This window comes from Ylistrum balloti, unplaced genomic scaffold (assembly GCF_031769215.1).
Source record: "Ylistrum balloti isolate Yb309-2 unplaced genomic scaffold, AGI_CSIRO_Ybal_v1 Utg370656, whole genome shotgun sequence".
Classification (NCBI taxonomy): Eukaryota; Metazoa; Mollusca; class Bivalvia; order Pectinida; family Pectinidae; genus Ylistrum; species Ylistrum balloti.
The window spans coordinates 3,914-76,002 of record NW_026782398.1 but is presented as its reverse complement, the minus strand read 5'-3'; the positions used below and the strand labels follow the sequence as shown (position 1 = coordinate 76,002).

The 72,089-nt window shown below is 36.9% G+C and overlaps 3 protein-coding genes across 3 annotated transcripts; 1 reads left to right on the top strand and 2 right to left on the bottom strand.

The window, feature by feature from the left end:
• Nucleotides 1-29,859: 29,859 nt before the first annotated feature.
• Nucleotides 29,860-50,363, bottom strand: LOC132557292 (uncharacterized). Its single transcript, XM_060221779.1, has 18 exons — nt 50,226-50,363; nt 47,369-47,518; nt 46,943-47,119; nt 46,576-46,703; nt 45,674-45,751; nt 44,108-44,225; nt 43,325-43,447; nt 42,114-42,305; nt 40,322-40,403; nt 40,000-40,112; nt 38,611-38,705; nt 37,225-37,264; nt 34,813-34,911; nt 33,830-33,925; nt 32,443-32,580; nt 32,098-32,151; nt 31,153-31,238; nt 29,860-30,757 (listed from the first exon to the last, which is right to left on the bottom strand). The coding sequence occupies exons 1-18, from the start codon at nt 50,358-50,360 to the stop codon at nt 30,577-30,579; spliced, it is 2,085 nt and encodes a 694-aa protein (XP_060077762.1). The 5' UTR covers nt 50,361-50,363; the 3' UTR covers nt 29,860-30,576.
• Nucleotides 50,364-54,600: 4,237 nt separating this feature from the next.
• LOC132557290 (synaptogyrin-2-like) lies at nt 54,601-67,551 on the bottom strand. The gene is made up of 4 exons (XM_060221777.1): nt 67,444-67,551; nt 63,782-64,001; nt 60,848-61,002; nt 54,601-60,728 (listed from the first exon to the last, which is right to left on the bottom strand). The coding sequence occupies exons 1-4, from the start codon at nt 67,549-67,551 to the stop codon at nt 60,534-60,536; spliced, it is 678 nt and encodes a 225-aa protein (XP_060077760.1). The 3' UTR covers nt 54,601-60,533.
• A 238-nt stretch (nt 67,552-67,789) lies between these two features.
• LOC132557291 (E3 ubiquitin-protein ligase ZNF598-like) lies at nt 67,790-72,018 on the top strand (the record flags this gene model as incomplete). The annotated part of the gene is made up of 5 exons (XM_060221778.1): nt 67,790-68,092; nt 69,677-69,913; nt 70,297-70,508; nt 71,085-71,305; nt 71,922-72,018. Coding segments are annotated over exons 1-5 (944 nt in total), but the record flags the coding sequence as incomplete, so codon positions are not given.
• Nucleotides 72,019-72,089: the final 71 nt, after the last annotated feature.

Sequence of the window (72,089 nt, the reverse complement as noted above, 5' to 3'; positions counted from 1 at the left end):
ATTAACATTTGTATTGATGCTATTGTCAAAGAGAATATATTAAACAATATGTCGTTTGGAGGTTAATATCCCTGAAGAGGTTATCAATCGTATTTATGTACCGCACTAATCATTCTTCATTAGAACTCATCAGAGTTTCGAGAGTTCCAAGTTCAAGCAAATGTTGGAGAAAATTATCGTGATTAATATCGACAATGTGATCTCATTAGGGAAACATTACCTCCTGCGATATGAAGTTGGACGGTTTTGATGTTCAATAATATATCTTCTACCATATCTTCGTTTGAGAATGTGATACTACTTATCAGAACACGAACATTTACATGGCGCGTGCCGTCGATAAAGCAGAAGGTGCTTCCTATTTCGGATCATCTGGAATTATTTTCCTGTTAAAGAGTCTAACTGCTATTCTTTCTTTTGTTATATTTGGTCCTGTGTGATGGTATTTAAGCTTTGATTATAGTTTTATTTCTTGTTTTAAACAATTGTTTTATCAGACGTAATTGTTCTATATTTTCTCGACAGCCATTCCTGTCATATTTCAATAGCCTCGATATCGACAACGATGTCACAAAATAGGGATGTCGGGATATCACTTCGGTAGCACTTCAGCAATTTCATAAGATTATATTAGAAACATTTTTCTTCGGTTTTTTATTTATCCTATGTTAGTGAGTCTTACTCTGTTTAGTTTTACTCGTGTTCTTGTTTACATCCTTTATACTTTCAAGGTTTCAGACATTTGTGGCTAGCTTTTCTTCACTACATTATAGAATGTTTACGGAAAATAAACAGTCGTGTTCCAGTTTAAGTCAAATTGATATTAAAGTCTATCAGAGAAAGGGTATGATGATTTGTGATCACTTTTGATAAGAAGAACGATGCTGAGAAATGACAACTTTGTGGAATGACCCACTGTGTGGCGTACAATATGAGGAACAGAATACAGGTTTTGTGAGATTTCCGCTGTGAATTTTTCCCAATTATTTTACTATTGGTGGCGATACCACATCAACGTAATGATATCGTTAATCGTTTCCTAGGTGACAGTAACAATATAGGACAGTGTCTCCGACAAATAAAATATCAGCTTCATGTCATGTTCACATGGTATTGATGTGTGGGGAGTTCTTGTGCATTAATTACAATGTGTGAGCATTTCACTGCCTGTCGTTCCCAGCAGAGCTTACTGGTAATTATGCATACAAAAGCCAGTCATCCGTGGAAAGAATTTGCATATTACATCATTGACAGAGATCAACTGAGTATGCCTTGTCTCGTCCTTCATGTAATTTTGGGCTTTATTTGTAGGTTATAGTACCTGAGCGTAACAAGAGGAAAAACTTCTGGGACATAACTAAGCCACATTGTTGGGAAAGCTTAACCAACAAATAACATCATGTTCTGTTGCAACATATTCGTGTAAATCTTTTAATTGCACAATGAAAAAAAACCCGAGTAGGGATTTTGTAGTGAAGACGAGATTAATATTTCCGCTAAAGAGATTGAAGCATTCTTAATTAAAGCCCAATGCAAATTAATCAATTCGTTAGTTAAACCAATATCAACGTACAACTCCGGTTACCCGGATGTAGATCAGAAGAAATGGAGAAACTTTTGACTAGCTTTTATTGTTAAATCCCCCTCTAAACAAGTACATCTAAAGTTATGTAAATATTCTTTGGTTATTGGTAGAAAAGCAGTTAACTTTGGACCTCGAGGAGAACTCGATTCCCGGTAGATAAATAAATTATGATAGAACTGAGAAAAACAGGTCTACAACCAGTTTTATTTAACATTATTTGGCATAAACTCTTTTCTACATTTTAGTAATTATGTACTGTTTGATCATTTGATAGTCATCAAATTACATGTGTAATTATGATGGTGCTAACAAGGTTATATTGAATCAATTTAAGTATCATAATGACGATGTTCATCCCTTAAAACAATTATAGACCGCCGCCATCTTCAGAAATAATCACCACTTACAGCCACTCGTAACGTAAAGATGGTTAGTGATGGTGGTGTATGATGTAAATTAGAAACACGTCACTCATATTGGCACGGATTTGAAGGGGGTTGTAATTATCGATATCTCAAAGCTTTCGGTGATAAATGATTTGACTCTCTTTCTTATCAGTGGCGAGTTCTTTTGTTGTATTTCCATACATGGTGAATGTTAAATCTGTCATTTAAATACCCGAATCAATGTTTGAGTTAACATACAGCATATGTTTCGTTACGATTTCTGCATGTCACCATTCATTTGTAAAGCGTAATGACGATAATAAGTAATACTTGTCATAATTATTTTAAGGTTATATGGCCAGTTGTAAAACACCTTTCTTATCTATTAAACATACAAGTGCTATCTTTGTATAAGGATGTGTATATGGTTTACTACAATAGTCTCCGATCGATGACGGACTCGTAACGCCTTTCACCAATATTGCAGTATATTATCATTAACCATATGTCAATCAGAATTAAATAAAAAAAATACTTACCGATCAATCATTTTATAAATCCTGACGTATATAGACAACAACACTACACAGCATGGGGAAGAATGCCAGATCTTTCTACGTCTGTAACATCGTCCTATAGCCGTAGCTGTCCTCTCAATTCGACCTGTGTGTTGCCTCAGATTGAACTATTGCCTTTAATGACTACGGATTGATCCACCGACGGAATCTTCATGTAATGTTTGATCAGTCTAGATCCGATAGAACCCTGTATCAAACATCCACAACACTGTCAAGCTCGTATGTATTTGTGTGGTATAAAAAACAGCCCTTCACTTTAAACCGCATGATTGGATTTTTAAAGTTTGATGATTACAAACCATTATAAGAAATGAGTTAAGAACGATTCAGCCAATGAGGAGAGTACTAGCACACCATTCTGGTCGCTAATCTTCGATTTATTAATAAGTAATGTATTTCTCATTTATTTTACGGGAAAATCTGCTATTTTTCATAGCATCAGTATTGTAACCTTCGATATTTGACACACTCTGAAGTTGTATATTGTTATTTCATGGTTTTTGTTTATGTTGTTGTAGGTGGTAGTGGTGGGAGCGGTAGCAGTGTGTGTAAGAAAGTCAAGGTCCCTATCTGTATTATTGTAACGATAATCTCATTCACTTCTATTTATGGATGTATACTTAGTGACGTCACTTGTAATCAATTTTGTAAACTCGAGATGACAGGCGAGAAACAAATTAGGTCTAAAATAGTATATAACACAGCCGATTAAAACTTCACTGAACATAGTTACAGCAAGGGTTTTTCACCCGGATCTGTTCGCCTCTCTTAATTATCAAAATGATAATAAAGAAAATTGTAGATGACTTTGTTTTAACACTGCTACTAATACGCTGCTAATACTATCATCCATCACAAGAGTTACTTGTTTCGCTACAATGATGACTCAAGTTTATACATTGTATTTTCAGATGTGTCTTGATCATTTAGGCACATTCTAGTTCATATAATTACACAGAAGCAGATTGAGGAAAAAGGCTTGTCATGTAATCCGAGATGGACACAAATGGAAACCGTCCCTGATGTTATGATGTTTTTTTAACTCTGTAAATGTTTGTTGAGCTTGTTTACGTTCTGCCTGCTGTCACAATTTAACCCATTATATTACTGTTGAAACTGAGTGTAATTGTGTTTCAGTGTTATGGATTAGGACGTGTGGATGGTCGTTACACCGTGATCAGTTGACACCATGTCAGACGCCACCATTACAGTAAAGGCCACCATTACCCTCCTGGTACACATCAAAACTCTACTACTAATGCGTTGTAACGGGATTAATTCCTCGGTATTAATGTCATGCTTCTTCTTTTAAATTCGAGTGTGAATACAATTATCAACTGTTAATCTCACTTCTTCGAGATGATCTTGAATCATGTGGTATTAACTGTCGGACGCTGTGCACTACATGACCCGATGTCGGTTTTAACTTCTCTCTTATTATGGCAGTTGTCTTTTCAGAAAAGAGAACAGAGAAACAATTTTTCTTTCATGATAGTATCGATATTGCATTTTTTGCCTTCGGTGTTACTTATCGTAGTTTATTTAATATTCCGAAGATCTCTCGAAACATCCCAATCGCATGATTGATGTCGTGTATTGGCGGACACTGGTACAGTACAACGTTCCAGCGAAAACAGGTTGGTCACGAGGGACGAGTTTGACTGATGCTATCGTAACCCCGCCGGAATTACTTATAGCGACAAAGTTCTTTGATATTTCGTTTATTTTCATAGCCCCGGCAAATAAAACCTGAAGCAAAAACAAAGTGAGCAAATGCTCACAGAGATGTACCCACATCCATCATGGTACACAAGCTCTCGTCATTTCCGAAATAGGTCTTATTAAAAGTGTTTAAAGCTAGAGCTGGTCAGATATTAACGGGAAACACTGATTTATGTGTTTGAAGTAAGGAAAGAGGATATATCAACGGGTAAAACTCTTACTATATGTGTTTAGAGTTAGGAAAAGACAGATTTCAACAGAAAAACGCTGAATTCGTGTATTTAAAGTTAAGACGGGTCATGTGTTTACAGAAAGTACTTTTCTCCCACCATTCACAGCCGTGTCTCCCGTTTTAGTCGGGAAAGATCAGCTTTTCACCCCCCTAGAAGGAGATAGCTTCGAGCCGATTAGCACGTGCTAAACCGAAAGTTCCATCGCAACAACTGCTGCAATGTAAACAAACATCGTCTGCTAGTTATCGGTATCCTGAAGGAAATCCAAACTTAACATTACAGAATTGGTATCAATCACGAACTTCAAAGTAGGAAATGTGGTGAGAGTAGGTGCAATTGGTAGGATGGGGAAAATAGTTGACAATTTTTCTCTCCGTAGGAACATATTTCATGTGATGTCGGCAAGTGTAAACTTTGAAGTGACAGCAAGAAAAACGACTGTTTATATATAAATGTGGTATATATCGCATATGTTGATCCTTTTCATTGATATATGATATTTGAAATACTATATCGTAAATGATTAATTAATAAATATGATTGTTTTTTTCACGATCTATATTATTTTGCGTAATGATTTACATGCAAACGGTGACGTCATGAAACGTGAATGGTGATATTCATGCGCCATTCAGACACATGTATGTGGGATTGTTTTTGTTTTTTTTTTACGTCGAGGCGGAAATAATGGGATTGGAGAAAAATAATCATCCCCTATCCTCAGAGGGTGTGACATAAATCTCCAATACTCGGGGTGATTGTTTTTATAGCCTAACCCTCGGCAGAGCTTCGGGTTAGACAATAAAAGAACGCCCCTTGGGTTGGAAATTTCTCTGTCACACCCTCAGGGTAGGGGAAGATTATATTTATCATTAGTATTAAACCCTTTGACATGTCACATATCAACGGAAATCACTGAGTTCATGTGTTTGAAGTAAGGACAGATCACATTTCAGCGGGAAAACTTATTTAATGTGTTTAGAGCTAAGACGGGTCTTGTGTTTGTAGATAGGACTGACCAAACTTTTTAAGGCTATGACAAAATAAATGTTAATGTTTAGGACAGGTCACATGTTTCAAAGCATGTTCCCTAGGTGGCAGATACGTATGGTCATCTCTCTGTTTCCCCCAAACGTGAAGATCATAAAAAGCGTTAGGTATAATAAACACGTAAAACAGAACAATTTCAATACACATACCTATTTCAAACAAAGTAATTAATTTTAAAGAGGATTAATCATGATTCAATGTTTTATATTGTTTGAGCATTGGGAACTTCAATCTGCAACTCTGAAAATGTTCTCTATCATTAGATATGGGATGTTTTAATGGCCCTTTTAATAGGATATTAATTGATTCAAAGTCTGATCAATTAGGCAGGTTCGCGATAAAATTCATATCCAGATAACGTATCAAATGCACCAGAATTGATCACGAATTTTTCCACAATAAAACCTTGAACATTTGACACGCCTTCCAACCAAGTATTTGTCGTTTTACCGTATATCCTATTTTAGAGCTAGTTTTTACTGTATTCTCCCAGGGTAAGACCTTAATTTTGTGCTGAGGGAACTTGTAGGAATTCCTTCATTAAAAACGACAGATACGAACGACTGGTACATCATTCCTAAGAACAATAACTTCCTTACTAATCATTCGTCACTAACACCACATAATGATGACAACGAGAGAGACCTGGAGATTTATCGATCCTTCACGACATCTGTCAACCCTAGAATTAAGTTATACAAGGTCAAAGGTTTCGTCCAATCCTGAAGGAAAAGAATATATTATATAGCCATGGCTATGTACAGTAGCATATCCAGAAAAAATGTGTAGAAGGACTGATAGATGCAATCGTAGGCTATTACAGGAAAACATGTTTTGAGTAGCCGACCTTCAATTGGCGGCAACTACCAAATTTTACATCATAAAACTGCGGGTTGCTTTAATTCTGAAAATAACGGCGGGTGTGATGGATGAACCAGAAGACACTTTTCCTCCCTGAACATCTGGTCTTATAATCCTTGTATTCCACCAAGGTTGTTTATTTGCATCCATCTTGTCCTTGTTCATAGATTTCATTACAATCACAAAACGTTTGAGGCCCCTTAATCTATAACATCATCACGCTTCCTCCGGAAATGCTTCCAACGATGAAGAATTGATTATAGAATGAATTACAATGAAGCAGACATTTTCTCTCAAGACAAACAATAGCAACCTTAGTATCTTAAGGTATACCAAGGATTCATTTATCGCAGACAGACGCTTTGTTACAGTGTGTTTACCGTGGTCTAACTTCTGTGAATCCGTATAGGTTTTATCTCGGAGTTAATTTTACAGCCCTCTGGTGCATTGTTAATTACCAACCGTCAATCTAACAACAGTGATATAATTTACATAGAAATTAAGTTATTATATCTAGAAATCATATGATTTCATTGAGATATATAATGAAATGCCAATTACTAACTCATTAATTACGACCTGATAAATCATATTTGTCAACGAATATTATGATAAAATGTCCAAAAATAAAGAAAAATTGCGAACACAAATGTATGTAATATGTAAAACTATCGATATGTAAAAATATGTACCACGAGAGAATCATCTACTCTGCAGTATCTATTGGTATTTACTGTACCGCTAAACAACAGATAATCACAGAGGTACAATACACCGTTAAACAACAGATTATCACAGAGTTACAATAGACCGTAAACAACATATTATCACAGAGTTACAATAGACCGTTAAACAACAGATTATCACAGAGTAACAATAGACCGTAAACAACAGATTATCACAGAGGTACAATACACCGTTAAACAACAGATTATCACAGAATTACAATAGACCGTTAAACAACAGATTATCACAGAGTTACAATAGACCGTTAAACAACAGATTATCACAGAGTTACAATAGATCGTAAACAACAGATTATCACAGAGTAACAATAGACCGTAAACAACAGATTAACAGAGAGTAACAATAGACCGTTAAACAACAGATCAACACAGAGTTACAATAGACAGTTAAACAACAGATTATCACAGAGTTACAATCGACCGTTAAACAACAGATCAACACAGAGTTACAATAGACCGTAAACAACAGATTATCACAGAGTTACAATAGACCGTTAAACAACAGATTATCACAGTTACAATAGATCGTAAACAACAGATTATCACAGAGTAACAATAGACCGTAAACAACAGATTAACAGAGAGTAACAATAGACCGTTAAACAACAGATTATCACAGAGTTACAATAGACAGTTAAACAACAGATTATCACAGAGTTACAATCGACCGTTAAACAACAGATTATCACAGAGTTACAATAGACCGTAAACAACAAATTATCACAGAGTTACAATAGACCGTAAACAACAAATTATCACAGAGTAACAATAGACCGTAAACAACAGATTATCACAGAGTTACAATAGACAGTTAAACAACAGATTATCACAGAGTTACAATCGACCGTTAAACAACAGATTATCACAGAGTTACAATAGACCGTAAACAACAAATTATCACAGAGTAACAATAGACCGTAAACAACAGATTATCACAGAATTACAATAGACCGCTAAACAACAGATTATCACAGAGTAACAATAGACCGCTAAACAACAGATTATCAAAGAATTACAATAGACCGTTAAACAACAGATCAACACAGAGTTACAATAGACCGTTAAACAACAGATCAACACAGAGTTACAATAGACCGTAAACAACAGATTATCACAGAGTAACAATAGACCGTAAACAACAAATTATCACAGAGTAACAATAGACCGTAAACAACAAATTATCACAGAGTAACAATAGACCGTAAACAACAAATTATCACAGAGTAACAATAGACCGTAAACAACAGATTATCACAGAGTAACAATAGACCGTAAACAACAAATTATCACAGAGTTACAATAGACCGTAAACAACAGATTATCACAGAATTACAATAGACCGCTAAACAACGGATTATCAAAGAATTACAATAGACAGCTAAACAACATAGCATCACTATTGTCACTATTGTTTATTTTAGACATCTTTGGGTTATTGTTGTCACATTTTTATACGATTTGGATAACTTATTCGTCATATATAACTTGTACGGAGTGTATTATCAAATTCACAGAAACAAATCCTTTTGTGTATATGTATATATATAATGACTTTTTGATCTGATACTGAACGAGTATCTAATTTCGTTTATTGTAAGTGCAATAGAGAAAAACAAAATCTAACAAATCGAAAGCAAGATGGAATCAGAGGCGCAATCCTATGTAAAATACATATAGGTCCTGCAGAAAGCTGCGGACATGATGAAGATCGTCAGAAGGGTAGAAACTGACTTGTCTTATTGTCCTTGATGTTGGTCGTCAGAAAGGTAGAGCCTGCCTTGTCTTATTGTCCTTGGTGAGGGTCGTCAGAAGGGTAGAAACTGCCTTGTCTTATTGTACTTGATGCGGGTTGTCAGAAGGGTAGAAACTGGTTTGTATTGTTGTCCTTGATGTTGATCTTCAGAAAGGTAGAAATTGTCTTGTCTTATTGTCCTTGATGTTGGTCGTCAGAAAGGTAGAACATGCCTTGTATTGTTGTCCTTGATGTTGACCGTCAGAAAGGTAGAACATGCCTTGTATTGTTGTCCTTGATGTTGACCGTCAGAAAGGTAGAACATGCCTTGTATTGTTGTCCTTGATGTTGACCGTCAGAAAGGTAGAACCTGCCTTGTATTGTTGTCCTTAATGTTGACCGTCAGAAAGGTAGAACCTGCCTTGTCTTATTGTCCTTGATGTGGGTCGTCAGAAGGGTAGAACCTGCATTGTATTGTTGTCCTTGATGCGGGTCGTCAGAAAGGTAGAAACTGCCTTGTATTGGTGTCCTTGATGTGGGTTGTCAGAAGGGTAGAAACTGGTTTGTATTGTTGTCCTTGATGTTGACCGTCAGAAAGGTAGAACCTGCCTTGTATTGTTGTCCTTAATGTTGACCGTCAGAAAGGTAGAACCTGCCTTGTCTTATTGTCCTTGATGTGGGTCGTCAGAAGGGTAGAACCTGCATTGTATTGTTGTCCTTGATGCGGGTCGTCAGAAAGGTAGAAACTGCCTTGTATTGTTGTCCTTGATGTGGGTTGTCAGAAGGGTAGAAACTGGTTTGTATTGTTGTCCTTGATGCGGATCGTCAGAAAGGTAGAAACTGCCTTGTATTGTTGTCCTTGATGCGGGACTGAAGCTGGTACAAACTGAAGGTAGTGGGAATGCTCTGATCACGTAGATTCTTCTGCATCACATGTACAATATATGACACCCCGAGAGACCTTTGTTTCCGTAGAGTGATACATTCTAAGTGTCAGAAAAGGCACTCCCATAGGCAGGCTTGTCAACTGATCCTAAAGAATGGAGAATGCATGGATGCAGATCATGGATCTGGTTTTTATCAACATGGCTGTGACGCAGGTGTTATATCTGTTACATGTAAAGGACAGAGTCTTGAGTGATGGATACAACCTTCACTAACCTGACACATGCCCGGCACCTGCTGACACGTGATCTATGATGATGAGAAATTCCCTACTGTCCAGACAACGCTACAGAAAAAATCCATCCTTGATCTATGCTACCGTCAGGTGTTGAGGAGTGGAGCAAGGCTACACCGCCTTTTATCCCGTGAATAACGCCTATTTACTTTCTTTTGTTTTCTTTTTTATTTCCTTCTCCGTTTATCAGGTTAACACTGTTTAGCATATCACTCTATCAAGTCAACACTATTTATCAGGTAAACACTGTTTAGCATATCACTCTATCAGGTCAACACTATTTATCAGGTAAACACTGTTTAGCATATCACTCTATCAAGTCAACACTATTTATCAGGTAAACACTGTTTAGCATATCACTCTATCAGGTCAACACTATTTATCAGGTAAACACTGTTTAGCATATCACTCTATCAGGTCAACACTATTTATCAGGTAAACACTATCAAGTCAACACTATTTATCAGGTAAACACTGTTTAGCATATCACTCTATCAAGTCAACACTATTTATCAGGTAAACACTGTTTAGCATATCACTCTATCAGGTCAACACTATTTATCAGGTAAACACTGTTTAGCATATCACTCTATCAGGTCAACACTATTTATCAGGTAAACACTGTTTAGCATATCACTCTATCAGGTCAACACTATTTATCAGGTAAACACTGTTTAGCATATCACTCTATCAAGTCAACACTATTTATCAGGTAAACACTGTTTAGCATATCACTCTATCAGGTCAACACTATTTATCAGGTAAAAACTGTTTAGCATATCACTCTATCAGGTCAACACTATTTATCAGGTAAACACTATCAAGTCAACACTATTTATCAGGTAAACACTGTTTAGCATATCACTCTATCAAGTCAACACTATTTATCAGGTAAACACTGTTTAGCATATCACTCTATCAGGTCAACACTATTTATCAGGTAAACACTGTTTAGCATATCACTCTATCAGGTCAACACTATTTATCAGGTAAACACTATCAAGTCAACACTATTTATCAGGTAAACACTGTTTAGCATATCACTCTATCAAGTCAACACTATTTATCAGGTAAACACTGTTTAGCATATCACTCTATCAGGTCAACACTATTTATCAGGTAAACACTGTTTAGCATATCACTCTATCAGGTCAACACTATTTATCAGGTAAACACTGTTTAGCATATCACTCTATCAGGTCAACACTATTTATCAGGTAAACACTGTTTAGCATATCACTCTATCAAGTCAACACTATTTATCAGGTAAACACTGTTTAGCATATCACTCTATCAGGTCAACACTATTTATCAGGTAAACACTGTTTAGCATATCACTCTATCAGGTCAACACTATTTATCAGGTAAACACTATCAAGTCAACACTATTTATCAGGTAAACACTGTTTAGCATATCACTCTATCAAGTCAACACTATTTATCAGGTAAACACTGTTTAGCATATCACTCTATCAGGTCAACACTATTTATCAGGTAAACACTGTTTAGCATATCACTCTATCAGGTCAACACTATTTATCAGGTAAACACTGTTTAGCATATCACTCTATCAGGTCAACACTATTTATCAGGTAAACACTGTTTAGCATATCACTCTATCAGGTCAACACTATTTATCAGGTAAACACTGTTTAGCATATCACTCTATCAAGTCAACACTATTTATCAGGTAAACACTATCAAGTCAACACTATTTATCAGGTAAACACTGTTTAGCATATCACTCTATCAGGTCAACACTATTTATCAGGTAAACACTGTTTAGCATATCACTCTATCAGGTCAACACTATTTATCAGGTAAACACTGTTTAGCATATCACTCTATCAGGTCAATACTATTTATCAGGTAAACACTGTTTAGCATATCACTCTATCAGGTCAACACTATTTATCAGGTAAACACTATCAAGTCAACACTATTTATCATGTAAACACTGTTTAGCATATCACTCTATCAGGTCAACACTATTTATCAGGTAAACACTGTTTAGCATATCACTCTATCAGGTCAACACTATTTATCAGGTAAACACTGTTTAGCATATCACTCTATCAGGTCAATACTATTTATCAGGTAAACACTGTTTAGCATATCACTCTATCAGGTCAACACTATTTATCAGGTAAACACTATCAAGTCAACACTATTTATCAGGTAAACACTGTTTAGCATATCACTCTATCAGGTCAACACTATTTATCAGGTAAACACTGTTTAGCATATCACTCTATCAGGGCAACACTATTTATCAGGTTAACACTGTTTTTCAGGTTAACACTGTTTATCAGGTTAACACTCTGTTTATCAGGCTAACACTCTTTTTATCTTGTTAACACTCTGTTTATCAGGTCAACACTGTTTATCAGATCACCGCTGTTTATTAAGTTAACAATATTGATCCGGTAAACACTCTGTTATAACAACATTTCTAAAATGATGATGATATAATGTTTTCTTGCAATCTATTGAGTCAATATCATACCTGCATACTTAGATTTATTACTTATCTAGGCCCTTACGTCTTAACTGCATACGTCAGATATTATGGAATTAATTCGTTGAATGGACAGGAAAAATCAACTTCTCCCAATAGTCATACATACATAAACACTACTCGCACTATTTTATAATCAACATATCACAAGCCTTAATTCATGTAATCTTATAAAACCATTAATGCTTGACAATGCCAATTCAAAGAGTTCGTGTTAAGCTTGGTGTGTTAAGTTCATGACATGTTTGAGGTTGTAAATTCATGTTATGTCTGAGGTGTATGTTCATGTTATGTTTGAGGTGATAATTTCGTGTTATGTTTGAGGTGTATGTTCATGTTATGTTTGAGGTGATAATTACGTGTTATGTTTGAGGTGTATGTTCATGTTATGTTTGAGGTGATAATTTCGTGTTATGTTTGAGGTGTATGTTAATGTTATGTTTGAGGTGATCAGTTCGTGTTATGTTTGAGGTGTATGTTCATGTTATGTTTGAGGTGATAATTTCGTGTTATGTTTGAGGTGATAATTTCGTGTTATGTTTGAGGTGTATGTTCATGTTATGTTTGAGGTGTATGTTCATGTTATGTTTGAGGTGATAATTTCGTGTTATGTTTGAGGTGTATGTTCATGTTATGTTTGAGGTGATAATTTCGTGTTATGTTTGAGGTGTATGTTCATGTTATGTTTGAGGTGTATGTTCATGTTATGTTTGAGGTGATCAGTTCGTGTTATGTTTGAGGTGTATGTTCATGTTATGTTTGAGGTGATAATTTCGTGTTATGTTTGAGGTGATCAGTTCGTGTTATGTTTGAGGTGTATGTTCATGTTATGTTTGAGGTGATAATTTCGTGTTATGTTTGAGGTGATAATTTCGTGTTATGTTTGAGGTGTATGTTAATGTTATGTTTGAGGTGATCAGTTCATGTTATGTTTGAGGTGTATGTTCATGTTATGTTTGAGGTGATAATTTCGTGTTATGTTTGAGGTGTATGTTCATGTTATGTTTGAGGTGATCAGTTCGTGTTATGTTTGAGGTGTAAGTTCATGTTATGTTTGAGGTGATAATTTCGTGTTATGTTTGAGGTGATAATTTCGTGTTATGTTTGAGGTGTATGTTCATGTTATGTTTGAGGTGATCAGTTCGTGTTACGTTTGAGGTGATCAGTTCGTGTTATGCTTAAGGTGATAGATGTGAACGTCTCCAGGTGTTCACTATCGTTAGTACTCGAATCAACACGAATATGTTATCTAAAGACAGTCCTGGTGTTAAAACAAGTGTTATGTACTTCGGACGTGTGATGATACACGATCTGTCGTTGGTAACTTATCTCCCCTCTAGATATACATCACGATAAACAGAAAAGCCACGACAGATAGAACTGCTTCAATCCAAGTGTGACACGTATTCGCGGAACGATTAGTGTCCGACAACGTTTCCTACATCAATTTCAAGCCAGGACAGACAGACGCTACTTGGAACCAATTACACAGTGGTTACTTTTTACCACAAACAGACACACAAACTGGAATAAAAGACGGATCACTGGCTGTCACACACAGTGTCACCACTTCACATCGATACTCCATTCAATTATAATACTGTTGATTTTCCAGTGAAGAATTATCGATCGGAGCCAATCTCCAATTAAAGTATAGAGCAGCGATGTTTCTTTGTGAATATTAATACACAAATAACGTATTAGATATCCGAAACTGATATCACTCTCAGCAGTAATCCAAACGTCTTAACCGTCCACAATGGCAAATCCACACATATTGTTTCGTTCTAAACGACCCTATGGTAAACCATGTTCGGGCTTGTCTTTAAAAAACATATGATTATTTACTTGGTTATTCATGCAATACTCTTTATTATAAACATATTGACATTTGTATTTTTAACAAAAGAGTAAATAACTGCATTAAGAATGAACTACAGTGCAGTTGTTTTATTTTGTTCGATTTTTTGGCAGTGTGTGTATCCTTGGTCAATCCCCAGTCAACCACCTGATGAGGAACATTGGGTAAATCTTTATTCTGAGCTTAAATTTGAAGTTATCCTGTAACGTAAAGCTAGGATTTGAATAGATTCTCGTATATTACAACCAGTTAAAAAAACTGACACCTTCCTCGGACCATCAGCAAGTGACTTGTATCAGTGAAAGGCCGATACGGTAATGTATGTGTTGGCACGCTAAGTCGGTTCAGCTGCGCCTTTGTTTAAAAATCTGGTCTTAGATGTACGAGAATCTATGAACATCCCTCATGATACCCCAGTCTTAGATGTGCGAGTCTATTAGCATCCCTCGTGATAACCAGGTCTTAGATGTACGAGAGTCTATGAGCATCCCTCATGATACCCCAGTCTTAGATGTACGAGAATCTATGAACATCCCTCATGATACCCCAGACTTAGATGTACGAGAGTCTATGAACATCCCTCATGATACCCCAGTCTTAGATGTACGAGAGTCTATGAACATCCCTCGCGATACCCAGGTCTTAGATGTACGAGAGTCTATGAACATCCCTCGTGATACTCCTGCCTTAGATGTGTGAGAGTCTATGAGCACCCCTCGCGATACCCAGGTCTTAGATGTACGAGAGTCTATGAACATCCCTCGTGATACTCCTGCCTTAGATGTGTGAGAGTCTATGAGCACCCCTCGCGATACCCAGGTCTTAGATGTACGAGAGTCTATGAGCATCCCTCGTGATACTCCTGCCTTAGATGTGTGAGAGTCTATGTGCACCCCTCGCGATACCCAGGTCTTAGATGTACGACTCTATGAGCATACCTTGTGATTCCCGGGTCTTAGATATACGAGAGTCTATGAGCATCCCTCGTGATAACCCGGTCTTAGATGTTCGAGTCTATGAGCACCCCTCGTGATACCCGGGTCTTAGATATACGAGAGTCTATGAGCATCCCTCCTGATTCCCGGGTCTTATATATACGAGAGTCTATAAGCATCCCTCGTGATACCCGGGTTTTTGATGTACGAGTCTATGAGCATTCCTCATGATAACCCGGTCTTAGATGTACGAGAGTCTATGAACATCCCCCGTGATACCCCGGTCTTAGATGTACGAGAGTCTATGAGCATCCCTCGTGATTCCCGGGTCTTATATATACGAGAGTCTATAAGCATCCCTCGTGATAACCCGGTCTTAGATGTACGAGAGTCTATGAACATCCCCCGTGATACCCCGGTCTTAGATGTACGAGAGTCTATGAACATCCCCTAATATACCCCGGTCTTAGATGTACGAGAGTCTATGAGCATCCCTCGTGATTCCCGGGTCTTATATATACGAGAGTCTATAAGCATCCCTCGTGATAACCCGGTCTTAGATGTACGAGAGTCGATGAGCATCCCCTGTTATACCCCGGTCTTAGATGTACGAGAGTCTATGAGCATCCCCTAATATACCCCGGTCTTAGATGTACGAGAGTCTATGAACATCCCCCGTGATACCCCGGTCTTAGATGTACGAGAGTCTATGAGCATCCCCTAATATACCCCGGTCTTAGATGTACGAGAGTCGATGAGCATCCCCCGTGATAACCCGGTCTTAGATGTACGAGAGTCTATGAACATCCCCCGTGATACCCCGGTCTTAGATGTACGAGAGTCTATGAGCATCCCCTGTTATACCCCGGTCTTAGATGTACGAGAGTCTATGAACATCCCCCGTGATACCCCGGTCTTAGATGTACGAGAGTCTATGAGCATCCCCTGTTATACCCCGGTCTTAGATGTACGAGAGTCTATGAGCATTCCTCATGATAACCCGGTCTTAGATGTACGAGAGTCTATGAACATCCCCCGTGATACCCCGGTCTTAGATGTACGAGAGTCTATGAGCATCCCCTAATATACCCCGGTCTTAGATGTACGAGAGTCTATGAGCATCCCTCGTGATACTCCTGCCTTAGATGTACGAGAGTCTATGAGCATCCCCTAATATACCCCGGTCTTAGATGTACGAGAGTCTATGAGCATTCCTCATGATAACCCGGTCTTAGATGTACGAGAGTCTATGAACATCCCTCGTGATACTCCTGCCTTAGATGTACGAGAGTCTATGAACATCCCTCGTGATACTCCTGCCTTAGATGTACGAGAGTCTATGAGCATCCCTCGTGATACTCCGGTCTTAGATGTACGAGAGTCGATGAGTCTATGAACATCCCTCGTGATACTCCTGCCTTAGATGTACGAGAGTCGATGAGCATCCCTCGTGATACTCCTGCCTTAGATGTGTGAGAGTCGATGAGTCTATGAGTCGATGAGTCTATGAGTCTATGAGTCGATGAGTCTATGAGTCTATGAGTCTATGAGTCTATGAGTCGATGAGTCTATGAGAGTCTTTCTAGTTTTCTTGAAGTTAAGTTTGAATTATGATTATGCTGACATGTCTTTTTAATGGGCTTCCCAAATCTTTGTCAATCGAAGCGTTGATAAATCCGAGAGTGAAATATGTTGTACCAGACATTTTGCCTTCATTATCAATCAATCAGTCAAAAACACTTTGTAATCAGCTGTTATAGGAAGGAAAATTTACTCCTTATTGATTCTGTTAATTTTGATGGATGTGTTATGAATTATTCTAAAGCATTAAAAAATTCTTCAGCGCATTAAAAGTCAGTGGTCACGTGGTCACGATGATTTGATCAATTCTTTGTTGGATAGTAGTATTGAAATAAATCATCATTCAACAATTTAATAATCATCTGTCTATATCTCTTCTTACGCCTCATAACGCCCACATCTAACATACTATCTTAATCTCATTTAGTGATCACTAGTTGACAACATCAAAAGAAAGATTATTGTCCAAAGTTATGTAATTGAAGGCCTTAAGATGACTAATGATTTGTTTCAGTGTGAATTCGCCGACCTGGATGAGATGATTATTTAAGAATAGTGACAACTCATGGATAGCTATTGAAGAAGCTGAGTACTTCCCTACAGCAAATGTATCAGTTATAGATACCGATTACATTCCTTTAAGGGAACATATTTGTTAATACTTATATATGTAATATATTTCAAGACTTTTTCAGGCATGGGCTAAATTTCAGAAGTTACACAAGTAAAACGTTCCCTTGAATTCTAAAGTTTTCCTTCTTGATATAACCCACATTTTTGTGTTGTCAGTAACTGCTTTTGTACAAAATGTAGTATCTTGTTTGACAAAGACCTGTACGTGGTTTATTTTCATAAAGAAAACTTCGGTTTTTAATCATTGAAAATAAAACTCTGTATATAATGTGGAAACTTTTTGTTGAATCACAGTATATGTCTATGCACCATACAACGTTATAAAGGAGACAATTTCAACTGTAATACAGAATATGTGAAATGGCGAAGTGTGGATGGTTTGAAGGAGTTTGTGATATTGAAATGTGGCAGAAAAAAACTGCATGTAATGAAAAGTTTGATTAAATATGGAAGGAATGGGAAAATGATTTGTATGCTTACATTTGCTGTTAAAATGACATTGCACTTGAAGGTAATTGGTCTTACATTTTAAGAGAAATCACTAAAGGTGGGGTTTCCAGCAATGCTAATTTCCCATAGAGATCTGCCAAAAGATTTTTTCACTCTTCGAGACCACTCATCGGTACATTCCTTTGTACCATTAAAGTTGGTTCCATTGGGTTTATATTAAATCCAAATAATCAATGACGCGCTTGTCTAATTTAATTATGTTACGCTGATTGTCACAAAAAGATAAAAAAAATTATTTTAACGAAATAAGTTCGAGTCATCAACTATATACCAAAATAGTAAAACACTAAGTATACCTACGATATTATAGAACTTTAAGCATTTTGTGACACAAATACCCTTACCCTGCCCAAAGATCGAAACATTTGTGCAAAGTGTTGATGTTTGGATTTGATGTGTATCACCCCAATGACTTATTGAACAATAGTGGACATAGGAGACCATTCTGTGACACTCCAAACCTTCCTGTACACGTGCCTTCCCTAATATATAACAACCCCTAGCACGCATACAAGTAATGCCGTCATGTCCTTGAATGACTATATCAATCAAAATTAGGATGTTAAATACAATACATTATATGACCGATAGTTACTATACAAATCTTCCCACAATATATTATACTCCCCATTATGACCAAGGCGAACTTTAAACACCTTATACAGTACCGTTCTGACAATGAGAGGTTGATGTGTAAGTGCGGATTGTAAAGTTGGTTTTAGTAGAGACATTAAAACCAATTGATTGTTTGTTGTTATAAAAGCAGATGGCAATAATTTACTGATGATCAAGAGATTGGTATGTGTGCTAAGTGTTTTAAGAAATATCAGAAAAGAAAGTCACAAGGTCAAAACGTTGATGATGATGATGATGATGATGATGATGATGATGATGATGTGACTAAACATTCCACTTTTATCCACAGAGGATCAGATGACCAGTCTCCCCCACGCAAATGCACATTATGTTTGAAGAGTTTCAATTAAAAAACCTCGACCATATTGCCCGAGCGTGAAATTAATAATTGTTATATTTCATGTCACCGATGATAAATTATGTTTTTCACTCCTAAAATCATCATTGTATCGTTATTATTGATGAAATAAGTTATTTGTTTAAATATTTCACTTTTAACAGAATTTTTTTTAATATTTCAGTGCATTGTTGTTGTAAAGTAACAAATCCGAGATATCTTGAATTGTGTCATAATACTTTCGTTGTATCAAACATATACATCTAGTGAAAATATGATACATGTGACTTCAACACATTTCTCCGAGTCATACAGATTAACGTCCATGTATTCAACGGACAGAGCTTGGATTACTTTGTACCCGAGAACCTGTCTCTTGTGTAGAGGTCAAACAAAGCAACTGATTTATATATATATAACGTATATCTGATTTGTAGTTGTCGTGTGATTGAAATATCAATGAAGAACGATTTCCCTCTCATATTTCATCAGGATAATGTAATGAAACTTATCACAAGGTTCTAGACGATAAAGCTAAAGATTATGTGTATATACCTGACAACGTGTCTCCCCTAAAACCAATACTCAGGGGGAAGAAAGAGGAGAGAGGGAAGGAGGGAGGAGGAGTATGTTCAGAAGATTGTCCATCGATTAAATTAGTTTAAACTATATTTTATTCAATGATCAGCAATTTGACAGATACAGATAATTTTATGGAATGGTAAAACAAGCTTAGAGCTTATATTAATTCCTTTACCATGTTCATACAAAGGCAAATATAAATCTTCGGGACTGGAACACCTGACATCGACATTGAATGAAAAAGTAATACTTACACATAACAGCAACATATATAAACAAACGCACGTGTGGTGAATAGAATAACAAAATGCAATTTCTAACATAAGTAGTGACGCCTTAACTTATTGGTCTGTAAAAAAGGTTACCTTTTAGAGCTACTTTCTAATCCATGTAACAATACATGATGTACAGTTTGATAAATTGAACAATAGGTACAAGAATATTAGCGAAAATGTTTACTAAGCTAGATATAATTTTGTACTGTCAAGAATATCTGTTCAATTTTTCTGTTTTGAGTAAGTGTCGTTTCCAAATAGTATAGTTTTTTTGGTTAAAGTAATATCTAACTGAAATAAAGTATTTTGTCGAATTATCCTGACAGACGGATTTTCGCGAATATCGATTTCCATAAATGTATGAAAGAATTTTTAAAATGTTGTTTTATAAAACTGAGTCATGCAATTAATGAAAAGGAAGTTATTTGAATTTCTAGTATTATGCCTATGGGTATCTGATACCTTATTTGGAATTAGATTTGAGATTAGAGTTTTCTTATGATACATTTTATGAAACTGTCAAATTTCATGATTTTCCCGTCTTTTAGAAATTTTTCCCAACCAACATCTCTGTACAATAAATTAACACTTGGCAAGTTAGTAGCACCTGTCACTATTATATCAGCTTCTAATTGGATATTTTCTAAATTTTGACATAAATAATTTGGTACATAACCCCAAACTACGTCAGAATATTCCAAAATAGGTCTGATGAAAGCAAAATATATTGTTTGGAGAGAATTCCTATCTAATGTTTTTTTAAATTTCTTAAAACCGCTAGTCTTGGAGACACTTTCTTCAATATGTAATCAATATGGTTTTTCAATGTGCCATCATCAGACAATAATACCCCTAAATGCTTATGAGATGTTATTTAGATACATTTACATCGTCCGTAGATATAGGATAATAAATCCCTGGTAAAGTTTTCCGACTAATTAATAACGATTCTGTCATGTTTGGATTAAATTTTACTAACTACTTATTTGCCTATATGTGTATTTTTGAAAGACCATTATTGATAGTGTTGACAGCGACAGTGGGATTTCAACTATTATATACCAGGCTGTGTCATCAGCAAATCATTTTATTTTACAATTGATATCGTTCACTATATCATTAATATACACTAAAAAAAGAAGAGAGGACCTAATATTGAACCTTGAGGTACACCTGCTTTGATATTTTGAGTCTAAAAAAAGTCCATTTATAACAACCCTTTGACTTCTGTCAGCTGCACCAAGGAAGGAATTTATCAGAAATGCCTGATTTTTCCAATTTATGTATAAGACCCCTGTGCCAAACCCTATCAAAATCTTTACTTACGTCACAAAATACAGCAATGATTTCTTTGACCGCGTCTAAAGCCCTCCCAATATCATTTGTAACATCTAATAATTGATTTGTTGCAGAATCCCCAGGTGTGAAGTCTGATTGACAATTTGTAAAAAGCTTTGTATCTCTAGAAAAAAAGTTGTAGACATGTTTAAAATACATCTTTTCATTAGTTTGACAACGATACTTATCAAAGAAATATACTGAGAGGAAAAAGAAACGCATGGTTTTTTTTGTAATGTATTGAGGAAAGGGCAACTATAAGTTGAAATAACATGTGCCCGATCCTTTTGTAAATGACTAACAATAAAATATGTTTAATTCAATTCAATTCAATAAAAAAAACCGCAATAAGCAGAAAGTTAATATTGTAAATTACATCCTTGACGTACACCCTTGAAACTTGAGAAATGTGTACATTTGAGTTAGGTCCCTATGGTACCGTATTAAAATCACTGATGCATAACTAAACTGCGCACGCCGCTTGTACAAAAGAATAAGAGACAAAAGCAGGATATCTCGAACCCAGTATAAAGGATTGGTTCAAAATCAGTATGTGCAAATCTTCAGACATATCCGTCTTGATTTCCCACAGTTTAAGAATAAACAGTTCACCGTAAAAAATGCCACGACTGTTCAAAGTCGACAGGGGTCGTGTCATTGCACTTCTTATGCAAGGTACCCCGCAAAATCAGGTCGCTGATCAATTTTGAGTCCATCCGTCTCATCCAAAGACTACATGCCACCGGAAGGGTTGCAGACCGTTCCTGAAGCGGTCGCCCTCGTGTGACGACGCGTCGGCAGGATAGGGCAATGTGACTTTCGCACCTACGCAATCGCTTTCTGACGGCCACGGAAACAGCAAGGAACACAATTGGGCGTCATCATGTTCCAATTGATCCAAAAACAGTGCGTACACGACTGCGTGCCTTCGGTCTAAGACCGTGGCGGCCATATCTTGGACCAGAGCTTAATGCGCGGCGACGTGCCAGACGAATGCAATGGCTGAACGCACATTCCGTAAGACGCTTCCCAATGCAACGTTGGAGAAGGGTCCTGTTCTCAGATGAGTCCAGGTTTTCGCTTTACCGGGCAGACGGCCGACGACGTGTCTATAGACGTACCCACGAGCGCTATACAGATGTTTGCGTGATAGAGAATGACTGCTTTGGAGGAGAATCGGTCATAGTATGGGGAGGGATTGCGCATGGTATCAAGACTCCTCTGGTCGTTATTCAGGGAAATTTCACGGCCGTCCGCTATCGAGATCAAGTCCTAGCGCCGTATGTTGTTCCTCTAGTACAGTAGCGTCAACTGACGTTTCAGCAGGACAACGCCCGGCAGCATGTAGCGAGGGTTTGCCGTGGTTATCTGCAGCAAACAATGTCCCCATCCTAGACTGGCCCCCATACAGCCCTGACCTCTCCCCAATAGAACATTTACGGGACGAGATGGACAGAAGGATAAGACGTAGGCCGAATCATCCAATCAACGTCGCTCAGTTGGCGTTGGCGCTGGATGAGGAATGGAATCGTATACCAATGAGGAGGGTTAATACCCTGCTCAATTCAATGCACAGAAGAGTTCATGCAGTTACTGCAGCTCGCGGGGGGCATACACGATATTGATGGGTCCAGAACGCACTTCATTTTGAGTGGGGTACTCTTGAATCAACGTCAAATTTGAAAGGTTTACTTAACGTACACAAATGCAATTCTCGCAGATGAGAGAGTGGTCAACTATCTTCCAGTTACACCGTAATTACATTCTAAAACCCTTTTCTATTTCCCGTAGTTGACCTGGAAATTCCTAATTGCGTTTCTTTTTCCTCTCAGTATAGGTCTATAGTTTGAAACAATGGATTGATCACCTTTCTTAAAAACTGGTGTAATATTAGCGACTTTCCATACAGAAGGATATTTACCACAGACGATAGATTTATTAAACAATTTAGGAAGGATTAAAATAACAGACCCTGTCTTTGCTTCCTTAATAATTATTGGACTCGTTTTATCTGGTCCTGAAGCTTTAAAAATACCTAACATATCTGTTGCATCTTCAACATCTTGTTCAGTGATATAAATATTTTCGAGTTTATTGTTCGGAGTAGTTACATTAGGTGGTAGTGTTACATCAGAATCGTCCATAGTAGACTGAGTAATGAAATAATTATTAAACAGATCTGCGTTTTGTTTATTATCAACACAGTATATATTATTATATATCAACATTGGTATATGAGATTTTTTGTTTGAAAAATTTGTAAAAGTGTTATAAACTTCCAGCAGTCTCGTGCCGATGAAGACATACATTTTATTTTACCAGTTAACTGTAAGATATATTCTCTTTTTTTCATTCTAATGACATCAATACATGTGTTTCTTGTCTGTCTAAATTTCTGCCAATGATATGGATTTTGGGAACCTTTAGCTATTAGATGTAATCGTTTTCGATGCCTTATTACTGTTCTCACCTCATCATGCATCCGTCGTGGTGCAGTATGCCTTGTTATTACGGTTTTATTAGGAATGCATATTTTAGCAGAGTTTAAAATTGTGGATTTAATAAAATGGCAAATTCATCAATTGATAAATTTTCAAATGGACTAATCCAGTCAATATTATTCAATCTATCCCGAAACATTTTATAGTCACAGTTTGTATGTAACCATATATGCCTTTGAATACTCGTACTCAAAGTGTTACGACCAACATCTAAACATGTATAGGACAGTGATATCTAGTCTCATATGTATAAATAGGACAGTGATATCTAGTCTCATATGTATAAATAGGACAGTGATATCTAGTCTCATATGTATAAATAGGACAGTGATATCTAGTCTCATATGTATAAATAGGACAGTGATATCTAGTCTCATATGTATAAATAGGACAGTGATATCTAGTCTCATATGTATAAATAGGACAGTGATATCTAGTCTCATATGTATAAATAGGACAGTGGTATCTAGTCTCATATGTATAAATAGGACAGTGATATCTAGTCTCATATGTATAAATAGGACAGCGATATCTAGTCTCAGCAGGTAAAACACATTCTCCAACAACAACTTCCTTAATAACGCCTATTTGTGATAAATATGTCTAAAAGAGAGGATGAATTTTCTGTACAATGAGTAGGTTCATCAGCAAGTTGAATAAAATTATATCGGAACATTAAATCAACAATACGATAAGGGTTAGTAGCTAATTGATTTTCATTAAAATCACCTGTTATCAATATACTATCACATTTATAGTTAGCAACCCTGTCAATAAAATGGTCAATTGAATTCAAATTTCCAGAGGTTGGAGGTCTATAAAAAGTTCCTAGCATAATAATTTTATTGTTAAGTCGCAGTTCTACTCAAATTCATTCTAGATTATTTATTTCTAATTCCGAATGGCGGATCGCAGTAATACTTGTATTAACATACACGGCAATACCCCCGCCAATCCTTTCTGACAGAGACTTTTCAAATGGGTCAGGGAATTTAGAAAGAAAAAGTTCGTGCGACTTTTCTGTGTTAGGCGATAACCAAGTTTCAGTAAAGGATAAAACATCATATTGATGTAGTTCACTAAAAATTAAGTCCGTTTTAGGTAATAAGCTCAGAACGCTGTAATGCACTATTAATAAATAGCCTTGGTTTTAGAATGGATAAATCAGAAAGGAATGAACTACCAGGACCTGGGTTACTTTCAGTATCTCCACAGTGTAGCAGTAAATGTTGAAAACCTAGATATACGATACATATACCAGTCTACCAACTGTCAGTAACACAAAAGTTCATGTTGGGGTACGGTCTACAACGACAGAGGGAGCAGCTATGACAAAGGAATACTACATAGCACGCAGTATTCTTCAAAATAACATTTGCATGTACAATATCAGAATAGTCATCCGACATATTTACATTAAACAAGTTCAAAGTAGATTTGTCTTTTATAAGCATATCAAGAAATGCCATAATAGGCATCGTATTGGTTTTATAAACCAAAAATAAATTGGTTGCTAAAACAAGAAGTAAATCTAACTGTTTGCTCAAAGGTAAACGACTTGACGGACACGGTGAGAAATCAAAAGGCATTATGTAATATTATGTACATAGTAAGGATATTTCTGCGTCCAAACATAATCAGTTTGCAAAAGACGAGGTTCACGTGTTAAAAGTAGCGCCACTTAGTTAGGAAGTACACAGGGTTTAGTAGTACAGTTACTTGATATAGAAGGTAAGTATCATGAGTCATCACATTACAAAAACGTGAAGTGGAACAGAATTTTAAAACTGAAATGGAAAATTTTATATACCCAAGGGAAATTATTTAATTTTGATGGGAAATGCTAGTAAATTTGGCCTGTTATTTACACAACATACAACCATGTTTATATACTACAAACTATATAGTTAAATTAAGTGACAAGTCCGAGGTCTTTTCGTGCACAAAAACACATTCACTTTCATCCGTGCACACATTATATACTTATATATATACTAGCTACATTCAAGATAAACATAATATCATCAGCTGTCAAAAAAACATCAACAGATTCATACACAAACACACATTCGCTCCCAAGCATGCGCACAAACAGGTACTCTATACATCCACCAGCTTGCATACATACACATCCGAAACATGGCTGACCATGTATCAAAGATTACGGAAACTAATGAAAGCAAAAATCGATTGGGAAAAAGCCATATCATTGAAATTACTAAAAACTAAATCTATGACAAATACTGTCTCCCTAACACAAGGTTCTTAAAGGTAAACCCAGTGGTCAGTACAAACTTCAAATATCTGCTACTGAAACGATCAATATTAATCTGTCTCAATAAACCTACAGCTGTGAAATGTTTAATTCATGTTTCAAAATTTTTACTTACCACTGGTCATATCTGACCAGTTTGAAGGGCCAGTGGTTTACCAGGGTTTTATCAGGTACTACCGGGAGACTTACGACCAATGATAACGTTACTGCTTGCGCAATGATCGTCTTTACTTCGGGAGGGGAACACATTGAAGAATGGAGGACATGTATTGTCATCAGCTTCAGCATTATATTGAAGTTAACAATTATTTTATATCACCTTGGCGATGGGGTTTTATAAATGAACTAGAAAGCATGCCTTCCAACCCTCCACCATTATTGTGTCACCAATGTTGGCATAGAGACAGCAACAGTGCAACTTAAAAGGGCTAAGCACGTGTCGGTAACGTGTGATTTATTGAATCGAATTTTCAATTGTATAAGACAGCATTGAATCTCCCTGTTCTTACATCATCGTGGCTATCGTTAATCAAATCATTTATCTCCACAAATAAATTATCCGTTTTCAGAGTTGTATTTTCTGAGTGTTCTGCTCCGATATTTATTTCCGGACTCTCATTAAAAAGATGAATCTCCGCTATAAATCTTTAATAACGTTTGCAATGATTTATATTGAACGCGTTCAACAGACCTACCACTCACTTAAAACAGAGAGATGGAAGAAAGCGTGAAGCGTTTTAAACACCATATATTCTGACATCACAACTCCTTCACGGTATAACTGGTGCTTATGTTAGGCTGGCCCAAGACAATTCCCGTACAATAAAGCCTTTTCTTAGTCTATATATCCCATTATCACAAGAACAACAGCAATTGATATCATCTTACTGGGGTTGTGTTTCCTAAACCGTCGAGGCGGCTTGGATTTGTCAAGAGGAATGGGTAATCTTGCCTACATGTGGCAGTATAGATCTCTATTTATCACCGCTGTCATCCCCATTACGATGTTAACCTGTGGTATTAATAGGTGTTAGTGTTTTGTGGGTCTCATATACTTGGAGAGATTTCCTGTTTACAAAATATCTTAATCCATCCGTCAAATTGACTTACAACTTACAACATGATATATACAGTGTCAGATCAGTGCTAACCGCCTGTCAATATTTCTGGCTTTTAATTGTTAATATTTATTGTCTGTATCGTAGATCTGGGATAAAACATTAACGATTGATTATGTCTCGATGTAAAGCTCTTTTAATACTAAAAGTTTGAGGATTAAACGGAGAACGATGGCAACAACAATCTTGTTTATCATATACACGTGATTAGACATATAAAGCACGTTACAGCTGGGGAGACTAAGTCAAGTATTGAACATCTTTATCCACATGGAAATTGACAACCAATCAGATAAATTTGATTACATATCTGCTGGTATAATGATGTTAATGTCTCCCATACATTATATTGTAATTGAAGTGTCAGGTTGTTTGGGCTGCTGTCAGCCTTAATGAACGTGATACGATACCCGCCATCTCTGTGATGTACCTTGATTGGTCCCATATATACACTCTCCTCAACAGCTGTCACGCCCCCAACATCCTCCAACAATTCCGCACGCACTGTGCTTTAGTGTTTTGTATAATTAGGACGTGGACTTCAGATGATATAGGACTGTTACGATACAAGACTGTAACGATATAGGACTGTGATATGATACAGGACTGTGTTACGATATAGGACTGTGATAGGATATAAGACTGTGTTATGATGTAAGACTGTGTTATGATATCGGACTGTTACGATAAAGGACAGTGTTACGAAATAGGACTGTGTTATGATATTGGACTGTTATGATATAGGACTGTGTTATGATATAGGACATTGTTATGATATAGGACTGTGTTATGATATAGGACTATGTTATGATATAGGACTGTGTTATGATATATGACTGTTATGATACAGGACAGTGTTACGATATAGGACTGTGTTATGATATAGGACAGTGTAACGATATAGGACTTTGTTATGATATAGGACAGTGTTATGATATAGGACTGTTACGATATAGGACTGTGTTATGATATAGGACTGTATTATGATATAGGACTGTGTTATGATATAGGACTGTGTTACGATATAGAACTGTGTTATGATATAGGACAGTGTTACGATATAGGACTTTGTTATGATATAGGACTGTGTTATGATATAGGAATGTTACGATATAGGACTGTGTTATGATATAGGACTGTGTTATGATATAGGAATGTTACGATATAGGACTGTGTTATGATATAGGACTGTATCATGATATAGGACGTTATTATGATATAGGACTGTGTTATGAGATAGGACTGTGTTATGATATAGGACTGTGTTATGAGATAGGACTGTGTTATGATATAGGACTGTTATGATATAGGATTGTGTTAGGACTGTGTTATGATATAGGACCTGTGTTGTAATTTAAGACAGTGTTATGATATTCAAAGGAAAGTATGCTTTACTTAAGGATTTTGTTAAAAACTCGACAATGCCGACACTTTTCGTTTTAACCAGCAACCTGACTAAGGCAGACTGCACATTTGTGATCTTGTGATAGCTTTGTATCTACGAGAGAATATATATTCAGGTCATAAGATTGGGTCATTAGTGCGAGAAAAGTGCACAACACACATGTTACGTACAGATCACACAACAATTCATAACACTACCATTAGCGGAGCAACAGAGCATTACAACATTATTAGTGAAATATGATCAATAGCTGAACTACTATATATACCAGATAGTTATTTACAATAACACAGTAATCTGAGGTACTGATTCAACATTATTTTGAGCGATGTGTTCAGTGCATGGTGTGACCGCTAACCTGGTCTCAGGAAGATGTTTACTCCCTCTACTTCCTTCACGTATGAAGAACGGCGACTGTTTTTTTGCCATTTCGTTTTATCTTCATCGCGTAAAGAAGAAAATCCAATAGAGATTTTTCGTCCTATAGCCCCTGAAAGACGAAAAATGACAAACCTGAATCCTCAGACGACATATCATCCGCGAGGCGAAATGACGAAAAGGCGAGAATTTAGTTTTTTGTTTCTCGTCTTTTTGAGGGTTTTGGCTACAAATCAGCCAGCGTAATGTTATCTAACACGAGCATGGACATAATCACATTTCAAACAACGTTAAAAAAATGCACAATCACACAGAGGACGACTCCATCAGATACAAAGTATAGTCATTAGATACGGGATCTCACAACATAATAACATATACATGTAATAACTGTATAATTACAGGAAATCATTGGAAACGGGTTCTTAATCGTTCTTCATTAAAATCATTTCAAGTAATCTGTACAGTTTAGTCAGATATATATGTTATATTAAATGTATCAGACAATGAATTGTACCGAGGCGTGTAAAACACTTAGAAACTAACAAATACCCACAGTTGTTCGAGATCTGTTAAAACGTTCCATTAAAAAGAGACGGACAGGTAGACGGATATTCTAAGCTCTTTATTACAGGTGATACTACCCCAGGTCCAAAAGGCCTGTATCACCTATCTATAATATATATATAAAATCTTAAAAACATACTCTCGCTCCTCAGTAACTGGCCAAACCTTGACTTTATATGTTTGTGTATTGTATATTTTCATCCAAATAAAGTCTTTGAGCTGTTTAACTTGAAGGTTACAGACTGAGGAAAATTGATATCAGACAGATGGACAGACAAATGGTCATTGCATCATCTTCCAGTCACTCAGTAGCAGGGACAAAATGACAACACGTGATCAGTTTTTATTTTTATTTCTGAATATACATAAAAAATTATCAAAATCATGTAACAAGGTGTTGGAATGCATCCCATATTAAGAAATCAAGATTCTATAAAATTGGATCGACATCATTCTTTGGCACATAAATTAATGGATCACAATCGATTTCTATCAGCTGTACAAACTGTTTCTGACAGAACATCATTGTAGCACAGATCATACCGGTCAGTAGACTTCTTAATAATATCAGCTGTTAGGATGGTGAATGTTAAAGTCAATCAGAACGAAAGTTTCACACAAACTCAATCAGTACACTAGGATTATCAACTAAACATCAGTTTGGACAATTATCAGCTTCAAAACATAATAAAGCACAGCATCTATAAGATAATAGTCTTGGTGATGACCACCCTGAAGTCAGGTGATGTAAAAAAAACTATCATTCAATATCAGTTGGCACCATAGCACAATGAGGTGTAACTATAGCCTTTAACAGAGATCTGAGATCTTTAAAAGAATTAATAATGTAAAAACAAGTGTCTCTCTAGTTTCCCATAACAAACACTGCAATATCAATCCATCAAATCAATAGCTTATTCTCCCATGTTACAGTAAAAAAAATACCAATTAATTGAGGTAATTAACAACATATAATTTCCCAATAACAACATGATCAGCTTCGAAACAATTGCCTGTAGTATGTCATGACATCATGTAATACATCGTGTGATATTAAATTGTGACTTGGAAGGCTGGGGTTTGTCCAGAGAAAGGCGTGATTGTGCCAGAAAGACTTTTGGAATCTCCGAAGTATTGCAGTCTATAGGTGCCTGGTGCTTGATCAGCTGGTATGTCCCAAATAATGGTAACCTCACTCTCACCGAAGATTGTACTTGTCCTTACCCAGTGGAACCTGAAACGATTATGTAAAATGTGTTACATCATCTCATTGTAACTTCTTCATTATAAAATCATATATTTTGTATTATAATAAATGCTTTTATACAAAACAAATGTCTTCAGACAGAGACAATAAAATATTTTGTACAAAATCTCATGACAAACGTTCAATAGGTGGTCACTACTTACTGGGTACACCATTGACTGTCCCTGTAAACCACTGTCACTACTTACTGGGTACACCATTGACTGTCCCTGTAAACCACTGTCACTACTTACTGGGTACACCATTGACTGTAAACCACTGTCACTACTTACTGGGTACACCATTGACTGTCCCTGTAAACCACTGTCACTACTTACTGGGTACACCATTGACTGTCCCTGTAAACCACTGTCACTACTTACTGGGTACACCATTGACTGTCCTTGTAGACCACCTGCCAATTATCTGCTGAAACTTGATGCTCTACTGTCAGGAATGTCCCTTCAGCCTTAAAGAAAAAAAAAAGAAAAATTCAATTAGAACATTTTATACTTATCAACAGTTACAATGTAAATACTTATATGTATTCTATCTTAATACCTTAAGTTTATCTTCATCAGTTAACTTTCCACGTGTCTTTAAGTATCCAATGTCAGATTTGCATCTAGTTATTACATTTAGTTAGTATCATTTTAATGGGTATTGTGTTATTGAGGCTGCATACTGTCAGCTAGGAACAAGCACAAATATAAGGGAGGTAACCCTTATGAGAAAAATATGACTGCCATCCTAAAATATTTTAATTATCTGATTATATGAAATTCGCATTCAGTTTGTTCAAAGCTTAAGTGTGAATACCAATGGTGAAACTATATCTATATTCACATCTCAAGTAACTTTACATACTTTACACACAGCTAGTGAAAGTTTACATACAGCTGGTGAAAGTTTTCCTTAAAGCTGGTGAAAGTTTACATATAGCTGGTGAAAGTTTACACACAGCTGGTGAAAGTTTACATATAGCCGGTGAAAGTTTACATACAGCCGGTGAAAGTTTACATATAGCTGGTGAAACTTTATACACAGCTGGTGAAAGTTTACACACAGCTAGTGAAAGTTTACATACAGCGGGAGAAACTTTACATTCAGCTGATGAAAGTTTACATACAGCAGGTGAAAGTTTACATACAGCTGGTGAAAGTTTACATACAGCTAGTGAAACTTTCTTACAGCTGGTGTAACTTTCTCACAGCTTGTGAAAACTTCTTACAGCTTGTGAAACTTCACATACAGGCAGTGTAACTTAACATACAGTAAGTGTAACTTAACATATACATCAGCTGTAATTAAATGATGGTGTAACTTACCCGTCTGTTATTCCGTGGATGTGCTGCTGCAAATTTAGCTTGAACTCTTGTTCCCTGATAATATATGTCAAAGCCAGATATTAAAATACACTATACTAACCTCATACCAAAACAGAGAAACAGAAGAACCAGTTTGATAACACAGCGTATAATAAGTAAATTATGAACCAAATCAATGTGTGAATTACACACTTGTCTTTTGTTATAGTAACTGCTACATACTAATACCAACTGAACAATATTACCATTAATACTTTGTAGGGTAAGACACAAATTTCTGCCTCAGTATTTCAGTACAAACAAGCACCTATTGTAGAAGTTCCATAAATGTTAGTGAATACTTACCTGTTTATAGGAAGGTTGCATTTGAGACAACAGGGTTCCAAATCCTCGTGGTGCTGCATCAAATATCACCGGGGGTACAAACCCCCACTCTTTACTAATCAGATCAGGAGGATTTGGTCCTGGGGAGGCAGGCTCACCCTGAAATTAATATGTAAGGTTAAAATTGTACATAATTCAGAGGATTTGGTCCTGGGGAGGCAGGCTCACCCTGAAACTAGACCAATGTCGAGGAAGGGCCCCGCATAATACCTACCCCTTATGATTGAGTTTCTTAATATTAAGAAATATATGGACAGGTGTCAAGTATTGAAAGCAACTTTCATCAAAATCCAATGAAAATGGACAGATGGACAGATATATGGATCGACGGACAGGGAAACGCCTAGACAGACAGACGGACAGGGTGAACATTGAACTCGAATGAGGGGCTTATGTACCAAGTATCACAAAGCAAGTTTTAAAGAAATCCCAAATCATTCCTTCAGAAGATATTCTCTGTAAAACATTCAGCCAATCAGATTGCAGCAGCCTCATTAAATATGCACGGAATTTGGCGAACATCGAACTTGAGCAAGGGACTTATGTACCAAGTATCATAAGCAAGTTTCATCGAAATCCCATCATTCCTTCTCAAGATATCGCGTGGAAAGCGAAACCGACAGACATGTAAAACATTCAGCCAATCAGATTGCAGCAGCCTCATTAAATATGCACGGAATTTGGCGAACATCGAACTTGAGCAAGGGACTTATGTACCAAGTATCATAAGCAAGTTTCATCGAAATCCCATCATTCCTTCTCAAGATATCGCGTGGAAAGCGAAACCGACAGACATGTAAAACATTCAGCCAATCAGATTGCAGCAGCCTCATTAAATATGCGCGGAATTTGGCGAACATCGAACTTGAGCAAGGGACTTATGTACCAAGTATCATAAGCATGTTTCATCGAAATCCCATCATTCCTTCTCAAGATATCGCGCGGAAAGCGAAACCGACAGACATGTAAAACATTCAGCCAATCAGATTGCAGCAGCCTCATTAAATATGCACGGAATTTGGCGAACATCGAACTTGAGCGAGGGACTTATGTACCAAGTATCATAAGCAAGTTTCATCGAAATCTCATCATTCCTTCTCAAGATATCGTGCGGAAAGCGAAACGGACAGACAGACGGACAGACAGACGGACGGACAGACGGCGAGACAGACGGACAGACGGACAAGGTGATTACTATAGGGCACCCGCATCGCGATGCGGGGCCCTAATTAATATATTTGGTTAAAATTGCCAATATCACAGAGGATTTGGTCTGAAGAGGGAATGAGGCCTTCTCTCTAATAATAATAAAATGTTGTATTGACTTAAACTTTTGCTGAAGACCTACCTTTGTCATGTTGTTGGCCAGTTTGACAAGTTCCTGTATGAAGGCTTGCAGTGTGTTTGGTCCATATATTGTTGATCCTCCCTCATATCTTTGTTGCTGTAGCAAATATGGTGGAAAATCATTGACAATAGAACATGTTTACATAAAAACTTATGTAATCATCATTGTTTTCACATCGTTACACAGTTTTTTTTTCTATATACATCACAGGTATGTAAATTGATTCCTCATCACTTTGTTTCTGTAACCATCAAATATATATTATTTAATTCCTTGACAATTCAGTGTGATGGCTACAGTTTACTTTTTTAGTCATTACTGTTTTGAAGTTTGAAGCTTATCTCAACATAAAATAGAGCCCCCACTTTACATCAATTTAGAAACCTTGCAATATATATACTGGATTTAAAGTGCAGAAAGGTCAATAAGATGGCATTGCAACTATTTAACTTTAATTTGTTTTATATACATGTATGCCTCTCCAACGGCAAACACAAACATCAAATTATAACCAAATATCCTATTCAACTAAAACGTACTTATTGATATAAAAACTATTTCTTTAGTTAAACCTACCAGAATCAGCCATGATAAAGCTAGATATATTTAAATCTTGAGTACAGACTACTACAGATACGTAAATATCACATCTAACTTTATATCCAACCAGCCTGCAGAAACAAAGACACATGACAAGGGTGATTTTGTAGAGTTTGGAATAGTGTCACAGCCAGGAACAGCTCTTCAGGAAAATCATGAGATGCCTTTACACTATAGAGTAGAAATGGACGCAGGGTCATCAGGAATTGACAGACATAGGCTGGAAGTAAATATCGCTCAGGTCTGATGAAGAGGAACAGTAGTTCCTATAAAATAACTATAAGTGAATTTATTTCCTGGTTTTACAATAAATGATAATCCAACTTTTACTGTAATTGGTTGAATACATTATCATTACCGTAGTATTTATACATCATTCTTACCTGGTATTCCTCGTAGGTGGTAACATAATCAGCATAATCATTAGATAGACCAGCGATCACAGAGACTGTGTCAGACGATAGTCCTCCCTGTATCAGTGCCTGGAAAAAAAACAGTCCATACTTCTAACTTACAACAGGAAGACTTGTTACAAGTAATTAACCATCATCAGTATACTGCCTTCATGTCACACACACCTTAGTCAGTATTTTACCATCATCAGTCATCTCACACACACCTTAGTCAGTATTTTATCATCATCAGTCATCTCACACACACCTTAGTCAGTATTTCACCATCATCAGTCATCTCACACACACCTTAGTCAGTATTTTACCATCATCAGTCATCTCACACACACCTTAGTCAGTATTTTACCATCATCAGTATACTGCCCTCATCTCACACACACCTTAGTCAGTATTTTACCATCATCAGTATACTGCCCTCATCTCACACACACCTTTGTCAATATTTTATCATCATCAGTCATCTCACACACACCTTAGTCAGTATTTCACCATCATCAGTCATCTCACACACACCTTAGTCAGTATTTCACCATCATCAGTCATCTCACACACACCTTAGTCAGTATTTCACCATCATCACACACACCTTAGTCAGTATTTCACCATCATCACACACACTCACACACACCACACACACCTTAGTCAGTATTTCACCATCATCAGTCATCTCACACACACCTTAGTCAGTATTTCACCATCATCAGTCATCTCACACACACCTTAGTCAGTATTTCACCATCATCAGTCATCTCACACACACCTTAGTCAGTATTTTATCATCATCAGTCATCTCACACACACCTTAGTCAGTATTTCACCATCATCAGTCATCTCACACACACCTTAGTCAGTATTTCACTATCATCAGTCATCTCACACATACCTTAGTCAGTATTTCACCATCATCAGTCATCTCACACACACCTTAGTCAGTATTTCACCATCATCAGTCATCTCACACACACCTTAGTCAGTATTTCACCATCATCAGTCATCTCACACACACCTTAGTCAGTATTTTACCATCATCAGTCATCTCACACACACCTTAGTCAGTATTTTATCATCATCAGTCATCTCACACACACCTTAGTCAGTATTTTATCATCATCAGTCATCATCTCACACACACCTTACCTATTTTAGTCATCAGTCATCTCACACACACCTTAGTCAGTATTTTACCATCATCAGTATACTGCCCTCATCTCACACACACCTTAGTCAGTATTTCACCATCATCAGTCATCTCACACACACCTTAGTCAGTATTTCACCATCATCAGTCATCTCACACACACCTTAGTCAGTATTTTATCATCATCATTATACTGCCAGTATTTTATCATCATCAGTATACTGCCCTCATCTCACACACACCTTAGTCAGTATTTTATCATCATCAGTATACTGCCCTCATCTCACACACACCTTAGTCAGTATTTCACCATCATCAGTCATCTCACACACACCTTAGTCAGTATTTTATCATCATCAGTATACTGCCCTCATCTCACACACACCTTAGTCAGTATTTTATCATCATCAGTATACTGCCCTCATCTCACACACACCTTAGTCAGTATTTTACCATCATCAGTCATCTCACACACACCTTAGTCAGTATTTTACCATCATCAGTCATCTCACACACACCTTAGTCAGTATTTTATCATCATCAGTCATCTCACACACACCTTAGTCAGTATTTTATCATCATCAGTATACTGCCCTCATCTCACACACACCTTAGTCAGTATTTTACCATCATCAGTATACTGCCCTCATCTCACACACACCTTAGTCAGTATTTTATCATCATCAGTATACTGCCCTCATCTCACACACACCTTAGTCAGTATTTTATCATCATCAGTATACTGCCCTCATCTCACACACACCTTCTCACACACACCTTAGTCAGTATTTTACATCATCAGTCTGCCCTCATCTCACACACACCTTAGTCAGTATTTTACCATCATCAGTCACACACACCACACACACCTTAGTCATCTCACACACACCTTAGTTATTTTATCCATCATCAGTCATCTCACACACACCTTAGTCAGTATTTTATCATCATCAGTATACTGCCCTCATCTCACACACACCTTAGTCAGTATTTTATCATCATCAGTATACTGCCCTCATCTCACACACACCTTAGTCAGTATTTTACTCATCATCATCATCACTGCCCTCATCTCACACACACCTTAGTCAGTATTTTATCATCATCAGTATACTGCCCGCATCTCACACACACCTTAGTCAGTATTTTATCATCATCAGTATACTGCCCTCATCACACAATGATCATGTTAAAATTCCCAATGTCCTTCACTATAACAGTGCTGTTATAACAATAACACTTACCTTTGTAACAGCATCTCTTGTTCTTCTCCCAGACATAGTTCTGAATAAAAATCAAACTTCTATAAAAATATTTGTCAACAAATTGGATTCTCAGTGAAGACATAACCTGTGGACATTGAAAGTGGTAGTGTCAGCAGGAACACCCGAATGGTTAACTTGTTTAAAAGGCTAATATGAATTCAGCAGGGACACCCAGTATGGTTATATATCTTATTTTTGATTTGTTTCAATGACTTATGTGAATTCTGCTGGGACACACAAAAATGGCTTAATAGTTTTAATGGCTTACGTGAATTCTGCAGGGACACCCAGAATGGCTAACTTGTTTCAATGGCTTACGTGAATTCAGCTGGGACAACAGAATGGCTAACTTGTTTTAATGGCTTACGTGAATTCAGCTGGGACACCCAGAATGGCTAACTTGTTTTAATGGCTTACGTGAATTCTGCTGGGACACCCAGAATGGCTAATTGTTTTAATGGCTTATGTGAATTCTGCTGGGACACCCAGAATGGCTAACTTGTTTTAATGGCTTACGTGAATTCTGCTGGGACACCCAGAATGGCTAACTTGTTTTAATGGCTTATGTGAATTCAGCTGAGACACCCAGAATGGCTAACTTGTTTTAATGGCTTACGTGAATTCTGCAGGGACACCCAGAATGGCTAATTGTTTTAATGGCTTATGTGAATTCTGCTGGGACACCCAGAATGGCTAATTTGTTTCAATGGCTTACGTGAATTCTGCTGGGACACCCAGAATGGCTAACTTGTTTTAAAGGCTTACGTGAATTCTGCAGGGACACCCAGAATGGCTAACTTGTTTAAATGGCTTACGTGAATTCTGCTGGGACACCCAGAATGGCTAACTTGTTTAAATGGCTTACGTGAATTCTGCTGGAACACCCAGAATGGCTAACTTGTTTTAATGGCTTACGTGAATTCTGCTGGGACACCCAGAATGGCTAACTTGTTTTAATGGCTTACGTGAATTCTGCTGGGACACCCAGAATGGCTAACTTGTTTTAATGGCTTACGTGAATTCTGCTGGGACACCCAGAATGGCTAACTTGTTTTAATGGCTTACGTGAATTCTGCTGGGACACCCAGAATGGCTAACTTGTTTAAATGTCTTACGTGAATTCTGCTGGGACACCCAGAATGGCTAACTTGTTTTAATGGCTTACGTGAATTCTGCTGGGACACCCAGAATGGCTAACTTGTTTTAATGGCTTACGTGAATTCTGCTGGGACACCCAGAATGGCTAACTTGTTTTAATGGCTTACGTGAATTCTGCTGGGACACCCAGAATGGCTAACTTGTTTTAATGGCTTACGTGAATTCTGCTGGGACACCCAGAATGGCTAACTTGTTTTAATGGCTTACGTGAATTCTGCTGGGACACCCAGAATGGCTAATTGTCCAATTCTCAGTATCTGTACATCAACAATAGAGGGCTGCCAAGCATAAGGGAAGGTGATCTGTAAAGTAACATATACTCAGTAAGGCAACGGTTAATTTCATATCATCACATCTTGTATAATACTTAAACATAGTACTCTCTGATCTATAACCTATCACTGTATATCACTGCCGACCCATCACAATACTGTTATAGACAACCATTGACTATACCTGATACTAGTCCCACTGTTGGCCATTCCAAGTTTTGCTGTCCCCATTACTGAATTTCCTCCCTCGTATAAACTTTCTTGTACAATATACCCAGATACTTAATTAATGTTGTCCTTATACTTGACATACTTGCCAGATGTCCTACTTGTAAATGTTTGAGAAAACCCTGACTGGTTTCAGGAGGTCACACAAAACTGGGACTGTCATCTTAATAACACATCTTCCCTTGTAGATACCAAGAGTTTACACAAAAAGTGACATCAATGTTTTATGTACTACCTAGAACTTCTCTCAATATGAACCATTCTCTTACCATGCTCCATCCCCTAACTATATATTATAATAGCTATTGACCATTACACAAATACATATGTAAAGTGTTACCAAGGCAACCAAATTGTTTGCAAAAAGAAAAAAAAACCTGCATTCACAACAACACATGATTTATATTATTTCTGTATAGTTTCAATGAAAATTTAGGACAAGATCCCTCTAATGATAGGTCTTATTTGGTTGTCATGTCAACTAAATCACATCCATGGTTTTTAAAATAGCACTGTAATGTTTGTAATTACTATTCTTCAAAGCCCTTCTATATCAATTTTTAACACAATCAAACAATAACTCATTTCGACCAATCAGAAGCCTCTATTTTGTTTCCAGAGTAATGGCCGTGGAAACAACTGATGTGTCAAATTAAATGCTTTGACTTGTTATAAGAGTTAACCATGTTTCATAAAAAAATATCAAAAGACTTGTGAACTATGGGCCATTATAATAAAACCTGTGTATAGTGACCTGGTTACCATGGCAACTGAACTTTCTGCTGAAAAATTTCCAGGAACATGTTAACCCTACACATGCTCTCTAATTGCCCTGGCAAGTGCAAAAGGAGTTGTCATCCGAACTGTTCACAGACAGACAGACTGACAAAGTGAGGGACAAGATGTACACCCCTACATTTTTGCCAGACGGGGGAAATCTTATTTCTTAGAAAATACTTAACTTGTTAAGTGACCTTGTTGATCTTGGTTATTTCTAGTAAAAGTACAATCCTGTTTCCTGTATTGGGAGTTTTAAATACACACCAGATTCTGCTACAGAGCCTTTGTAATAAGCTTGTCATACATATATATATACCTCCCCAGTGTCCAGTAAAATTGGCTTTGGATGGTGACATTTCACTTGTTCAGGAGAAGGTGCCTTGATGAAATTTCGTATAGCATCCCAAAAAGCATTTCCAGTTGTATCACCTGTAAATTCACAGAAGAGGTTCAAAGGGCCTGTATTATTTACCTGTTCATTTACAATTTCAGATGAATTTATAATACTGAGGCATTGGGTTAGTCAATGGGTAGAATACTTTGGAATCATTTTTACCAGAAAGAACTTTCCATCTCTTTGATTCACTATCATGTATAGCATGACCATCACTGTAAGAACATTTTTACTAAAAACTTACTTTGGTTGAAATTAAATGCTCCAGGTCCATCTGTTGTTCCTGCTGCAAAACTAAATCCCATGGCAGTGTTACATGTCTTTACCTGTAATAAAACAGAATCTATGGCTTAACCCCATGGCAGTGTTACATGTCTTTACCTGTAATAAAACAGAATCTATGGCTTAACCCCATGGCAGTGTTACAAGTCTTTACCTGTAATGAAATAGAATCTATGGCTTAACCCCATGGCAGTGTTACCAGTCTTTACCTGTAATGAAATAGAATCTATGGCTTAACCCCATGGCAGTGTTACCAGTCTTTACCTGTAATGAAATAGAATCTATGGCTTAACCCCATGGCAGTGTTACATGTCTTTACCTGTAATGAAATAGAATCTATGGCTTAACCCCATGGCAGTGTTATGAGTCTTTACCTATAATGAAATAGAATCTATGGCTTAACCCCATGGCAGTGTTATGAGTCTTTACCTGTAATAAAACAGAATCTATGGCTAAACCCCATGGCAGTGTTACGAGTCTTTACCTGTAATGAAATAGAATCTATGGCTTAACCCCATGGCAGTGTTACAAGTCTTTACCTGTAATGAAACAGAATCTATGAACATTACAATACCTTCCTCATTTGCATCATGGTACGTGTAATACTGTGGGTAATGTACATAAGTTATAATGTTTGAAGATAAATTTGGAATCTGTAATGTTTTACCCAGACATGGTCTTAATTAACAACGATACTGTTTGAAGATAAATTTGGAATCTGTAATGTTTTACCCATACATGGTCTTAATTAACAACGATAATGTTTGAAGATAAATTTGGAATCTGTAATGTTTTACCCAGACATGGTCTTAATTAACAACGATATGTATCCACAAAATAAAGTAGAGTGAACAACTAGATAAGATATACAGCCACTAAATAATTCTAAGTAGTGTTGGGTGTGTCATCCTCACCTTAGTAGTTATGTTAACAGTATTCTGACCTTGGTAGTTATGTTAACAGTATTCTGACCTTGTTAGTTATATTAACAGTATTCTGACCTTGGTAGTTATGTTAACAGTATTCTGACCTTGGTAGTTATGCTAACAGTATTCTGACCTTAGTAGTTATGTTAACAGTATTTTGACCTTGGTAGTTATGTTAACAGTATTCTGACCTTGGTAGTTATGTTAACAGTATTCTGACCTTGGTAGTTATGTTAACAGTATTCTGACCTTGGTAGTTATGTTAACAGTATTTTGACCTTGGTAGTTATGTTAACAGTAGTTTGACCTTGGTAGTTATGTTAACAGTATTCTGACCTTGATAGTTATGTTAACTGTATTCTGACCTTGGTAGTTATGTTAACAGTATTCTGACCTTGGTAGTTATGTATTCTGACCTTGGTAGTTATGTTAACAGTATTCTGACCTTGGTAGTTATGTTAACAGTATTCTGACCTTGGTAGTTATATATTCTGACCTTGGTAGTTATGTTAACAGTATTCTGACTTTGGTAGTTATGTATTCTGACCTTGATATTTATGTTAACAGTATTCTGACCTTGGCAGTTATGTAGTTATGTTAACAGTATTCTGACCTTGGTAGTATTCTGATTGTTTATGTTACAGTATTCTGACCTTGGTAGTTATGTTAACAGTATTCTGACCTTGGTAGTTATATATTCTGACCTTGGTAGTTATGTTAAATGTATTCTTACCTTGGTAGTTATGTATTCTGACCTTGATATTTATGTTAACAGTATTCTGACCTTGGCAGTTATGTATTCTGACCTTGGTAGTTATGTATTCTGACCTTGGTAGTGGCGTTGACTTGTACTTGGACATTGGTCATATCTACATAGGAATGCCTGAAGTCCACTGGTCCTGATAACTGTACTGTAGCTTTATTATACAGCTCCATGGCTTTTTTATACTGGTTCTCCCCGATTATCTTTGTACTCTCAAACATGTCTTTCCCAGGTCCAAAGGCGACACATTGTTCATTCTGTAAATAAGTCATGTTTTAAATATCTTAAATAATGTTACTCTGTATATTTTTTAAACAATAAAACAGATGTCAATAATAAGTCTCAATCTTCTTGAAAGTCCTTACATTACTCCTCAGTTTAAAACAGGTTGATAAAAATGCCAAGATATGCAGTGTGAGGATATATAATGCAAACAAATTTTGCATAAAGATACTCATCCTGCCATTACAGGTACTGTAGATACTCATCCTGCTATTACAGGTACTGTAGATACTTACCCTGCCATTACAGGTACTGTAGATACTTACCCTGCCATTACAGGTACTGTAGATACTCACCCTGCCATTACAGGTACTGTAGATACTCATCCTGCTATTACAGGTACTGTAGATACTTACCCTGCCATTACAGGTACTGTAGATACTCACCCTGCCATTACAGGTACTGTAGATACTCATCCTGCTATTACAGGTACTGTAGATACTCACTCACCCTGTCATTACAGGTACTGTAGATACTCATCCTGCTATTACAGGTACTGTAGATACTCACCCTGCCATTACAGGTACTGTAGATACTCATCCTGCTATTACAGGTACTGTAGATACTTACCCTGCCATTACAGGTACTGTAGATACTCACTCACCCTGTCATTACAGGTACTGTAGATACTCATCCTGCCATTACAAGTACTGTAGATACTCACCCTGCCATTACAGGTACTGTAGATACTCATCCTGCCATTACAAGTACTGTAGATACTTACCCTGCTATTACAGGTACTGTAGATACTCACCCTGCTATTACAGGTACTGTAGATACTCACCCTGCCATTACAGGTACTGTAGATACTCACCCTGCCATTACAGGTACTGTAGATACTCACCCTGCCATTACAGGTACTGTAGATACTCACCCTGTCATTACAGGTACTGTAGATACTCACCCTGCCATTACAGGTACTGTAGATACTCACCCTGTCATTACAGGTACTGTAGATACTCACCCAGCTATGACAAGTACTGTAGATACTCACCCTGCCATTACAGGTGCTTGTAGGAAGATCACAAGGTTTTCCTGTGTCAAGACATTTTGGTCCAGCAGTGTTGGGAGATACATCTCCTTCATTAGATTGTGCAAAGGCTGCCACAAATTTACCCTTTAATAGATAAATGGAATAGTTATTAATATATACTGTGACGTAAAGTTATACCATGTACTGCTGATAGTACAGGAAACAAGTATTTTGAGGTGTACCAGTTAGAGCAGTGATACATGTGTTACACCTTGCTGTTTCAAATCATCTGGGTAATCTTACTATCTCACCAACAGAGAATAATGTTTGGTCAGGTGTATAACCATCCTACATTGACACTAATTTATACAGGCATCATATACTGTACTAGTTACCAAGAGGTGTGATCTTACTACAGAGATTCCTTCAAACACACAGATCAGTATTAATACAGCTGATTATCTATGGATGAAGATTCCTACTAGATATTCCTGTTGACAAGTAACAGACTACTGAGAGACATACAGCTAGAATATATTACATATATATTTATATATATATATCTACACACATTGCCTGGAAAGTCCTGGGTGAAGATACCTACTAGATATTCCTGTTGACAAGTAACAGACTACTGAGAGACATACAGCTAGAATATATTACATATATATTTATATATATCTACACACATTGCCTGGAAAGTCCTGGGTGAAGATACCTACTAGATATTCCTGTTGACAAGTAACAGACTACTGAGATACATACAGCTAGAATATATTACATATATATTTTATATCGACACACATTGCCTGGAAAGTCCTGGGTGAAGTTTTCCTCCATCAGTTGAGAGGCGTATCCTTTGTTGTCACTGCTCACCAACCCGTTGGTGTTGTTCATACTGGTACAGTGTACTGCAAACCAGCTGTAAATACACGTCAAACACTGTTAGAATACATGTCAAATACTATAGAATACATGTCAAACACTGTTAGAATACATGTCAAACACTGTTAGAATACATGTCAAATACTGTTAGAATACATGTCAAACACTGTTAGAATACATGTCAAATACTGTTAGAATACATGTCAAATACTGTTAGAATACATGTCAAATACTGTTAGAATACATGTCAAATACTGTTAGAATACATGTCAAATACTGTTAGAATACATGTCAAATACTGTTAGAATACATGTCAAATACTGTTAGAAAACATGTCAAATACTGTTAGAATACATGTCAAACACTGTTAAGATAGATGTCAAACACTGTTAGAAAACATGTCAAATACTATAGAATACATATCAAATACTGTTAGATTACATGTCAAATACTGTTAGAATACATGTCAAATACTGTTAGAAAACATGTCAAATACTGTTAGAATACATGTCAAACACTGTTAGAATACATGTCAAACACTGTTAGAATACATGTCAAATACTGTTAGAATACATGTCAAATACTGTTAGATTACATGTCAATCATTGTTAAAATACATGTCAATCATTGTTAGAATACATGTCAAACACTGTTAGATTACATGTCAATCATTGTTAGAATACATGTCAATCATTGTTAGATTACATGTCAATCATTGTTAGAATACATGTCGAATACTATTCAGAGGTTTATGGGATATATTATACACAAGCATTTTAAACGGTATTATATACCCCTCCTTACTTATGTTGGGGGTATAATATTACTCAGTATTATATACCCCTCCTTACTTATGTTGGGGGTATAATATCACTCAGTATTATATACCCCTCCTTACTTATGTTGGGGGTATAATATCACTCAGTATTATATACCCCTCCTTACTTATGTTGGGGGTATAATATCACTCAGTATTATATACCCCTCCTTACTTATGTTGGGGGTATAATATCAATCAGTATTATATACCCTTTCTTACTTATGTTGGGGGTATAATATCACTCAGTATTATATACCCCTCCTTACTTATGTTGGGGTTATAATATCACTCAGTATTATATACCCCTCCTTACTTATGTTGGGGGTATAATATCACTCAGTATTATATACCCCTTCTTACTTATGTTGGGGGTATAATATCACTCAGTATTATATACCCCTCCTTACTTATGTTGGGGGTATAATATCACTCAGTATTATATACCCTTTCTTACTTATGTTGGGGGTATAATATCACTCAGTATTATATACCTCTTCTTACTTATGTTGGGGGTATAATATCACTCAGTATTATATACCCTTTCTTACTTATGTTGGGGGTATAATATCACTCAGTATTATATATACCCCTTCTTACTTAAGTTTGGGGTATAATATCACTCAGTATTATATACAAAATTCTGATTTATATCACTCAGTAATCACCTGATCATTCCTATGCCCTTGCCTTCAGCATCTACCATCTTCAGAACGGTCATGTTCTTGTCAACATTGTAGTTGTACCTGTAGGTGTAAGTGAGACACATTGATTATGATATAATAATGAATTTATACATACTATATATATCATCTTTACAAAATTTACAAAGAAAAAAACATTGAATTTAATGATAAATAGACCTTCAGAATGTTTCTTAAGTTACAAATATGTTGTACCTGAGCAGATATGTGTTACCTGGCTCTTCCCTCTGGAGAGTTTAAGTTAATAATATTTTGTACCTGTGCAGACATTTGTTACCTGGCTGTTTCCTCTAGAGGGTTTCTTAAGTTATTAATATTTTGTACCTGTGCAGATATTTGTTACCTGGCTGTTTCCTCTAGTAGGTTTCTCGAGTTACTAATATTTTGTACCTGTGCAGATATTTGTTACCTGGCTGTTTCCTCTAGTAGGTTTCTCGAGTTACTAATATTTTGTACCTGTGCAGATATTTGTTACCTATCTCTTTAATCTGGAGTTTCTTAAGTTACTAATATTTTGTACCTGTGTAGATATATGTTACCTGGCTCTTTCCTTTGGAGAGTTTAAGTTACTAATATTTTGTACCTGTGCAGACATTTGTTACCTGGCTGTTTCCTCTAGAGGGTTTCTTAAGTTATTAATATTTTGTACCTGTGCAGATATTTGTTACCTGGCTGTTTCCTCTATAGGGTTTCTTAAGTTACTAATATTTTGTACCTGTGCAGATATTTGTTACCTGGCTGTTTCCTCTAGAGGGTTTCTTAAGTTACTAATATTTTGTACCTGTGCAGATATTTGTTACCTGGCTGTTTCCTCTAGAGGGTTTCTTAAGTTATTAATATTTTGTACCTGTGCAGATATTTGTTACCTGGCTCTTTCCTCTGGTGGATTTCTGACATAAGCGGCTGGACTCCTGTTGATGTTGCTGTCCAGTAGTTCCCCAGTGTTGATGTAGATATTGCCTGGCTTCCTGGCCATATGTGCATTATCTACACTCTAAAATACAAGTTTTTAATTAATTTATTAATTTTCATTTAATTCATGTGTGGGAAATATTCTTTCAGGTGTTAGAAAACCCCTTAATTTTTATTCTTCTGGGCTAGACATCATAACTCAGAGTTTTCTGAGTCCCTATGATTATCTCTCAATCATAAACATACAAGATATACTATAACAAATACATTATGTACTTTATATATCCTATATCATTACCTTGTGTGTTTCAGTAATCTTACCTTTACAATTCCATCAACATATGCCTGAAGTGTTTCATTGACAAATCCAAGGGAGGTAATATCGTAGAGTAGGTACTGATGGAACCCTCCAGGCCCAGAGTGAGTGTGTGTCCCACTGATACAGATATTCCTTTCTGTATAAAGCTTTCCATACTTTGCTTTCAATTTTCTGACGACCTGAATAAATGAGTACAGTCAATACTATTCCAGATGTGTTGTACAAATACAGGTAAAATAACACAGGTGCAAAGCTGCACTTATACAGGCAAAATGATATAACACAGGTGCAATGTTAATATATAAATACAGGTGTGACATTACTATATAGTGTTAAAATTATTCTACATATATATAACAGAATACAACTGCACATCATGTGATATACACAAGATAAAAATATTTTACTTTAGTTTAATCTCAAGTTACCTCCAATTTCAGATCCTGTGACTGCATGCATGAATCGGTACTAATGAACACTACTGGGGAACTAGAACTCTTCTCAGACACGATGAACGCTCTCGAATACTGTCTCAGGTGTAGTCCACTGGATATTTGTGCAGGGTTAGCATATCCCATCTGTTCAAATTGTCATAATATTTATATCACATTAGCATAAAACAAAACCCTTCCGTTAAATTGTCATAATATTTATATCACACTATATTAGCATAGAACAAATTCCCTTCCGTAAAATTGTCATAATAATTACGTCACATATATATTACTGTAGAACAAATTCCCTTCTGTAAAATTGTCATATTTATATCACACTATATTAGCATAGAACAAATCTCTTCTGTAAAATCCTTACAATGCATAATATAAAGTTAGAAATTCTGAGGTGTAAAAACACCATTACAATATCATAAGCCATGAAAGTCAGGTGTGTACTTGAAAATTTGATGCTAATGATACTCTGTCCTGATGCTATGAGAATGCATTGCGTAAATACATGTACATACCAATAATTTTACAAGGCATTTTCCTTAACAGTGAAACCAAGAGACAACATACAAGATGTGTGGAGTATGTATGGCAGATTATCTTACAAGATTTACGAGGAGAATTATAACTGATTTGGCAATTATAATTTTTTTTTATGATTATCCTGATGTCTTTCCAGTTTTTGTGGTGCTTTATCTTCCCATCAGGACATTCAGTATAGGAAGAGATGAGTAGTAACAATTGTATGTTGGTAACAACCATCATGATCTCCTCATTAACCCAGGTTACACCAGCCTAGATACTAGGAAATGTATAGGACCTTATCAGCCCATGACCTCAATGTTTGTTTTTATCCTAATGTGTTTGTATACTGTTGACAAATGTTGAGAAACATATCAAGTATACAATTAAACAGCTACTGTTGCTCCACAACTGGGTTTGTCATACCATCACAGTCATATAAAAGATAAGCACTTTGCGGTCACCTGCAAGTGACCTGACCCCATATATATCTAATGTACATGTCCCTTTAACAAAGACAGATGAGTCCATGAACATCAAAGATTCTTCCACTCGGCATATCTTACTACAATTAAATTGGTTACTTTATTTTTTATCTAACTTTATGCAATTTCAAAATTAATTCAATATGGCATGTGATATCTAAAGAGAAACCCTTCTGTCGACAACATCATAAAGGTTCTAGGTTCAAATTACTGTCACAAGTACAAAGCTGTGGACTTTTTGAGTAAAACATTGAAGCTGGCCAAGCCTATTCAAACTGTCTGCCAAATGCTGACAAGTTCACCTACAGTATGTAATAATGCAATCAATGTGAGAATGGAACATCTGTGCCTATTGTACTTTACATACACCTACACAACACCAGCTAAAAATGATTCGGCATGGGTTTTTTTTCCAGATAACACTATCTCAGACCTCATGGTTACCTTAACAATAATGGAATAAAAATGGTATTTCCACATCATACCTGCGTATGTGATTCACTTAGACATACAACGAGCCACATGTATACATTTCTTTGAAGCATTCATCTAGAATTCTTACAGACTACATGATTTATATAAATATCTTTAATTCAGATTCATCACATCATTAGACAAAGTAGGGAAATTTAATTATGGAGAGTGAAGTATAAGGCCTGTCATAACATACAGGGTTACAATTTAAATTTTTGTCTGTCCAAACCTGTACAGTAGTAACCGGTTCAAAGTATATCTGCAAATTAGCCGAAATATTTTGATTTAAAATCCAACAGGCACCATGATGCAGAGTATTATTTGAAAAGAAAAATGTATACCTACATTAGGTAGAGACTGTTTTGTTTTTAAATTATTGTACATGTTCATTGTGCCAATACATTATAGATCTCTAGCAAAAATACCAGGTTTCATGTTTTTCATTAAGCACAACTGTCATACTACAACATCCTTCAAGGGTAGTGTTCATTGAAAACTTTTTTTTATTAAAACAAAGTTAAGAACCACAAATGATATAAAATATTTTTGTGACACAAGGCCTAAGCTTATCACAGCATAACCTTCTTCATTACACAGTGGCATTACCAAATTAACACATTGAGCTTCTTCCTAAACACATTGAGCTTCTTCCTAAACACATTGAGCTTCTTCCTTAACACATTGAGCTTCTTCCTAAACACATTGAGCTTCTTCCTTAACACATTGAGTTCTTCCTTAACACATTGAGCTTCTTCCTAAACACATTGAGCTTCTTCCTAAACACATTGAGCTTCTTCCTAAACACATTGAGCTTCTTCCTTAACACATTGAGCTTCTTCCTTAACACATTGAGCTTCTTCCTAAACACATTGAGCTTCTTCCTAAACACATTGAGCTTCTTCCTAAACACATTGAGCTTCTTCCTAAACACAATGAGCTTCTTCCTAAACACATTGAGTTCTTTCTTAACACATTGAGCTTCTTCCTTAACACATTGAGCTTCTTCCTAAACACAATGAGCTTCTTCCTTAACACATTGGGATTCTTCCTATAAGAGACGAATCTCCAAAATTGCTGTCTCTGAACTTGGGGCGCATGTACGAAAGAAAATGAAAGCTTACAGTTATACAATGAATATATTACGTAATTGGGGTGGTGTGGGAGAAGGTATTCCGCGTCTCACTGCATGACTGTTCTAAATGAATGAGAAAATGCTTATGTAATTTCATAAGCCCATGTCTTTAATATCATATAACAACAATGTTTGGTTCAAGCTTCTATTGACAGAACCGGTCTGCGTAGCTACACCCGTAGGTTGACAGGGCTGTATAAAACAATAAGAAATACGGGTATATTACCATATTAATTCCGGCTGCTGGTCCGGTAATATCTGCAATACCTGCTCCAATCACGTAGTTTGTTTCTTTTGTCTGACATGCCGACAAAACGATGGACACAGCCAGAATCACGAGACGACATATTGTAGCTGCCATGATTCACAGCCCTACAACCGAAACTGAAAGGTCGGTTGGACAGGAAGCCGGAGAACTTGCATTTGTGTTGCTCGAACGACTTAATCAGCCTGTTTAGTAGATAAAGCTTCTGGACAAGTTTGATCACCATATATTTAAAATGATAGTAATTATGTTTCTATAGGACAATTCAAATATTAAAGTAGACATTGAAAGTAGATATCGATATATTTAAGATAACAGAAATCGAGATGTCATTGTAGTTAACCACTTTAACATTGGCGAGCATACATTTATGAAATTAGTACGATTAAATCAATTCGTTTCAAATAGTCAAAAAAAATGTTTGTGATTTTTTTCTTATTTGATTTTCTTATTTTTTTTTGGGGGGGGGGGAAATCTTGTTTTCTTTCTTTCTTTTCTTTATTTTATTCTCACTAAAATGTTTCATTTGGGAAATTTGCTAAAAACAACCTTATAACCCCAGTTTGCAAAACCAAGTTCTGTGAATCAATAAGAGTTGACCGTCATTTGTTACGTAGATCAGTATTGTGTTTTTGATATTAACGTTGGCTTTAATATTTCCTAACCCGGCGGTTCAGGAACGTCAGGTGCTGTTGATATTAACGGTGGTTTTAACATTACCTAACCCGGCGGTTCAGGAACGTCAGGCGCTCTTGATATTAACGATGGTTTTAATATTATCTAATCCGGCGGTTCAGGAACGTCAGGTGCTGTTGATAATAACGGTGGTTTTAACATCACCTAACCCGGCGGTTCAGGAACGTCAGGTGCTCTTGATATTAACGGTGGTTTTAACATTATCTAATCCGGCGGTTCAGGAGCGTCAGGCGCTCTCTTGATATTAACGGTGGTTTTAATATTACCTGACCCGACGGTTCTGGAACATCAGGTGCTCTTTTTACGAGTTAGTCCGAATTCCAAGACGGTCGCTGTTCTCTAAAAAAACTATTTAAAATTATACGGACTAGACGTTAAAGTTCAACTTCTGTCGTTAAATTTTAATTGCTGGGATTGCCGTAGAAGTTTGTTTGTTTCTCCCCTTCCTCCTCCTCCTCTTTACATTTTTTCAATCTGTAGTTTTTGCTGCAAATTGATATTCTTTGAAACGTTGTATACGAGGAGAGTGGAGTGAAAAACTAAACTAATTTGGCTGTAATATAAATATATGTACATGTATTTTTGTTGGTCCAAAATCCAAGAGAGTCACTATAGCCTCACAAGCTTCCATCTGGGAAAAAATCTTAAAACTCTTCCCCAGGTCCACTGGTCAATGTCTTTGATCTGAAAATTCGTAGAGATGGTGTCACTTTTTGACTTTGTCAAACTGAACTCGATTTGGCGGTTATTATGGCCAGTTCGTAAAGTGATTATACCATTACGGTTTTCTGGCCATTCCACCGATGAGATTTAGTTAAAACTTACCTATAATGATATCAGCAAAATGCAAGATGGCCGCCATACATGGTCGTAATTAATAACCCATATTAAACTCCTCCATTAACACCACTGACAATGAGTTGTCAGCTGAAATGTTCAGGAAAGCAAGTCAAGAAAGTATAGATGTTTTAAATGATTTGTTACTTAGAACAGATTCCGAATACACTATCATTCTGACGTTATATCAACATTCAGTTTCCACTCCAGCCCGATATATAAAGTCGATAGAACGCCACAATGATTCGGGCCACATCTAATTATTTACTACTATGAACCACTGTTTTTACACGATATAATTATGACCATAACACCATTTCGCGACTATTCACTACTTAAATACATTTGTTATAATAAAATGTTATATTTATATGTTTAAGGTTCGACCTTTTTGTTGGTTGGTTGGTTGTTTTACAGAGTTCTTAAAACATCAAAGTAACAGTCACAATAAGATTGTTGACACTGCGAAAGTTTTCATTTGATTAAATGGCACTTTAGTTCAGGAACACAGAAGTACTATAGAGTGACTGTTGGTATTAAACGTGTATACACGCGGAGGTAAAATGTACCACAACACGTGTAACCATATATACTCAACAAAAAAAGAAAGGTTAACATGTTTCCTTGGCGAATACCTGTAAATGAGTGAAATAAAAATGACGTTTGTGCAATATTAGAAAATGGTTATGTTTTACATTACAAAATCCAAGGGGGTTACCAAAATCATTCAAGCGTGAAAGTCTGTATTAGCGAAAGAGCTGCACGAGGTTTTCTGCGACTAACTTGTATCTTCGCTTGAATTTCATAAAACTTCAAACTGACAACTGTTCCTTAGGTCCTTAGGACTTAGAAATCACCGAATCTTGCTATCTATCAACTTTATCATTATGCCCCGGCTGTCACAAGTACAGAGAGAAAGGGCTGTAGGCATGATCCAGGCTGTGGAGTCTCGCCATCGAGTTGCACGGCATTTTGGTTGCAGTGTTAAGACAATTTGCCAGTTGGTAAGTTGTTTAAACCAAACTGGGTCAACATCCCATCGTCCCCGAAGCGGCCGACCCCGTAAAACGACCGCCAGGGATGACCGTCGTATACGATTGGTACACTTGCGCAATCGATTCGTAACCGCAGTAGAGACTACAAGGACATTGTTTGGGCGTCGCGTGTCTCCCTAAACAGTCGGCAACAGGTTGAGGGCCTACCAATTGAAAGCGCGGCGTCCCTACACTGGACCCAATTTGTTGCGACGTCACCGTAATAATCGGCGTAACTGGACCTGTGTTCACCGTCGTTGGGCCTTACGGCAATGGAACAATGTTCTGTTTTCAGATGAGTCCAGGTTTTGTCTGCAACACGGTGACGGAAGGCGCAGAGTGTGGAGGCGACGCAGAACGGGACCGCTTTGGCGGCGGAAGTGTAATGGTTTGGGGTGGTATTTGTGGGGGACTCGTACCAGGCTTGTTGTGTTAAATGGCAATTTAACCGGCATTCGATATCGGGACGAAATTCTAAGACCAGTGGTTCTGCCATTCTTAAGACGCCATGGCGTGGCGCCATTTTTCAACAGGATAACGCACCAGCGCACACCAGTCGCGTCAGCAGAACTTTCTTGTAGCAGAATAACGTACAGGTGTTAGATTGGCCATCTAAATCACCTGATTTGTCACCAATTGAGCATGTCTGGGACGTTCTTGGGCGACGCGTGAGAGAACGTCAAAATCAGCCGTCAAACTTGCAGGAGCTGGCCCAAGCCCTGATCGCTGAATGGAACAACATCTCTCTTCGAATTATCCGCCGGTTTACGAGTTCCATGCGACGACGCTGCAATGCTGTTTACTTCGCAAACGGTGGCCATACCCGTTTCTAATGGTGTTACCTTTGAAATTGACCCCAACGTCCTTTACGGTCGAATAAAATCAACTGAACGCAAAGTTTTATAATGAACCATGACTGCAGTTTTATCAGAATTGATCAATTACTTTATTCGTACATGATTTGTAAAGATTTATGAAGGGGTTTATTAACTAATCACAGAATAAAGTAGTGTTACCTTTCTTTTTTTGTTTAGTATATATCAATATGCATACCCACGCGTTTTCTGTGGACATAACATAGGGGCGTTCTTTTGGAACAACACACATTTACTCATTTTATAATATTTAATATTTTCTCCTAACTGCCTAGAAGTGATGCCTAATATGTGCCATGGATTGTTTGTCCCTTTTGCAGATAATCTACCATCAGAATATCAACTCGCTCCTTCAGACTTTCATCTATTTCCGAAATTGAAAAAGGTCATTTGCGGTACCCATTTTCGGTCAGATGACGTCATACACTGTACATGCAGCGGAGGACTTTGTGAACGGTCAAGAAAAGGACTTCTTTAAAGTGGCATTGAGACCCTACAACATCAATGGTAAGAGTGTATAGATAGTGAAGGGAATTATGTTGAAAAATAATGCGTAATGCAATATGTCCCTCAGATATGAGGATCGTAACTTATCAATCAGCCCTGTATTAATGGCGGATGATAGGACAGCTGTATGATGCAGTTTCATTCCTTGTTTGGCTCAGCTGTATCTTACTCTAAATGTGTATATAAAGGTGTTATTCACTCGTGTCTTTTGTACCAGCTTTGGAGAAATATGGTATATATTTCCTGTACAGTATATGTGTCCTAGCAGGAGGTCATACGGGAAGAGACCAGGAATTCCCAAGGTCGGAGTTTATATGTAAGGTAGGCGTACCAATCAGCATCCACAGCTACTTAAGTTGCCCAATATTTATAACATGAACGATAATCTTATTCATTTGAAAATCTTTTATTCAACCATACATGTCAAGACATGTTGACAAGAACCATTATGCTGTACAAACAACAGATCGTATTTATACCTACACTAGAACAGACATACACAGTTGTTGAAACTAACAGATAATGTTCCAGCTTGTAGTAAGACAATCCTTCTAATTACACATCTATACCAGCCGGATATAACACTTAGTGTTTCTAGTTAACAATATAACACACAGAGTCACAAAGATTTAATAACAGACATTATGTGTAGTTATACCTGACAAGGTGTGTGGTTATAACTGACAAGGTGTGTGGTTATAACTGACAAGGTGTGTAGTTATCACTGACAAGGTGTGTAGTTATAACGGACAAGGTGTGCGGTTATAACTGACAAACTCTGTAGTTATAACTGACAAGGTATGCGGTTATAACTGACAAGATGTACAGTCATAGTTATAACTGACAAGGTGTGTGGTTATAACTGACAAGGTGTGCAGTTATAGTTATAACTGACAAGGTGTGTAATTATAACTGACAAGGTGTGCAGTTATTACTGGCAAGGTGTTTTGTTATAACTGAAAAACTCTGTAGTTGTAACTGACAAGGTGTGCAGTTATAACTGACAAGGTGTGTGGTTACAGCTGACAAGGTGTGTAGTGTGTTGTAAACACACCTAATACAAGCAGAAAATGTATGTATTTAAATGTTTGTGACTGGTATAACAGACAAGGATTAATTACAAAGATATGATAATAGCTGGTAATGAAGAACAACAGTTATAGGATTCTCTGTGCATAGTGTTAACAACTAGTGACACATACTAGGAGTGAACTACTTGTAAGACAGTAAACATACACACAAATTGTTATACAAGTAGACACATAAAACTTGTAATACAAGTAAACATATCATACATACAACTCCTAATTCAAGTAAGCATGGAATATATAGACCTGCTGTAACACAAGACAACAATAACTTAGTAAAAGCTTGTATCGTAAGTCATTTCATTATATACATAACTTGTATTAGAAGTAAATGTGCAGATATACAATTTGTATTACAAGTAAGCTGGTGTGTAACATACACAATAGACTGAATTGCAAATAGTCACATGGTCAATTGCATTTATAATCCAAGTTTATGATATATGATATGAAAATTTTACACAAAGTTAATTTTCAGACTGTTTTGTTTTATTGGCCTTACTTCAAAACATTATCTGTAACATTATGTTTAAGAATCAGAAAACTTTAACCTGAACGGGTGCTGATTCAGCATTACATAGACAAAGTGATGATCTTTCTTACCTACAGAACACTGAAATATGGAAGCAATGTTGTAATGAATTCAGTGGAACTTTTACATCTTAGACACAAATATCATGAAACAAGAATTACAATGATTTTACATGCATATCCCTAGTTTTGCCTTATCAAACAATTATATACCTTAATTCTTAATCTATCAAATAAGACATCTACATCAATAACCTTTTGGCATATCCATTCTTGTGATCACTACAGTATGTAGGAAAACTTTGGTAAGATTCACAACTGATAATTTCCGTAACATTTCTTCATAAAACAACAATTATATGGTTTACTAAAATCTATTTTGGTGTACATTTTAAAAATCCATACCATGCCAAAAACATGTTTCAATAGTTACATTTTCTTTCCTTTTCCAAGAAATTCTGTTGATATATTAACTGAAATGTTTTTTCCCCAATGCTTTTGATTATTGTAACTATATACTGTTTATCAATATTCCAGTCCTCATCAAAACTTCTCCTTACTCATTTGTCAAAAAAGTGGTTAATTGACTGTCTTGTGTTTTACCACAAAATCTGAGTTTCCAATTTCCAATGTAAAAATGAAATTTAGAAACCAACAAATAAGCAGTTTTTTTTAGAACAAATCTGAGAGAAAGAGATAAGCCATGAAGGGAGATAATCTGACAAGAGGAACAGAGCTTAAAGATCCACTGCTGGTTAGCCCTTTATAATTACCAATGTAATATTGCACTGCACAGCATAATAAAAACTTCTTCTTTGCTTTATCATTACAAATCTTTTTTCGGATAAAAAATACTGAAAAGATATGTTATAGATATATTGTGAAAAAGCAATAAGCAATCAAATGACAAAAGTCAACAATAATTCAACATATATTAAATACATGCTATATGTAAACAATGTATGTCACCAAATTCCCACAGGTAATTGCAAAGTTAACCTTAATGAAAATGACAGTAACTTCTAAAAAAAAGTGCTGTTAATGATTTTTCAGTAAAACTTTGTCCTCAAGATTTTCTTTTTGAAGGAACAGTTGTTTTTTTTCATATACAATGTAGTATGGATTTCAAGGTGTCAATTTCTTCCAGTATAATCATATATAACATATTCTGGATTTCATATTTAAGGACCATGTCTTATGTTCTTAACAGTCAGACCCTGAACATAGATTTTAACAGATTTTAGTGAGACAAATATCTCAGCCTTTATAATGTATGTCTGAAATTGTATTCTGCTCCAAGTATTTTTGAAGAAGTTTCATTAACAATATCATATTAAGTCCAATTTATATAATACGTCTACAAATCAATGAATAAAAGCAGCACTTCCATCAGTGATCACAAAAAAACACTTTGGCTTATGGGACAGCATAGTGGCACAAGTCTAACACACATCATCCAACACTCATACATGGTTATAAGTACACAGACAGTAACACTGATGTTACTGACTGATTATGGAATAAGCACACTAACACCAAGACCGGGCGATGCTGATCAACAGCTAAATCTGTAAGTGAACCAGACTTCAATGTCAACACAACAACCTCAAAACAAGTGACATTGGTCAAGTACAGAATGATCAGTACAGAAAGAAGGTGTAACATAAGTAAAACTGCAAAAAAGCAGAACTGGAAATTCTTACAGAATTCACAGAGTCATTAATGAAAGTATTATCTGTTCTACACACAAACTAGGATACAATAGATATGATTTCTAAATATCAAAGTCAAACAGTGAAGGTAAGACCCATACAAACCAGAATGTTAATGTCTTGTATACCAATTAGTGTGGCTATTTCAGAGTATTAAATATTATGAGCAGACAATAGACAACTCTTTGACAGAAATATGTTTTTACACAAACTTAACAAAATGAAAAATCTACTTTGAAATATGGACATAAATTATGATATAAAATGTAAATATATGTATATAACAGTTTAACATTAAAATACTATAAAAGAAATCAAACTGATAGCATTCTAATCTACAGAAGACAGCAACGCCATACCCTTACACTCACCCAATTAGGAATATCTTTATATTTACATAGCACAAATTAAATACATTGAAGAAATGGAATGATTCACTGTCAAATAAAATAAATTGCGGAAAAAAAAGGAATATCACATGAAAAACAATAAAAACTGGTACAGTCCTACCAATCAACAAGCTAGCCTCACCGTGTGTTTCTGGGAACAAGGTGGTGGTTTGAAATGCTTTACCGGTACATACACACACATTCTACAGCCCTCATTAAAATTGGAATTAAGGAGGTCATTTCCATCACTAACACTTGGAGGCAAATCACATCATTGAGAATAGCTCTTAGAGGTAAGTCACATCTCTCAGACACTGAGGCTAGATGTTTGAGGCAAGTCATATCACTAACAAAAGCTCTTTGAGGTCCGTCCCATCACTGAAGCTAGCACTAGCTACAGGTTAGTCCCATCATCGATTACTGAAGTGATGAGCATTTAGAGGTCTGTGCCATCACTGGACTTAACTCTCAGAGGTCAGTCCCATCACTGAGGCTGGTTCTCAGAGGTCAGTTCTGTCACCAAGGCTAGCTCTCAGAGACCAGTCCTGTCACCAAGGCTAGCAGCCCTCAGAGGTCAGTCCCATCACTGAGGCTGAATCTCCGAGGTCAGTTCCATCACTGAGGCTGGCTCCCCGAGGTTAGTCCTGTCACCAAGGCTAGCCCTCAGAGGTCAGTCATGTCCCTGAGGCTAGCTCCCAGAGGTCAGTCCTGTCACTGAGACTGGCTCTCAGAGACCAGTCCTGTCACCAAGGCTAGCCCTAAGAGGTCAGTCCCATCACTGAGGCTGGCTCTCAGAGGTTAGTCCTGTCATCAAGGCCAGCTCTCAGAGACCATTCCTGTCACCAAGGCTAGCACTCAAAGGCCAGTCCTGTCGCCAAGGCTAGCTCTCAGAGGTCAGTCCTATCACTAAAACTAGCCCGCAGATGTCAGTCCCATCACTGAGGCTGGCTCTCCGAGGTTAGTCCTGTCACCAAGGCTAGCCCTTAGAGGTCAGTCCTGTCACCAAGGCTAACTCTCAGAGGTCAGTCCCATCACTGAGGCTGGCTCTCAGAGGTTAGTCCTGTCATCAAGGCCAGCTCTCAGAGACCATTCCTGTCACCAAGGCTAGCTCTCAAAGGCCAATACTGTCACCAAGGCTAGCACTCAAAGGCCAGTCCTGTCGCCAAGGCTAGCTCTCAGAGGTCAGTCCTATCACTAAAACTAGCCCGCAGATGTCAGTCCCATCACTGAGGCTGGCTCTCCAAGGTTAGTCCTGTCACCAAGGCTAGCCCTTAGAGGTCAGTCCTGTCACCAAGGCTAGCTCTCAGAGGTCAGTCCCATCACTGAGACTGGCTCTCAGAGGTCAGTCCTGTCACTAAGGCTAGCCCTCAGAGGTCAGTCTTGTCACCAAGGCTAGCTCTCCGAGGTTAGTCCTGTCACCAAGACTAGCTCTCAGAGGTTAGTCCTGTCACCAGGCTAGCTCTCAGAGACCAGTCCTTTCACCAAGGCTAGCTCTCAAAGGCCAGTCCTGTCACTGAAGCTAGCTCAATACTTGACTTACAATATAACCAACATATCTTTTAAGCATGGTGAATATGCCTATATCTACAGGTGGGTATAACATTTGCTCTAGTAATAATCTGACTATATAACAGTAATCAGACCAATGTCTTCTCAGCTTAAACAACAATTTATAAGGTTAAATACTTCCACTGGATAAATCCTCTCTGATTTTAAGGAATATTAAACATGTGACATGTTTCACCTGATACAATAGCATAGAAACTTCATTTTAAGTAAAGCTACAAACTCCAGAGATCTATCAAATTGATGAATATATAGTATTGACAAGTCTTAGCTAATCACAACACAGAAGAGAATCAAAGATGATACTAGTACAATATATGGATTTCCTACATATCTTTGTGCCTTTTTCCCATCAAGGAAAATCTATCATCAGTGAGATCGGTTATTCCTGGTGCTGAACACACTGAGGCCAACTCAAACAGCTGTCAAACCATGTCAATCCTTTTTAAAGAATTTTACATACCAATTCCTTCAATAATCACACACCTCACCTCCTTCAGTTACTTGCTAGCCAAAATATATTTAGTAATCTTCCTTTAATCAGACCCCATCAGCATCTGAAAGACTGCTAAAAAAGAACATTAACAGGCTTCCAACAGTCTAGTTCCTTAGTTCCATTAAGTACCTAGACTTACTAAAATTCAGCCATCTATCAGGACTCCAGAAAGCATTGTTTCCTTAATTTTTCTTCAACGCCCTTAACAGTCAGTAGCAGTGACATATCACACCAGCTTCATATTTCAAATTTTAACCACCCAAAACTGAATCTAATTCTTTAATACTTATTCAACAGTAAATATATAGGCATTGAATATTTATAAATGAGTTTGTAGTTGATAAAGCCAAAATGACCTTCAAGTGACCCAGACATACCATGATCTGATATCTCAGCTACATATACATATCCAAACCTCATCCTACACTTGACAACAGCCTAATACAACTCTCTAACAGTGACCATGGTAACACTGGTGGATCCTCCTTTTGATTCTTGTTCCCCCACAACTGAAAAGGGGCAATTCATATGCTCTTCCCTAGTAGGTTGGTGGCTGGAAGTCGGGAGCCTCCTTCTGACCACTGAATGGGGGCTGCTGATATGGGTCTCCAGTATCACTGCCAGGGAATGAAGAATACGGAGAAGATGCATTTTGTTCCGTTTCATATCCTTGAGTGAACGTTTCCTGCGAGCCTTCCCGATAGCGCCTCACAGCAAAGAAGGTGAGGCCTCCCTGAAAACACACACAGAGGTCACTTTGATTAACTCCAGTCAAACTCCATATCAAAGATTAACAAAGAGACAGCCATAACCTTACCCCTACAATCACAACGTAACTCACACAATACTTACCCAGGATATAATGGAGAAGAAGGAAAAAGCTATGGCTGCTTGTACATGATCGCGGCCATGACCGTGAGGGGCACGATAGACGCTGTTGTCAGGAGAATGATTCCATGCATCCGTCAAGTAGCAGAAGCCAACAAACCACAGGAATGTCCACAATGCTATAATGTATCAGGAAATGATGAGAGTAAACTGGGGTAAAGATGATGGTCTATAACACATATGTGTATATGTAATAGAATGAGAAAATATCACCGAATCAGGAGAATTATAATGTTACATTATTGAGGACAAACCCAGTAATGATATAGATCATGGTCTACCATGCTGGGGTAGATATACACATAATAATTATAATGTTACACTATTGAGAACTGGCCCAGTAATGATATAGATCATGGTCTACCATGCTGGGGTAGATATACACATAATAATTATGTTACACTATTGAGAGCAGTAATGATATAGATCATGGTCTACCATGCTGGGGTAGATATACACATAATAATTATAATGTTACACTATTGAGAACTGGCCCAGTAATGATATAGATCATGGTCTACCATGCTGGGGTAGATATACACATAATAATTATAATGTTACACTATTGAGAGCAGTAATGATATAGATCATGGTCTACCATGCTGGGGTAGATATACACATAAATAATTATAATGTTACACTATTGAGAACTGGCCCAGTAATGATATAGATCATGGTCTACCATGCTGGGGTAGATATACACATAATAATTATAATGTTACACTATTGAGAGCAGTAATGATATAGATCATGGTCTACCATACTGGGGTAGATATACACATAAATAATACAGTACTATGATCATACAATGTTATTCATGGCCTACATGTACAAAACCACATATATTAAAGTAACAAGCCATGATGGCCAACACATTACAACAGACACAAGGTCAAGGGGTTGGCTTTTTAACCTAGCATGAAACTTTCCTGTTATTGAACATCACTATATGTGTAGATGTTGGCAAGTAAACTACCAGACATGGGTGATTGCTAGATCTAGAAAGTTACAATTTCCAGTTATAGTTGTACAAAATTTCTGATTCCAAAACAAATTACAACAATAACTTAATGTTCAGGTCAAGATTTTATCAACTTTGAACTACAATATATGTAAGTCACTTGTGTAAATTGATTCAGGTGATTTGCATATGACATTTTTTGAGGTTTGGTTCCATGGTAAAGTCATGGTGTAGTGTTTACAGAAGGAAGGTAGGATGTACTGATTAATTATCTACTCCAAGGAATAATTGGGTTTCAGAGAAAAGGTTGGTTTTGAAGAATTAATTGCTAGGTTTGGTGAAGAGATGATAATTATAGGTTTAACAGGAACACACACACACAGATACAAAAAGTCAGTTCACAACAGTACTTTACTATAATATATGAATTGTGTGAGACAACCTAACAGTGTACTGATGAGGTTGCTAGCTCTCACAAGACACACTGATAACATAAGCTTTTATAAGCTGCAAGATGGCAATCAATACTAGGCCTGTAGCTAAAAAAATCACACACACACACACACACATTATGCAGTATCAAAGCATCACCTGACTTGTGCTGTACACACGTTTTTCCTACTGTAATTACTGGTATCTTATCAGCATCATTTATATCATGATAACTTTGATATAACAGGTCAGAGTTATAGTGACAGGCAACATTTTTTACACAATTAAAACAAATCAGTGTCCCAGATACAGGGAGTTAACAGATGCGTTATCTTTTAAATAATGGACAAAACTAGCTTGAATTCTAACTTCTCATATCATTTTACTTTACATACTCCTGACGATTCCTGTTTAAAAGAATAGCATTATACAGATATTCAAATGTTTGCTGTAAATTAATATAGAAAGAACCTGTACAAGTAAAATAAACCATCTTGGTATTCTTTTAAGAGATTTTGGAAGATATTCAGGATTTTGCCATATCAGTATGGTGTATTTTGAAAACACATCATGTGTTGTTAGTTAATACTATTAAATGTTTTTATCATTCACGCTGTTTCTTCATTTGGATGCATTATCAAACAAAATGAAAGAAGAATACACCGCATGTAGAAAGCAATACCACTGTAACATGAAGAAAGATGATGCATACATACACAAAATGTATCAATTTTAAATTCATATCCTTTTATATATACCCCTCAATATCTCCATACGTTTTTTTTCATTTTGACTCTACCCTTAAAAAGTATCAGTATTTGATGAAGTTGCAGAAGCTTAATTATAAAAAAGTTGTCATGTGTAACCTTTGACCTTAAAAGAGGGTCTGGATATTTACATTTACTAGAAGATCATTCTGTGAGTTACAGTCCCTCACCGAATGTAAGATTATACACCAAGCATACTTTTTCTTAGATGTAGGTCAAACGTTAAAATGAAGGTCAGGGTGACCCTGGGTACTTACTTTTGAAACATCACATTGTCTCATCAATTATTATTATCATTATTACATTCTTAACGGCCTGTCAACACATAAAAGGTCATTAAGGCCATCAAACGGTAAATGTCTCATCAAGGTTAACTCATACCCTAAGTATTATGTTCCTATGACTCATAGTGTAAGAGATCAAGTCTGGACAAAATTTTTCTTCAATGTAGGTCAAAGGTCACAATCCAGGTCTGAGTAACCAACTTTTGATATACACAACTCTCTGTCTCACCAAGGTGAACAATCCATACCCTAAGTTTGAAGTTTTATCTGACAAGTATGTTAGTAGTGTAAAACTGGATGTTATGTTACAATAGAGTAAATATGGATTACTACCCACCAAACATAATGGCATGGGAATAAAAATCAGCAGTTATTATATAATGAGACGATTAAAATAAAATAACCATGCACCATATAAATTTTCAATATGAATTAAAACTACAGCTGTACATACCTGATACACACATATCAGCTATAACCACATATTTTCTGTATTGCACACTGCTGATGTTTTCAAACAGGGCATCCACCACAAGAAATCCAATACAAATTAGGAATGCTAAAACTCCAATTCCTACACCATAGTTACAGGCATTGGCGTCATCTCGCATCTGACAATGACCGTCATACCAGCCTTCTGCCGAGATACACCCAAACACAACCATAGCCCATACCTGTAACATAACGCAATACGTAAGTGTGTGAAATTTCAAGTGTACATTCATTTAACTTCTACAGTTCAAACATAAAGCATGACATTAACATATACTGTTAGCCATGGTTAAGTTCCATGATATAAAATATAAAAGCATATCTCTTTAGACTTGGATTTTGGCATTAGCCATCTATAAATATACCAGACTTTCCTGGATCTAGCTAGGGCCATCTATTGTTCAGAGTTGGTGATATGAGAATAATGTTGTTTACGTAATGCATCCTCGTGTTTCACTAACCAACTAAACTTTTACTGTTGATGATTATTCCCAAGATATATACAAAGTAATAATAATCCAAAACTGATTAGATTAGTATAAATTACATAATTATGACTAGAGTACATGGACCTCATACTTGCAGAAACTTAAGTGTAAATTTGCCATAACTTGGTTTCGGATTTTTATTAAGATGAATTCACAAATTAACAAAATGACTGAATGGTCTAGCTTTCTTATCATGATCTTAGAGTATACTGATATATACTCTACAAACCCTCCTTATCTACATAAAAACTTGAATTTTACTATAGAAATTTGAAGAAAAGAATCTGTTAAACATACTTTCCTTTGTACTATTGCAATTTTTAAATCAAATTTTACATAAACCAAAAAAACGAGTGTTGGGGAAGTAAGGAATTAAACTAATTGTAGTGGGATGGGGGTTGGAGGAATGAAACTGATTGGAGTCGGGTGGGGGCTGTAGGACTGAAACTGATTGGAGTGGGTGGGGCTGGAGGAATGAAACTGATTGGAGTGGGATGGGGGCTGGAGGAATGAAACTGATTGGAGTGGGGTTGGACTGGAGGAATGAAACTGATTGGAGTGGGGTGGGGCTGGAGGAATGAAACTGATTGGAGTGGGATGGGGGCTGGAGGACTGAAACTGATTGGAGTGGGTGGGGCTGGAGGTATGAAACTGATTGGAGTGGGATGGGGACTGGAGGAATGAAACTGATTAGAGTGGGGTGGGGGCTGGAGGACTGAAACTGATTGGAGTCGGGTGGGGCTGGAGGTATGAAACTGATTGGAGTGGGATGGGAGCTGGAGGACTGAAACTGATTGGAGTAGGGTTGGACTGGAGGTATGAAACTGATTGGAGTGGGGTGGGGCTGGAGGAATGAAACTGATTGGAGTCGGGTGGGGCTGGAGGTATGAAACTGATTGGAGTGGGATGGGGGCTGGAGGTATGAAACTGATTGGAGTGGGGTGGGGGCTGGAGGTATGAAACTGATTGGAGTGGGGTGGGGGCTGGAGGACTGAAACTGATTGGAGTGGGATGGGGCTGGAGGTATGAAACTGATTGGAGTGGGATGGGGGCTGGAGGAATGAAACTGATTGGAGTGGGGTGGGGCTGGAGGAATGAAACTGATTGGAGTGGGATGGGGGCTGGAAGAATGAAACTGATTGGAGTGGGTGGGGCTGGAGGTATGAAACTGATTGGAGTGGGTGGGGCTGGAGGTATGAAACTGATTGGAGTGGGGTGGGGCTGGAGGAATGAAACTGATTGGAGTGGGTGGGACTGGAGGTATGAAACTATTTGGAGTGGGGGTGGGGGCTAGAGGCTGGAGGAATGAAACTGATTGGAGTGGGGTGGGGGGGCTGGAGGAATGAAACCGATTGGAGTGGGGTGGGGGCTGGAGGAATGAAACTGATTGGAGTGGGATGGGGGCTGGAGGAATGACACTGATTGGAGTGGGATGGGGGCTGGAGGAATGAAACTGATTGGAGTGGGATGGGGACTTGAGGTATGAAACTGATTGGAGTGGGGTGGGGCTTGAGGTATGAAACTGATTGGAGTGGGGTGGGGCTGGAGGAATGAAACTGATTGGAGTGGGGTGGGGCTGGAGGAATGAAACTGACTGGAGTGGGGTGGGGCTGGAGGAATGAAACTGATTGGAGTGGGGTGGGGCTGGAGGTATGAAACTGATTGGAGTGGGGTGGGGCTGGAGGAATGAAACTGATTGGAGTGGGTGGGACTGGAGGTATGAAACTATTTGGAGTGGGGGTGGGGGCTAGAGGCTGGAGGAATGAAACTGATTGGAGTGGGGTGGGGGGGCTGGAGGAATGAAACCGATTGGAGTGGGGTGGGGGCTGGAGGAATGAAACTGATTGGAGTGGGATGGGGGCTGGAGGAATGACACTGATTGGAGTGGGATGGGGGCTGGAGGAATGAAACTGATTGGAGTGGGATGGGGACTTGAGGTATGAAACTGATTGGAGTGGGGTGGGGCTGGAGGTATGAAACTGATTGGAGTGGGGTGGGGCTGGAGGAATGAAACTGATTGGAGTGGGGTGGGGCTGGAGGAATGAAACTGACTGGAGTGGGGTGGGGCTGGAGGAATGACACTGATTGGAGTGGGATGGGGGCTGGAGGAATGAAACTGATTGGAGTGGGATGGGGACTTGAGGTATGAAACTGATTGGAGTGGGATGGGGACTTGAGGTATGAAACTGATTGGAGTGGGGTGGGGCTGGAGGTATGAAACTGATTGGAGTGGGGTGGGGCTGGAGGAATGAAACTGATTGGAGTGGGGTGGGGCTGGAGGAATGAAACTGACTGGAGTGGGGTGGGGCTGGAGGAATGAAACTGACTGGAGTGGGGTAGGAGCTGGAGGAATGAAACTTTTTAATAAATTCTAAAATATAACATATGATTATATGATGACGGTATCGACACTGAAATATGACTGGATGGAAACTTGAATTTTCAAGAAAGGAATACGTATGGCAAATAGTGGTCAATATAATCCATGGTGAAAGAATGTGTATTGATACTACCTGGACCAAATGACCAGTTCAACTAATCAATAGTTAGCTATAGTTTGAAACTATGATCTAGCTTTTAATGTTATCATATGGCTTATTAATTGAAAATGCTGGCACATGAGTTGAAGTTAATATTTATCTGATGACCCTAAAAGCTACATGAGGGACATTATAAACGACCATGTCACAGCTTATGATATAGTGTGTGGTCGGAGTCGCGAATGAAGGACTTTAAATAATCCTGCACCAGAAATAAACAACTGATTGTATCCTAAGTTATACAGAATTTTCTTGCGTAGAATAATTATTTTCCTTAGGAAAATCGGGTTTGTAACCTTGATTATGCACGATATTGACATCTGTGAATGAGTGAGGGATTTGTACATAAATATACCGCGACTTAATATATGTATTAAAAATTTTTATTCGTCCGCTTAGAGTAAATATGTGCGTTGATCTGTATTATTCCTGGGAATAGTACCAGTAAGTAACTAAGCGTAACCTACTGCACATGAACATTGTAAAACAAATTCTTGCTGTTACATGTTACTTTCAAATCGGTATATTTTTATTGTAAACAAATCAGAACTTTGTATATCTTTCACCATGATAACGAAGGAAAAATATCAACATACCGTGCTTGCTATTCGCAATATCACTTGTGGTTTTTTAATGAACGTTAAAAGGTCAAATGGGGTTCCTGCTTTCCCAGCACCGAAAGCACCACCTTCCGTCCCGGACATCTTGGAAAAATTATCATGATCACGAGGAAATGACGTCACGAGTTTATAATTATTATTTTTTACTAAGATATAATCAAATATGTCATTTCCATTATTTACATCTAACAACAATTCATAAACAAAAATAAATACATGTTTTGATCTCTTTTTTTGATTGCCTGCAATTTTTATTTTCGCCACACAATCATCCCATATTTTGATGACGTTTATCACAAACATTGCACAACCCGGCGGAAAGAGTAGCCATGAGAATCTATATTAAGATTACAAAACGGTTATATATACCGCATTCGGCCTTCCCTTACTAAGATCATTGCGTCAGTACACAACTTTCGTTTTGTTGGTTAGTCAAAGAAGAAGCAATATGGAGAAACGTCAGAGGAGGGAGAGTGCCACTGAATCCTGCCCAGTCTGCCACGAGGCAGTAGAAATATACGCGATCGGAAGTTGTGATCACCCAGTTTGTTACCGATGTGCCCTGAGGATGAGGGCGTTATGTGAACAGTTATACTGTCCTATATGTAGAACCGATCTTAATCAGGTATGCTGACTTGAAGTTGTGTTCATTTGCCTCTTCCTGGTATCTTAGCTAATAAAGCAAAACTATTCCTAGCTAGGTAATTTTGTACACGATGTTTGAAAGTTAGTAACAATGTAGTAACATTTGAGGGCAAATGATAACTTACATGTCAGTGCTTCCAACCTTTTGTCAAATACTATCTGGTTATGGCCTTCATAATCAAGATGAACTTGGTAAAAAGGCGTTGTAATAATTTCTACTTAGTAGTTGTTTATCTGAATTTAAAAGATGTTATGTTTAATTTTGAACATTAGTTGAATATGTTAGATCCTGAACTGGAATGGAAAGTTTTGAATTAATAAGTGAAGGTAAAGAAATATTAGGTGATTGTAGCATTTTCCCACAATTTGATCAATGCCCGGTTTACATGATCATGGTGAAATATGGTGAATTGGTGACTCTACATGTACTTTCACTTTCATTTATAGAAGGTGTATAGAACAGTTAGAGATTCTGAGAAATTTCAGTAGCATGAACTTTGTATGCAGCAATGGTTGAATGGTCTTTCTGAAAACATAATTTGTACATTCCATATTTATATTTAACTCATTGCTTTTGTTTGCTCAAGCAGGGTGCCCATTTTCTAACAATCAAATGAAAAATATGGAAGTAAATATATAAGAGGACTTTGATATTGATTTATCATCTGAAATGGGTATTACCTTATAATCCGAGTGCTGTATCAAGGCTGATACTATCACACTAACCCTATTTATGTACCTCAGATTGTCCACCTTTTGCACAAAACACAAGTGCATGTTGCAACATGCAACAATATCTGATCATTTCGTGGAAATGTTAAAAAAGATTATTTTCGACATTTTTTGAGTTGATTATTTGTTACACTATATATGTTGCTCGCTGAAAGTGCAAGTACAAAACTAGATGAAGGTAATCTTACCAAAATTGGTTTTCCATTAATGCATTTGAATTTGATGTACAAGAGGTTCAGTAAATCAATATATAAGAATGTGAGCCCTTTGTCGCAAATAAGTTTTGAAAAAATAGGTATGAACCTAATACAGTGAATGTCAACTCTTGTAAGAGACTGACAGTCAACCAGATTTATCAATAGACATTGTTTTACCAATTGAAAGTATTTATAATATAAATGTAGAACCTTTGATACAGTGAACTTTTAAAAAAAAAATCATAACATTAACTGGTAATATTCAGTTCTTAGATTTGTCAAAATTTCTTCAATTCTTTTTCATTATAAATCAAATTGTGTACTTGTTAAAATTGTTCAATCATGCTAGAATGTTCAAGTGGATTGGTTTGGTCGCAAGATGTATTAACTTACAAAATTTGTTATGTACTTAAATAAGTTGATATATTCTGTTTTACTTGTACTACTAACATCTTTAGAATAACTTGACATTGCTGCTGAACAGGTGATCGTGAATTGATAGGCCTGTCAATGTCTGTTACAAGTGGAGTAATGTCAGAAGCACATTACAAATTGATGTCTATTTGATAATTGATGTGTCTAATTAATTTTAGTTGATAATTATTTTGTAGAAATATGTTTTCTTTATGTTTCAGGTTTATATGGTTCATAAATTGGTAAAGGAGTCGGATATACCTCGCCGTGGTTACATTCCAAACAGGAAGCTGAAAATTTTCTTTGAAGATGATTCCATTAAGAAAAAAGTGGATAAATTGTTAGAACATAGTTGCCCAAAATGTAAACAAACCTTCAGATTATTTAGGGAACTTCAGACCCACATGAGGAAAGAGCACACACTCTTCTACTGTGATCTCTGCATTGATCATTTAAAGGTACACTCCTCTTATAATTCATTTAGTTAATACTAGATCTGTTAATTAAAGACGCCCTCAGTGATTTAGTCTAGCCTGTATATAGTGTTTTTCTACGAACTCTTGGTGATGTTTTAGCCAGTATGTACAGGTTGTGTTGATTAAAAGTTATTTCTGATTTATCATCCATGGTGTATTAGGTATCCTGACAACTACATTGATGGTATTCTCTGGGTTTAAACATATAATTTTGATTGCGACTGTATAAAGTCAGTGCTTGATCCATCCATTTTAAGTTATTTATATCAATATTGGAAGGTAATTTCTTTATTTTCTGTCTTTTGCTGATTTGTTATTGGATCAGTTTCTAATTTTAAAACATCACAACCTCTTTAAATTTTTAGATTTTCACATTTGAGAGAAAGTTCTATAGCCGTCAGAACCTTGCTACCCATCGTCGTGTTGGAGACAAGGATGATACATCCTACAAGGGTCACCCATTGTGTCACTTCTGTGATGAACGCTATATGGATAATGATGAGCTGTATCGCCACTTAAGGAAGGATCACTACTACTGCCATTTTTGTGAAAAAGATGGTTGTAATGATTATTACAGGTACGATTTACTGGGAGTTACAATTACGATGTCAGTCATATTTTATAAGCAGTTGCTATGTTTCAGAAACCTTCTGGTTATATATAATTTACTATTCACGACTCATTCTCAACAAAACAAAGGGCTAAATGTTGACACATGTGACATATGTCTTCCAATGCTTACAACTGAAATTTTTACACATGGACCAACTGACATGTTCTTATCATTAGTATTTCACCCTTCATTGCAGGAGTTGATCAATCTTCACTCCTTGGGCAGCTTTTTACAATAAGTGTAGATTTTAACTATTTTGATGTAAGAAATACCATAAATATGCGAGAGAAAAAGGCTCTGCTGACCAAAGCTTGCTGACAGGATATGCATGGTATTATGCATGTACATTGCTAGTGCCACTTGTGATTATCTTAAAAACTGGTTTATGGGAAAGCTTTTGATACATGGGTAAATTGTTGATGAAAAAAGGAAACTGCCAACAAGCTTGGAACTTAGAGGCAGAATAAAAAAAGCTGCTTCATACACTTGTGGAGAAGATTGAAAACCAGTTCTGAATTGACATTTGTTTTTTTCTTACAGTGACTATGATGACCTGAAACGACACTTCAGGGATCAACATTATTTGTGTCAAGAAGAAGAATGTGTGAATGCTCAATTTACACACGCTTTTCGTTCTGAAATAGACCTTAAGGCACACAAAGCAAGTGAACACTATCGTGGGCTTACCAAGGCTCAAGTCAAACAGTCACGTGTTGTGGATGTGAACATACAGCTTGCTCCTCGAAAAAAACCCCAGAGAGGTAAATTGTCCTCAAAGTATGTTCTGTAGGACTGGTATACATTTCAGGACTGACCAGTAGTAGAAGATCTATGTGTCAGATTTACATGTATACTCTAAGCAAGCCTGATGCATCTTACTACTATACTAACAGTAAAACTGAACAAAAGTGAATTGTCATTTTACCCACATTTTTAAGTTAGGACACAAATAGATTTACCTTAAAATTCATTAATCAAAGAAAATACTATAGTGAATATGTATTTGGATGAAGTAGGCAGTTACCTATCGATGTTGGAGTAAGTCATTATGTTAACAAGTTTAATTAGATTGATTTCTGATGTAGGAAAAACTGCCTGTAAACAGTCAGCAGGTTCTGATATAACATATACTATAGAATAATTTCTGATTCTGATGTAGCAATTATTTCTTCATACAAACTTTTTTTTTTTATTTATAGATTGTGTATTTTCTACACTAAATTTTTAGCCAGATGTAGGAATTTCTTCATTTCTACTAAGAATCAAAGTAGGTTAAGTAACGCTATCGTGAATTCCTTAAAATGTGGAATCAACTTTTCTTTCAATTATGATATATGTTGAATTCATCAGGTTGCATAATTTTGTTTTCTTAATTAGGTGTAATATCTGGGGATGACTATGAAGAGAAAGTACCAAGGAACAGAGGGCGAGGTGGTGCATCTGGTCGTCAAGCATCTTACAGGGACCGCTTCAGGTTGGTATTTAACACATAGAGAACAGCATGGGGAGGGATATCAAACATCTTACAGGGACTGCTTCAGGTTA

Bases quoted from the DNA above. Each gene is read 5' to 3' on its own strand.
- LOC132557292 (XM_060221779.1), bottom strand. From the start codon at position 50,360: ATGGCAGCTACAATATGTCGTCTCGTGATTCTGGCTGTGTCCATCGTT. The intron at 33,926-34,812 runs GTAAGAATGATG...TATTTGCTACAG, and splicing joins CCACCTACGAGGAATACCAG to CAACAAAGATATGAGGGAGG. The intron at 30,758-31,152 runs GTAAGTAGTGAC...TAATCGTTTCAG, and splicing joins GACAGTCAATGGTGTACCCA to GTTCCACTGGGTAAGGACAA.
- LOC132557290 (XM_060221777.1), bottom strand. From the start codon at position 67,551: ATGTCCGGGACGGAAGGTGGTGCTTTCGGTGCTGGGAAAGCAGGAACC. The intron at 61,003-63,781 runs GTATGTACAGCT...GATACATTATAG, and splicing joins AGCTGATATGTGTGTATCAG to CATTGTGGACATTCCTGTGG. The intron at 60,729-60,847 runs GTAAGTATTGTG...GTGTGTTTTCAG, and splicing joins TCTTCTCCATTATATCCTGG to GGAGGCCTCACCTTCTTTGC.